Here is a 72,089-nt window from a genome sequence, read left to right as displayed (position 1 = left end):
TTATAAGCTGTACCAACTGTATCTAAACGTAGTCGCTAATGACCACAAGGTTCATGCAACTGTAAATAAATTAAAATTAAAAAAATTTCACGTTGTTGCTTTTATTGGAGACAATTTAGGGTTGGCTGGAGCTCTGGGATTTTCTGAATCTTTTTCTTCAAACTATCCCTGCAGGATATGTAACGCTCACAAAAAACAAGTACAGACGATGTGCTACGAAGACCGTACACTTTTAAGAAATATTCACTCTTACTTAGATCAGGTTCAGTTACAAGATGTTTCAAAAACGGGGATTAAAGAAAAATGCTTTTGGTTAAATTTGAAAGGTTTTGATTTGTTCGAGAATGTTCCGACCACACTTTTCGATTTTTTTCTTAACCTTTGGTTTAAGCTGTTTCATTAACAGTACAATTAATGGTATTGCTGCAGCAGCTGCAGCTATTGCTAATCGTTGTCCAACTTGAGGATTCATTATTATGTAAATTGTAAGGTTATAATACACAAACAAAAATAAACACATGAACTGTCAAGTGTCATACCAACTAGAGAAGAATAACAAGAACTAAACATTTCTGTGATTTTGTTCATAGATTATTTTTGTTAAAAAAAACTATACCGTGCAATACACGACTTTTTGGTTTTTTGCTCCCACTGTTACAATTTGTTAGTTCATAAATTTGGTATCAAATTCGTTGCAAAAAATATTATCGAGCTTTAGTAATTCTACAAACTGTAGTGTTATTTTTTACAGATTTTCGGCATCATTGCCTGTCACAAACTTCGAAAGTTGATCAAGATCGTTTTCTACTGAAATACATGGGTAGGTATTCCCGTACCTCGAAAACGAAAGCAGTGTGATGACCATATGCCACAATCAATAGTAGTGAAGTATAAACTACGAAAGCACAGTGGTGAAATAGTACAAATACAGTAAGAATTTTCTACATGGTTAATAAAAAAAAGTAGGTACCAAATACATTTAAGCTGCAACATCTAATCGTTTAGCTATTTTGGCTAGATACTTTATGCTTACTGGTGAGATGCCTCAAGAACGGCGAGGGAGAGATCGGTGTTAGGGAGCGAACTCATAATTCGACACGGTAGAATTAGAAATGAGTGCCATGATTAACGAGCGGTAATTTCCGCCCATTTTGGGAAAAGGACTCCCTAACCACCTTACTTTATGTATTCATGTTTTCTAGGCTTAAGTTTAGTTCAGTAAGCGCAGTTGTAAATACAGTCCACTTAGTGTAAGAAAAGTGTAAGGTGCTAGAATAAAGGAAACCGTGAAAGCAGTTGTTCTTATTTCCAATCAACATCTACCCCAACTGGGCTTGCTGGATTCAACAATCGGTCAAAATTACAATAGAAAGAAATTTCAGTTTCAGTTAGAGCTCACATTAAGTCATACAAATGTCGCGAAAGTGACTACTCTAGAGCCAAAACATGTAGGTTATATTTAGCATCAGAGTTAAAAAAAGTGTTTTATACTTTAGACTTTAGTCTTGGATTTGGGAATCCTCATACTGACACTTGTTCCACTTGTAAAAAATGTAAAATCTCCGTCAAATCTACATTTTTTTATGTCTGCTCCACGTGCATACTTCTGCGTTTCGCACATAAGTTTCTTGTGTTCTGCTTTCGTTTTTAGTTTTCATCGTTCTTTCATTTCGTTATAATAAGGTACGATTATCTTTAACCTTTCCCTTGCAGCCCCCCTTTTTTTATTTTAGTAATGGGGAAGTCCAAGAAATCTTATCGCGAACGTCACCGTATCCGCTCGCGGTCCTCTAGCAGGGCCTCATCTCGGCTGGAGGTAGCCGCTCTCCTCAAAGGCATTGAGATTCTGGAGCATGCCGCTGCTGCGAAAAATTTTCGTTCGTTTTCCTGCTCGTCTCAACGGGGCGACGCGTGTAGCTCGTCTCCGTTGTCGCCTTACCCTCGGCGCCTGTCGGGCGGAGAAAATTCCCTTCCGGCTTCCTGATCCTCAGGCGTCCGAACACAATGCGTGTAGCATTAGAGGCGAATCCGAGGCCGACAACGTCCTGGTCCTTAATGATGAGGAACCTTTACCAGATGACGGTCCTGGCTCTGCTTGGCCGCAGACCCAAACGGAGAAAATACAGGTGCTGCTCCCTTACATGAGGCTATGGCCACTAGTTGGCGCCATGTGCTAAAAAACGGCTTTAGCAAAGACGAGCTTAGCAACGTCGTTTCTAAGTATTCAGTTCCTAGATCTAACATGGAATAGGGAATATGCATGTGGTTTAAATTTACTTGATTCTTTCTCCAGCAAATATTTATTGTCCTGACATTATACTTAAACCATTAGTTTCTTATTTAGTTTGTTTTTAATTGCTAAAAATGTTAATTCAAAAGTGCAAAATAAGCGAACGAAATTCAAATTTGCGAAACGCTTCACTACTGGACGAATAAAATGACGTCAAATGCCACGCGATCGCATTTTGTTGTGTCAATTTTATAAGTACTTAGTCCAGTCAAATTCGCTCCATTAGTATGACGTAGTAGATACCAGCTGTGTTGGTGTAGGTCAAGGTGCTTTATCTAAACAAACCGCGCTTCTGTGTAAAATTCATATGCTTGTATTGTTTTTGCTTAATATAAATTAAATTAGAAAGAAAAGGACTATAAAAAGTAAGTATTTTCAATTTACTGGTGAACTGGAACTTACTATGCCAATTTGGTTTATGATTTCTCACAATTATTAACTTTATATCAAAAATAAAGTTTTATAACCTAAAAATTATTGTTATGAATGGTAGTTTTGTAGGTGTGTAGTACCTGCTTGGGATACAGAATGGTTTTATGTTGGGCACCTGGTTGTAAACATTACAACGTACGGGAAACCTACAAGTTTTACAAGTTCCCTGCTAGCGGAAAAGAAAGACTTCGTTGGAAGAAGTTAGTGAGGCAAGTTTTTCTTATTGCTAATGAAACTTGGCAACTACAATTTGATTAACAACTTTAACATGAAGCTGTTTATAGGCGAGATGTTGAACCTGGCCCCGGTGCATACTTATGTAGTTGCCATTTTGTAGACGGTAAACGAGAATCGGGACCCGTACTGTTTGCTCATAACAAAGACAAAAGGTTTACGTTTACCAGTCCAAAGAAGAAAAAAATTAAGTTAGACATAAGTGATCCTATAGCGCAGAGCAGGTAAAGGGATATCTTTTATAAGTGAAATCTATTATTTTGTTTGCAGTAGTTGCGTACCAGAACAAGAACCGGACCAAGAAATTCCATGTCACAGTGCAGAAGTGGAGATTGTTAGTATCTCTAGAGACAATCCTCAACCTGGTCCTTCATACGCTACAGACGTTCAGATTGGCAGTGATCCGCAGCCTGGTCCGTCACCTCTTTCCCAAATCTCTACTGCTATAATCTATGGTGAAAGTTATTTTTTAGAAAAGGACTTGGAAGACTTAAAACAAAAATATAATGCTCGACAATTCACATATGACAGCATATGTAACAACAACGAATTAGTCTCCATGTACACTGGATTGCCAAATAATAGTGTATTTTGTGCCCTTTACAATTTACTTAAGGATTTGGAGATAAATTATTATTTAAAGTGGCAAGTACAAATAATTAGTAAAAAAGATCAACTTTTTATGACACTAATGAAGTTAAGAAGAAACTTCCCACATTTAGATTTGGCAGTAAGTTGGTGTGGCTCCCAACGGTGTGATTACTTATTTAAGTTCCCTCTATCCTGCATCCACAAGCGACAAAAAAATCGTTCAGCATTATGGTGTTTTAGAACAGTTGGAACCTGGCGACTTAATATTGGCCGATAAAGGTTTCCTAATCGGCGACATACTACCTGCAGGTATTAGTCTGAATATCCCACCATTCCTGAATACGGGTCAATTTACACCAGAACAAGTAAAAAGGACTGAGTGTATTGCTCGCGCAAGAGTACACGTGGAAAGAGCAATATGTCGGATGAAAAACTTTAAAATATTAAGTTTTATTCCAAGCACTATGCTTTCTCATGCCGACATTATTTTTCAAACCGTGGGAGCTTTAACAAATTTACAAAACCAACTAATAAAAGAAGTGGAAAGCAATTATTTAGACACCAAAGTAAATTAACTTTTTTGTAAATAATATATGTTTATTAATCTAGTAATGTAGAATTTTGTTTTTTTTTTAGTATTTTAAGTTCCACATATGTAAGGTACAAGTTTTTCAAAATAAAATTCTTTTAAAATTGTAATATTTTGCAACCATGCATCCTCTTTAAGTACTTCAACGACTTCAAGCTCATTTGGAGTCCAAATAAGTAGGTAACATGCTCTTCTATTCGTCATATGGAGTTGTCCTTGGATTTGGTGCCAATAATTGTGTTTCCGGTTGATGACAGTCTCTTCATTTTCCTTATAAATAATATAACTTCGGTCATTAGATAAAGCTTGCTTTAAGCTAGAGTTTCTGTATTTATATGGGCACTTCACTTCCACAATGTGTGTGTCGCCTACCAATCCATCGGGGCTTGCCCCCAAATAGCCACACTCGTGCAACCACAAACCAGTTGATTGGACATCAACGCCAAACAACTTTTGAAAAGTCTCTATTGCACATTTTTCACGTTCTCTTCCCCACTGCACAGCAAGTAGGGAATTTAAACTGTAGCCTTCTACCAGGCTTTTAAACAATGATGGTGGAAATCTATTCCTGTTGCATGCATTCAATACTACACCAAATTTACTTGCGGTAAGTCGATGTTTCCGAATGATCAACCACCTTTCATTTGAAGCCTGACCCCTTGTTGAATGTACCACATTCTCAAGCATCCCCGTAGTGAGACGGCATTTTTCTGCTAAATACGCAGACTTCTCTGCACAAGACATGTATGATTGTGAAAACAAAATGTCTTCGATAACGGGTACATCTAAAGAGTAATTTTGAGCATCTTCTTCAGGGTTCAGCAGCCATGTAAACCCTACTACGCAGGTTTGTAGGGCATTGCGGAAGGTTGAAATTGCTTCTGAGCCAATGTTACTCCTTAATGGCTGGTACCGTTAATGTTTCGTAGGATATATATCTCTAATGGTATGCAGTTCATCAACAGCTTTTTTCGGGGCATTCCATGAACAGGGCTGCTCGGTAACGCTTACGTTATGATGTGCATGAATGCACAATGCTGCCATATGATGGCATATTGCTTGCCCCCTAGGGCAATTACATTTCCCTTCGATTATACCGTCTTCCCTATCGATCCAAATCTAAAAATGAATAATTAGTCAATGATAATGTGTACCTACTGTTTTTACTTACTTCAACAATGTATTCACGGTTCTTCATACTGGCTTGCACATCTCCCTTCAACAACATCGGCGATAGCGACGAATCGAAAGTCAATTTGGAAACGTGCCCACTTTCATATGCAATTTCGCTACGACGTAATTGATTTCCGTTTTCTTTGAAGAAATGCGCAATAATGGATAACGAAATTACATGTTTCGTTGCCACTGTGAATTAATACACCCATTATAATAAAAGAATACAGCTTTTAAGTGAGGTTAAAGGTACAATAGCTTTATTAATTACATAAAAAATTACACCAATGTTAGTTGGAACTTTCTGGAAGTTTTACACTTGTTCTTTAACCAATATCAAAAAAAATCAACAGTGATATGCAAAATAAAATGGCAGGACACTTTGTTTGGATAATGCGCCTTGACCTTCCTCAACGCACTCGCTACGATGACGTCACAACTAATTGAACGAATTAGGTACAGCTTGGGCAGATTGGGCTGGGTGTTGTCATTTCACTCAACGAAATCAAGTGTCTTCTATGTAAAAAGATCCGGTGAATCCGAAAATCATACTCCCCCTAACCGAAAACTCCCGGAATATATTGTTATGTATAAACAAAAACCGAAGAAAAAAGGCAAAATGTCGTTTCTTTTCGCATTTAACTTCAATTATCTCGTTAACTATTACTGTAAGAGAAAAAATGAAGAGAAATGAATTGGTTTAGAATTGAATTTTCTATAAGATACAATGGGTATGAAACGTTCATTTACAAATGTTATTGTTTTTTATGGAAAAATATAAAAAAGCAATCCCGAAGATTATCAGTTGGTTATTACTATCCATCCGATCTTTTTGAAAATCCGTATTTGGTCACTTCTTTTGATAACAAAACAATATGACAAACCCGATCGCCATAGATTTGATAGTTTTTGCATAATTAAATAAACAAATTTACAAAACGATACTTGGTCTTTTAAACTGGGTAACTCCCAGAGCGTTCTACATTTGTTTACACTGTTTACAGATGGTGGAATCCTAAGACAACCATTTCCAAAAGTTGTCCCGATGATTCTTGCAAATTGATGGACTGTGGAATTTTTTTTAGTTAACTAACAAATTGAATAACTCCCGAAATATAACAAGGAAGGTAACTCTATAATAGGCCCTTGGCGTTCTGATTAATAAAAATCATACATTTTGGTAAAATAGAAGCATTAAAAAGCTCACCCTTTAAAGAATCGTTCTATGCGACTCGATTTGCAAAATCATTTTTTGTTGTGTCGAAAACAAGTCCGAATAGCTGATTTCTCGTGAACTCGGATTTGGACGTATTTTTTTTTAATGTAGGTCTTTCCGAGAGCTTTCCATTCGCCTACTATAGAGTTACATTTCTTGTGGTATTTTGGAAATTATTCCATTTGTTAACTAAGAAAATTCATCGGATTTTGAAAAAAAATTGCATAGTCCGTCGATTTGCAAGAATCAACGGCACAATTGTTGAAAAAGGTTGTTTTAGGGTTCACTAACTGTAAAAAAATTGAGAACGCTCTGGAAGTCGTCCTTTTGGAACTGCAAAATACACTTTATGGGGAATATTTCTAATAGTGTTTTTGCACTTTTGTACAAGACAATACCTATAAAATGTTTTTTTAGCTTTTTCCATGGTCTGAATAGCTATTACAACTGAAAATCTGTTTAAATAAATCACGAGATAAATCAACATTAAAAGTAAACAAATACTGGTCGTGACTTGTGACGTCATCCAAGGCCCGCTGAAAATGTGGCGGCGTTTAAACACATCGAATAAAGTTAACGTTTTAAATATTATTTTACAAGTTAAATTGAATTGTTCTAACAGTGTTTACTGTTTTTCCTATGTTAGAACGATGTAAAAAACGATTAAAAAATTAAAAAAATGACATGCATATTCCCTATTGTTAAGTCCACCAATCATAAATCCAGAAGTGGTTTATATTCTGTCTCAAATCCAGCAGACTATAGACAAGTCGCACGCGGAAGTCCAGTCCCTTTTGGGCAAAGGACTGTGTGCCCTGGGTAAGGGCTTGACCCTTCTGCTAAATAGTGGAGCGAAAAGGGGAGACCTCCCTTGTAAGAAACTTCTAGAATGCTTTACCGATTCCGGAAATTTCACCGCATTTCGGTAACTCGGAAAAATCTACTTCTACAGTCCTTCAACAAGGGCGTTCGAGATAGGTTGTCAAACTGCCCCTCCACGGAACTCCTGTTTGGCCCTGACCTGGGAGAAAAAATTAAGTTAGCCAAGGCCTTAGAATCAACCAGCAAGGAACTTAAGACGCCTTACCCCTCCAGTCGTTTCTCAGTCCAGGGAAAAAGGGGTGGGAGACAACAGGCTCCCTCGAGCAGACCGTCTTTAAACTTCAATCGCCCGGCCCGTCAAGTGGAGGCAGCGAGGCTAATGAAAGGGCAACCTCAAATGAGATCGCGAGTTGCCAATTTACGAGCCTTACCGCAGACGCCCGGGGATTAACGACGGTAAGTGGTCCTTACGCTGGCCGTTTAAAATTATTCTACTCGGCGTGCACTCACGTTACTGACAATGCTACTTTATTGTCGTGGTTTAAGGGATATAAACTCCCTCTAACTAAGCGTCCCGGTCAATCCACGCCTCCTTCCACCTTTTGTTCTCCGGAAACAGAGCTTCTTTTGGCGGAAGAAATTAAGCATTTGCTCCTTATTGGCGCAGTACGCCAATGGCCAGTTTCTGTCGCCCATTTTTCTGGCCAACAAACCGAACGGTAAAAAGCGCTTTATTTTAAACCTAAAGTGTTTAAACCAATTCTTGCATGCACCCCATTTTAAAATGGAAGATACGCGCACTGCATTGGCCCTATTCCAAAAAGGGTGCTTCGCCGCAACCCTAGACCTAAGGGATGCATACTTTTTAATTTCAGTTGCTTCTGAACATCGCAAGTTCTTGAGATTCCAGTTTCAGGGTCAGCTGTACGAATTTCAATGCATGCCCTTTGTAACGGTTTATTTTCTTACCCTTAAGGCTTATAAGTCTGCGAAATATTTTATTTCATTTTTTCTTTCCCTACAATTCGAATTCAAATTTAGTAACTTTCTGATCTCTTTATTGTTACCTGTAGATGATAACAATTTCCTTTTCCCGTATACTCTTATCAACTTTCACTTTTCTTGTAGACATCTTGTATGAAGTACATGTGATTTCACCAAGTCTTTAATTACAATTATATCGAGCTTCTAAGGAAGGATTTGTAGAGAATTGGTTGTCAGAGAAGATTAAGTACGTGCCGTTTGATATTTTGGTGGTTAATTCTTCTCGCGCATATATTGCGGATCTTCCGTCACATTCACCATAAGCTCGCTCGTCATCTCAAGAGGTACGACTCTGTTAGCTGTAATTGTCTACACATTATCGATGTTTCTTTTAGCTTTTTTTTTACGTCTACTTTATTTCGTTCGTCGTCTTCAAGTTTCCTTGGAGGTTTCATCACCCAACGTTGGATTCCATCATCTACAATAATCAGAACCAGACATCCTTGCCTATCGTGATACTTACCGATATCTCCCGGAACCATCTATACCTACGTCTTGCATGCGTTGTGTTCTGGTTCGCATCACCAAAGCCACATCGATTGTCAGCCGTTAGTCACACCATCCACTCCGGTCACCTTAATTGGCAAGCTACACTCTCCGGCAAAGGTCAGGCTGTAATTGTTGTGCCATCTCCGTTACATCGTCACGGTGGTCAAATAAAATAAAGGAAGGGAATTCATTTGTCGAGCCTCTATCCTATCTTACCTATCTCCTCTTGTTCCTTCATTCTTTTTCTTCGCTCACTTTCACCGTGTCGTTTTTTTGTGTTTAACGAAGTTTTTTTTATACTTATGATAAACAAGATAAATACTTGTCATTTTGGAGGTTATGTATAATTTAAGGTTATATTTCATTTAAATTTTTGGTTGCATTCAATTACTTACGTATTAGTTACACTATTTGGTGCTTAGTCACAAATTAATTATATTGAGTTTATAAAACATTTCACAAGTCAAATATTAATCAGTAGTATACCCCAGGTGAGGTACCCGTGGTCAAGGTGTTATATTGGTAGCGCTATCTAATAAACCAGATCCTAGTAAACTTGAGGTCATATTAACTCGCCCTAAACTTAAATCAAGCGAGTAAGTGGATCTTGTGAGTGTTAAAATTTTTGTTCATTGCCTTGTTTATTTGTTGTAAGTCGAAGCGAATTTGCCCATTTGGTTATTGAACTGATATTTAAATATACCGTATTTTCGCCTCCATGTAATTTCTTTCTTTCTCTGTGTGTGTGTGCTTGAGTACCGCCTTCTTCGAGATAACTATATACATCCTGCTCCCTGAAGCAAGAGCAGTATCTACAACTTTCGTTGTTATTCCCGCTTCTGGCGCGCATATAAACCAAATTGAACCTACCCATTTCTCCCTGTATAGCAGCCGGCAACGAAACATTGTCACCGCCAGAAGAGTGAAAACCCAAGAGTTCCTGTGGTTTTGTACGTGACACCTTCGGTCTCGCATCGGCGCCTTATACATTCACAAAGTTAATGAAACCTTTGGTTTGTACTCTCCGTTCACAGAACACGTTGTGCGTCAACTATCTAGACGATTTCCTCTTACTAAGCTCGTCTGAGATGGAATCTAAAAAGGCTGTAAAGCTTACTATCGCCCTTTTAGAGTCCTTAATAAACGTTGAAAAAAGCGTCGAAAAGACTCCTTCTACACGCTGTAAGTTTCTCGGATTTATTTTTAACTCCGTTAATATGTCTCTAAAGCTTCCACAGGATAAACGAGCAAAAATCGCTTACTGGGTGAACTCTTTCCAAGCTCGCCACAAATGTTCTTACCATCTTATATTCAAGAAGACCTTTCTTGGTGGGAAAACCATATCTGGTACTTTCAAAGCAAGCAAAAAATATCACGAAGAATAAATTTTTTTCATAAATCAATATTTTAAAAAAATTCCCTCTTGTATTTTCATCGCTTTACACACTGTACATATATACATATTTCCTTTTTGTTCTTGGTTTTGCGAACTTATACTTTAAACAACTACCTATATACAATAATGGGGTCATCCCGCCTTCATTTTTTATTTCTGATCCACAAAGTACATTAAAAATAAAAAGACCCGTGTGTCCTAAATTTTTATTTGCGAGTAAAATAAACCCAAAATAAATTATTGAAAAGCTGTGTTTTTAGTCCGAATTTGAAACGCTTCAGACTAAATACGTCACAAACCTACAACCAATCACGTAGAAGTGAGCTGGCAACCTTACGCGAAGGTCTGACGTTTGTCACATTTGACGTTTTGAGAGGGATGTTTAACTGCATCTAGCACGAAAGTGACAAGTGCCTGTGACAGATGACGCAAGTTATAAATGCCATTCTCCTGCAATATTGCCAAGTCGTTATGTCATCTGAATGGTTCTAGGAGCTGATTGGTCGGGCTTATTGCGTCACAGAGCCCGCGACAATCATATCGTTTTGAATAAACCTTTAAAACCGCACATTTTCATTATTTTTTTGCTAATCAGCCTCTATTTTTAAATAAACTTTTACTGTCCAAAAAAATGTTTTATGGTTTCAGGTACACGCTTATTAAATTAGAACTGCGGAATTCAACTATACTGTAAACCCCCAATAAGTAAGGAAGTAAGGTTGCTCTTGACAACGTGCGCGAAATCGTCAACAGTGAAAAAAAGTATTTCGCGCACGGGACAAAGTTGAACTTAAACTTACTATACTGTAAACCCCCGTATAATTATTATACTGGACTGACGCCGAAATATAATTAACGATCAAACGAACTTACCTGTCAAGTTCGATCGTAATTATGTGAGGCGTCAGTCCGACTATATACACCCACCCTCAACCACCCCTTAATCGCAAAACCACTTTCTTCAAATACAATGACCGTAGAAAACCACCGCGCGCCGACCGGAGCGGACGAGTGGAAGGGATAGAGTTGCTTTATTTTTATTCCTTTAAAATTTTGTGCGTGGAAATGAGAAAGTACGTACTACCTATATACAATTATATAGTCGGACTGACGCCTCACATAATTACGATCGAACTTCACAGGTAAGTTCGTTTGATCGTCAATTCTGAAAGACAGACGATCGGTTTAATGCCGCTGAATTCTGTGGTGCTAAATCTAATAGGTAAGGTTAATTTTCTTCTTTTAATTTGCATTTTGTGTAGATACTATTTTTCAGACTGATTCTTGACTAAGATTAGACTACTATTAAAATGATTTGGTGTTTTTTTCTCTGAGACTGTACTATACTTTAATGTGATAAGATAAACACAAATTCTGGTTACTATGCTATTTTATTATTGGTGCTATTACCTTTCCGGATTAGTACATCCCTTGTTACGCATGACTCACAGATTCCCACTTTGGACCAATGTGATGACTAATCTTTATTGGCTCCTGTAACGAAGTCGCGTCATCCGAGACATATTTTAATCAACTTAAGAATTCGATATTGAGTGATAAGCAAGGTGTGATCTAGCATGAATCCAACGAATCTGAAGAGGTATTACATAGTGTGACTTTATCTAATCCAATTGGCCCGTATGAATAAAAGTAAGCAAATGCTTATACTTGCAAAATTCAAAGTAAATACTCGTAAGTGCTCCTTCGCACTGGACGACTTAGCAGCGCTTCTAAGCAGAAGGGCAGGGTGCAGTGCAGCGCTGCTAAACCATGCTAAACAGACCAGTATGAAGGGGCAGTTACGAGTACTTACTTTGAATTTTGCAAGTATAAGCATTTGCTTACTTTTATTCATACGGGCCAATTGGATTAGATAAAGTCACACTATGTAATACCTCTTCAGATTCGTTGGATTCATGCTAGATCACACCTTGCTTATCACTCAATATCGAATTCTTAAGTTGATTAAAATATGTCTCGTTTGCTTACTTTTATTCATACAGGCCAGTGTGAAAATATTCTTCAGTCGGAAATAAATGATTTAAAGAACAAAGACGAGGATTCACATTTAACGGAAGAAGAAAATTGGAAAGGGTTAAACCCAAAACAAATTAAAGTCGTTGATAAGCTGCTAAATAAGAAGAGGGGGAAATATCTGAAAGCTTGTCCTGATGTGAAGCTCATCCATAATAGACCACTTCGGAGAAGAAAGGAAGTGATTATTCAGAATGGTAGTCTGCTGCCACCTATCTACCTTGGTGGAACAAAATTGCAGCTGATGTATACATGTCCATTTGACTCCGTAGTAGAGATATTATCCAGAGCATATATGGACTCGTACTTACCATAATGCTATTGAGGAAAATCATTCAGAATTACCCTTGGTCAGAATTGTTACCGAATATGCGAAGAATGGGGTAGGCCTTGTATACAGAGAGAGCTTGTTTTCTGTTAACAATCATGAAAAGAAAAGACGACGTATTACGTTGCGAAAACAATATAAGTCGGATATTGGATCAATTACTACTGGATATCCCCAGTATCTTTTAGGAGACACATTGCTCCGCATGTGATTACAGAAATGACTCCAATATGCCTGTGCTCTATGTGGATTCCGCCTTATTCCATCAAAAAGGTATGCAGACAGCTTTGGAAGAATGAGTGAACAATACATTGCGCACTAGAACACCCAAGTGTTCACAATGCAAATATTCATGCACTATTATAACTAGAAAACCTGACATGCATGTTTTCATCGATGTGGAGCATGTCTACAATAAAACGCTTTCTGATGCGTTGGGATATCCAGAGGCACCTGAATTTGTTTCATTGCAAGAAATACCATCTTCTTTGCTGATATCCGGTGCTATTTTTACACTAGCTGGGGCGATAAGATTTGACGAGCCCTCACTTGCTGATGGTATTGGTAACTATATTGCTTATTGTCGACGGATCACTGGCTACTAGCATGACAGCATAAAGCCAAAACTCAAAGTTATTGACGCCGCAGCGATAGCGAAATTGAAGTTTAGATTGTCTATGATTTATTACATTGGAGCATAAATACCGTTAAGAATATCAAAAGCTTAAGATTTTATAACGTTATAAAGGGACATGAATGATAACTAAACTTGTAGCTCTATCAATAGTTATTTATTTATTATACAAGACGATAAAGGGATTTTTAACCATTGAGTGAAAGATGGACTACAAAATGGTTAGTTTAGCTTTATACTCGTGTATAATACAAAACTTCATTTTGTAGCGGAAGCCATGTAAATCATTGTAAAACGTGAAATTTCTGAGTTTAATTTGGACGAAAAAATAGCAAGCTTAGATTCTGCTATCGCGGTCGTTTCCATAGAAACCGCATTGTAGTCTGTTCTGAATTTCATTTTATTTTGCGCTCCGCGTCCCATTTTCAATAAGAATGACAAATATCATTAGAATGCACAATCATTTGTTTCACTTTATTTACCATTAAGGTTAAAGGGCGATTTAGCCTTCTCATTCAAACCTATTAAAATGTCAGTTTAACATCTGCTATAAAATAAAAGATATAAATTGATACATCAACCCGAGATGACTAAACCTATGGGCACTATGTAAAAGGAACAAAAAAAAAGAAAAAAGTTTTCGCCCATAGGCGCATTTTCCATGCATTGATCAGTACTTCCCTAACGGTCTATTTTTAGGGTAAAGTTTGCATTGCGCATGCGCACTTTTGATTTTTTCCATATGCGATATGTTTATTTTTACTAGAAGCATCTGTGGTTAAATTTCAAAAACATATCTCTATAAATAATAAAGTTATCATTGCGCATGAGCGCATCTGATTTGTACAATACGGGAGATGTTTGTCTTTACTAGAAGCATCTGTAGTTAAAATTTCAAAGAAATATCTCCATAAATAAAAATGTTGGCATTGCGCAGTCTACGCCCATGTGCACATTTGATTTTTACTATTTGCGATATGTTTGACTTTTGTAAAAGTATCTGTACTTAGAATGTCAACAACTATTAATAACTAAGAAAGTTGATATTGCGCAGCCTGCGCATGCGCACATTAATCGTCAAAATATTTTTTTGATCAGGTGCCAGAGCCATATGCTAGCGAATGCAACAAGAACGAATATCTTGGAAACTGTATGAGTAGTTAAGGCCTCGGACAGAGAATGCAGAAATGTTGAAACTTATTTTTAAATTTGCGGGAATACCAAAAGCTTTTGTTGCTTGCTTTTGACATTGCGAAGACACAGGCAAGTTACATAACAGAAGTTATGTGCACATCATTAATAATAATAATAATAATAATAATTACTTAACCAGGCCAGACCTGAGTTCTCACAAGAAACACCGACAATAATAATAATGCTGTTATTAATCCAGGTGATCCAATATAATAGATATAGGACATGCCAGAAATCATAAGTATAATATAATGTAACTATGATAAACATAGAATATAATGATTACTTAATTTAATTTACTTAATACATAAATTATCGCTAATAAACTCTTTCAGGGAATAGTAGGCTTTGAGAACTAGGATTTGTTTTATCGTCTTGACAAATTTATGATACGGTAATTGTCTTACCGCGGGCGGTAGTTTATTAAACAGTGTAATGCCCATGTAAAAAGGATTCGATTCAAAAAGGGCGTATGATAAGAGTGGTTTTGATTTAAATGGCAAAATTTGGGTATATTCAACCGAACAAACTTTAGTATTTCAAGTATGTATATACAGGGTAATGTCAGAATTTTTTCTGTTACCACGGAAGGGGGGTATAGGAGGGAAAAGTAGAACTCTTACAAGTGGAACCAAGTTTTCTGAATTAAATTTTATAAAGCACGGTGTCGCATTTTTATTAGTTGACAATTTTTCTCGTCTAATTGCTAGGAAACAGATTTTCATTAGGTACCTTAACAACCCAAATTTACTCGGTAAAATACAAACCTCTTGTGCAATTATAAGTGACAAAACGCAAACGGGTAAACGTCATGTTTAAACGCTACTGACTTGTAAAACTGACAGCTGACCTGTAAAATTTTACAAGTTGGTAATCTAGTAATTTCATTGGCCAGAATTAATGCTAAATCTCTGTTACATGGATAACATGATATTTCTTCGAGATCAATTTAAGAACTAATTCACCAATTAACCGCATGATGACGTTGTACAATGATTTGCACAAAGTTCAAACGAACAACTTGCACTTGTTTGGCCTGTCTTTATCGCAGTTTAAGGAAAATTTAGTTTTATGTTTATAAAAATATTATTTACTTACTTCACTTGTTTTTATCAGATAGTTACTTGTACTCGTATACGTATTTTTTAGTCACAATCATTGTTCTTAAAACTTTATATGGAATGTTATTTCTGTTGTTTTGAGCAAACACCTAAATAAATAAAATATTTTCTGCAGCTGAACTAGTGCAAAAGAAATTGTTTGTTGAGGCTGCTGAGATTGAGGCAACGCCTTCTACATCTGTCCAGACTTCACATTAGTCCGAATCTCCTTATCCTTCTTATTCGACCACTACAAATATGGTGATATCACCATCCGGGGCCTTCAAGACTACACTAACCAGTGAAGGGGTCAAAATGACAAGAAATGTGGGGATTATGACGGAGAGAAGACAATTTAGAAGTGTTAGTACCATAACTGCCATAGTAAAGTACACCTCAAAATCTACGTCACCACGAGCATTACCTGAAGTACTCAGGATTGATCAGTCTAATGAACCTGTACTGACAATCAGTCCAATTCTGTAATTAACAAGTTTGCAATATTGCTAACTATGGCAAGATTGCTCACACAAAATTCTAGCAATATTATGAGCAATAATAACAAATTTGTCATTCTCTAACTACCAACTTGAGCAATATTACTAATATTCCTACACCAATAAGCCGTTCTCCAATAAATAAGTCATTGCTGCTTCTTCAGTTGGGACAACGGTGTTATAGAATTCGTTGATCAGCATTTTGAAAACTGTCGGTAATTCATGACAGAAAACTGCAAACTGAATCACTGTTGCATTTGTGGGTCAATTTATATTAGATATTGTAATTAAGTGACCATTGTGACAGAGAAAGATAATTATAATACTATAGTCATAAGTATCTCATTAACGAAATTGGTTATCATGATTTAGAAGTGCCATTAGGTCACGTCAATCAATTAGAAATTATCCTAATAATTTACTTAATCCACAATTAATAACATTACAACGATTTCAAAAGGTAGACCGCACACTACATTGGCTCTTATATGAACTGATTTTGCTTAGATTTTAATAGTAGGTACGTTCGTTTGAAAAAAGCAAATTTCTCGCACCTGTTAAGAACTTGGAAGGTACATTTTCGATTTTTGTAAACAATTAGGTTGGCATTCTATCAACTTGGGAAAATGATAATGCGTGGTTTCTATTGCAAAGATATAATTCTTTGCCGCGTAGTGTTTGCTTGTGGATTATCTAATGTTACTTACTAGGGGAGCATTATAGAGTTTCACCGTGCTTGTTTACAGTTCTACATTCTAAATCTAATTTTATCCAATATCAGACAATGAATTTTGCAATTTTGTTGTTTACCCTCGCCATGCCTGCATGTTTTAATTATGGCGTATATATCACTAAAATTTCACCATGCTTTTTAAGAGTAATTATTTCTCTAGTTTTTGGTTTACATTGCTTGTAACTGAATCTCGCCCCGCATTTAATTTTCATCATTTTTTATATACTTTCTTACTTAACACAATAAAGATTATTTATTATTATTATTATTATTAAACCACACGATGAAGTTTTAATTTTTCTTTTTCCCCACTTCAGTTATCGCCGCTGATTCCAAGTCACGTCCTCTCTGTATGGCTGCAGTAAATTCCAGTTTGCTAGCACCCAAGATACTTTCAACTAATGATCCTTCCTTTGTCTTGATGCCTCATAAATCCGTGAAGCTGTAATTCGCCCAAATCGTAGCTCATACCAAGCAGGGCAATTACTCTGACTTCGGGTCATCTGTTCAGCATTTTTGCAGAGCGCCAGTCATTTTTTGCATGCAAAACTCAATGCAAGCATCCACATCGGCAGGATCACTGCAAATCTCAGAGTACTGTCTAACCGATTGGTAAATTGAAGTATTAAATAAAAAATTTAGGATCTCGGCTACAAATGTGCCAGTCTTTGGCTTAAACGGAAGAATTTCTGTTCCGCATAATTCACCGAGACTCATGGGTTTTTTCCTTCTTCCAACTTTTGACGATTTGGAACCAGACCAATAGCAAATTTGGGATGTGACAGAGGGTTACACCCTCCTGGAACGCGATTCTGTAACTCGCTATTTTTGTAGCAACGAAGGTCGTTATCATAACAATACCGTTTTGCGTCAGAATGTAACGATAAACAATAGCGATTTTAACATTCTCTAGTAACCTATTAACGCTGCGCTCCTTTCCGTTACCGAATTGGTTTTACAAGAGGTCGTTATTTAACGTCGAAATGCTACGACACCCTGTATGGAGACTATGATTTACACCAATAGGAAACCTCGTTCGTGAAGTTTGCGCGCACCTAACTTCATTTTATACAGACTAAATAAATTAACCTAGAATTTTTGTTATTACTTTTAGAGATTTTAAGTGAACCTGTAATGGGAACCGTTCCGTAAGTAACGTATCTTATATACTTTTATTTCAAAATATCATATAGGTACGTATACATTTTTTTGCGGAAAATTACATACTGCACAAAATTAAAGACTTGTTATTAGTTCATTTTAGATAGGCACTTGAATCGCTAACATATATTAATGTTTTAGTTTGTTTGTACAGACACACAGACAAAAAAAGCGTCAAGCGGCAGCACAAATAGATTATGTCGTCGACTATTTTGTGCAACATCCCTATGTTGCGACCGGAAAGTTTCAATCATTACATGGACATGCTGACTTAAGGGGTTCTTAGGAAGAATTAGTACAAGAATTGAACACAATGGGTAAAGATGGAAAAACTAAAGATGTCAACTCTTGGAAGTCTGTAAGTGAAATAAACTTATTACATAATACACATTACACAAGTGTGTTGTTATTACAAAATTTGAAATCTTACAGACATGGCGTGACAAGACAAGTGTATCGAGTAAAGTTGCTAAAATTAGGGCAAACAGAGTGGCAACAGGAAACATTACTTGCACAATACCGAAATTAACCGAACGTGAACAAAAAATCTTGGGAATAATGGGTTATAGTTATGTTCAGTGGCGTATTTACGGGGGGTCTTGAGGGGCTGAGCCCCCCCCCCCCCCACTAAGTGAACATGGAGAAATCTTATCGGTACATTTTTTCGCATCTTATGGATGCATTTTTTTTGCGCCGCATCAAACATTGGTTTTGGCCGCCTTTTGAAGCACCATAAACGAGTGCCGATTTGTTTCTTTTCTTTCTATTCATTTCGTTTAGACACAAACACAAAACTTCTACTTATCATAGTAAAGTAAAAACACCGTTCATCGCATTGACCGAAACCGGAAACCATCCTCTCTCCTCTCAACCGCTGAGTCAGTTGCCCGGTAAAGTGCAACAGCCGTCAGCCAACAATTGCAACATTCGCACTTTTGATAAGAATTTATTACGTCAGTACGTATACTGTAACTTAGGTAACTATAAATCTGCGGTTTGGGATACTAAGGGCGGATGTCACATTTTTTGTAAAATTGAGTTATATAATGCTTTTATGTGCTAAGGACATCCGCCATTTGTTACACTGGGAACGGATTTTTATACTGCATTGGTTAACGTTTTACCCGTTTCAGCAAGGCCCGTTGTCCTTATTTGGTTGAGGACTAAGGCCTTATATGGACATCACTTCCCTTGTTTGTGGGTCGGATGTCCATTAAGAAATATGAATAGGACGGTTGTCCGTAGATGAGTTAGCACTTGGGACATCCGCCTTTTAAGTCTTATAAAGTAGTAATAATTTGAGGTTATTGCATTCTGTGCTGTTTGTGTAAAGGTGCAAAGTGGGTTTGCGGGAGCTCAAAAATGTATTCAGCAAGAACAAGAAAAATATTTGGTGCCTTAAACACGCCAGGGAATATTACCGAGAAACAACGTAAGTATTTTCATTACTCATTTTACAATAAGTGCCAACGTTCTTGCAAAATAAACTAAAATCATAATACATTGTACGTACGATGTTATCAATGTGTGCTGGGATGATTAATCATCGATAATCGGATTTCAATTATCTTTTAACGTAGTCGATTATTTGATAATTAATTACTGGTAGTGATCGATTATTCAAATCGCCTACTCCTAATCAACACTCTAATCAACACTAAAGTGAACGTTTTTTAATCATTTTAGAACTAAAAAAGTTCTCGGAATAATAGTTTGTTTTCTTTAATAATTAATTTTATGATTATTAGTAACCTCATTACAGAAACTGTGAATGTCGAACAAACTAAGTGTTTGGATGCTATTGAAACTCCACACGAAGATATTCCCATTCAAATTGACACAAGTAAGTGTGAGCAATTTTATGGCTTGAATGATTAATCATTCCATACTTTTTCTTAGCTCCAAATGAATTTCCTACAACTATTTCACGACAAATTTCACCAAAACCAACTGATACATTAGAATTTGATCCAGTAGCAGATATTGAAAGTGAACCAGGTGAAGTATCGGACAGTGAACACGAACCCTATTCAGGCGACAGTGATGACGACCCAAAATTGTTGATCGAGCTCGTGGTCAAGAAGAGAGACTTGAAAGATACGTGTCACTGTAGAATGAAATGTTATGAGAAAGTAAGGGAAGAGGATCGTCAAAAAATTCATAGTAAATTTTGGCCACTAAAAAATTGGGGTCAACGGAAACAATTCGTTGCCTTGGTAGTCAAAACGGTTCCTATAGCTAGAAATCGGCCAAGAAATAGTAATCAAAATGGGCGCCGTCAAAACAGCTACCAATACAGCTTAAAATTAAATAATCAATCTATTGATGTTTGTAAGGTCATGTTTCTTAACACGCTGGCAATTGGTGAAAAATTTTTAAGAAATAGCATAAAAAATAATGACAACACGTCCATAACTACGCCAGATAAAAGGCACAAACACAAACCAACTAAAGTTATTGCACAAGAAGCAAAAGATATAGCAAAACAGCATATTGAAAGTTTTCCATCTGCAGAGAGCCACTATTCACGCACAAGTACGAGTAAAAGATACTTGGAGCCAGGTTTAAATATTAAAATTATGTACAACTTGTATAGCGAATATTGCAAGGTGAACAACGTGGAGTCCAAGTACATTCTTAAAGAATCATATTATCGTTTTATATTTGTAACAGAATATAATTTTTCATTCAAGTTGCCTAGCTTGGATACTTGTGATGATTGTGATAAATACGCCAGACTCTTGATAGACACAATAGAACCAGAAAAAATCCAAAAAATTACAGAAGAACGTGACTTACATCAAGACGAGTCTAAAAGAAGATACCATGACAAAGAAGAAGATAAACTTAGATCGCGAGTAGAAGATTCTAAGACAGTGGTGTGTACTGTAGACTTACAGAAGTGTTTGCCCACTCCATGCCTTACAAATGCCCAAAGTTTTTACAAATTAAAACTATGGACCTTAAATTTAACAATATGTGACATGACTACACAACAAACGACATGCCTGGTTTGGAATGAGACAATAGGTAAAAGAGGAAGCAATGAAATTGCTTCCTGCCTTTTAAAATGGATTACGGATTTATCAACAGATGTTGAGGAATTAGTAATTTGGTCAGACAATTGTGCAGGTCAAAATAGGAACATTAATATCCTGTTCTTCTACACATGGGTATTGCACAAATTTTCCCACATAAAAACGATAAATCATAAGTATTTATTAAAAGGTCACACTCACATGGAGGTTGATGTGGCGCACTCTGTAATCGAACATAAAAGAAGACGTACAAAAACTATGAATATTTGCGACACTCATGACTGGGCTCAACTAATTCTATCTTCTTGTGGAAAAAAACCGTACATTGTCCACGAAATGGGATTATCAGACTTTTTGAATTTCAATATTTTGGGAAAATCACAAAACTCTCCATTAATACAAAGAAAGAAGAATTCGGAAAATGAAGAGTTTCATTTATCAAAAGTGGTGCATCTTCAATTTAGACAAGAATGTTTAGGAGTGGTTAACTATAAAACCAGTTTTGATCAGGAAAGTTTTCAAAATATTAGCTTGCTACGATATCCACACAGAACCTTGGTATTTCCTGAAACTATTCCACTTATTTCGCAGCAGTTACTAGGCATTACCACGAAAAAGTACCAACACCTCCAAGATCTACTGCAATGGATACCCGAAACTTTAAAGGAGTATTATAGAAACCTTCCACATGGTACTGCGACGGAAAGTGATGAGGATTAAGTTTTTTTTTAAATTTTTAATAAGGATGTTTACTTTGTTTATGTTTGAAAAATAAAAATTCATATCGAAAAATGGTCCTTATTGAACCATGAATAGTTAGCATAGGACTTCTGACCAATGTCCTATACATTAGATAGAGGTCGGATGTCCATTACTTTATTTTTTCTCCCTCATTTTTGAATATTGGGGCTTCATGTTTTAATAGTTTGTAGCTCAAATGCAATGCAATATTTGAGGCAAGTCTGTATTATATCTATCTTAGCGTTATACTGCTACATTCGAAATTATATTTTCCATAGTGTTTTTGCCACATTTACTCAACATTACACTTTTGTGACATCCGCCCTTAGTATCCCAAACCGCAGAAATAAACGTAAAGGGCGACTACCGACAGAGCGAGTCGCGAGTGTTAAGAGGTGATAAACCAAAATTCAAACGTAGTATATTGTTCTTTGACTAAATTTATTTAGCATGGAAATAGGTATCCCTTTTCTGACTTTTATTACAACCAGGTAATATTTTGTCCGTTGAAATGTTTATTTGAGCAATTTGCTTTGCTCAGTTATTTTATTAGTCGGTCTCGGTTTGCGCGTTAAGCTATACTCTAGAATTCAGTGAATCTGTTCTGTTTTTGCTGTAACTTTCAACAAAATGTCTGAGAAACGTAAGAAAACGTCAAGTATATTGGATTTTTTTTTCCAAAAAGGCAAAAGTAACAGGTATGTATGTATATGAATCGTTTTATAAGTATTAAATTGTTCCTTCAGTAAAACTTCGTTATGAGAAGCTTATTGTTCCTGTTACTCTAACAAAACAATTAACAATACATACTTGTACTTCTTCTTCATAATAAAAACAAATAAGGTTGTTAGTCGATTTGATTCAAAATTATTCATATGAACTTAAGCTCATAATCATAAAGCACAGTACTGTTAGGTCAATAGTGTAGTAGTAATAATTTTAAATTTATGTACTTTACGTAGAAAGTAGTCCTTATCACGACTCCACTGCTACTTCTTCTTTAATTCCATCGTATCGGATATTTCAGGAATTGAGCAGCTATCTATCGGAGTGAAGTATTATGATCGCTCAAAAAAATAGTGCGTGAGACTTTTTGAAATTTATAAAAATAACTGATTTGACAGGACAGGGTATTGCGAAAACATTTATTGATGAACTGCAAAATCTTGGAATAGATGTCCAATATTTAAGAGGGCAAGGATATGACGGTGCTTCAGCAATGTCTGGTCATTTAAATGGTGCTCAAGCTATCATTAGACGAGATCACAAAATGGCACCGTATGTACAGGGTGGCCAACTAAGAATGCTAGGTACTGTATCTGAGAATCTATCCATCGTAGAGGCTTGTGGTAAAAAAATTTATTACTAAAACGGCCACGAGCAAAACCTGGAAAATATTTTTAAGTTTCTGAAATGACCGCTAGGGGGCGTAACTGCAATCTGGAATCTAAAAAAGTGATGTTTCTGTGAATTTCGCTATATTAACCTAACAAAAAAATGTCCGGTCTTTGAAGTTGACGATATCTGAACAATTTTTGTTTGACAATTTTTCCTGTATCTCTAAAATGAAGTGGTGGGGCGTATTCAAAGGATTCCGTAAAGAACACCCTATATCTACGAAACGGCTGAGCCGATTTAAACAAACTCCGGTTAGTTCAAAAGAGCTATTCTTCAGCTACAAATATTATACTATTTGAAGTTTTGTTAGTTTTACATATCACCTCTTGAGGGCTTTTTTCGACAGAAATGGTTAATTTTCTCAAAAAAATTGAATGCATTGGTTCGATTTTTTTTTCATGAAAAAGTAGCTAAATGATGCCTAAACAAGCTCGCGAAAACAGCATCTCGATATCTTGATATATATATAATTTTTATATCGTGATGGCCAGCATTTCGAGCATTTACGGCGGCATTAAAAGCTTCCTTTTTTAAATTGATCCACCTTAGGGCCACAAATTATATAATAAAAGTAATTCCGGGAACATTAGCTATATAGCTAAATAAAATGTTGAGGTTATAAAATTTTCTTTGGCCTAAATTTTAGGTTAGGAACAAGATATCGAGATGATGTTTTCGCGAGCTTGTTTAGGGATCATTTAGCTACTTTTTCATGAAAAAAAATCAAACCAACGCATTTAATTTTTTTGAGAAATCAATCGGAATGTCGAAAAAAGCCCTCAATCGGTGATATGTGGAACTAACAAAACTTCAAATATTATAATATTTGTAGCCGAAGAATAACTCTTTTCAATTAACCCGAGTTTATTAAAATTGGCTCAGTCGTTTCGAAGATACAGGGTGTTCTTTACGGAAACTTTGAATACCCCTCACCACTTCATTTTGAGAGATACAGGAAAAATTGTCAAACAAAAAAGGTTCAGATTATCGTCAACTTCAAAGACCGGACATTTTTTTGTTTGGTTAATATAGCGGAATTCACAGAAAAATCACTTTCTTAGATTCCAGATTGCAGTTACGTCCCCTAGCGGCCATTGCAGAAACAAAAAATATTTTCCAGGTTTTTCTCGTGGCCGTTTTAGTAATAAATTTTTTTACCGCAAGCCTCTACGATGGACAGGTTCCCAGATACAGTTCCTCGCATTCTTATTTGGTCACCCTGTACATTGTATGGGCCACGTATTTAATCTTGGTGTCACGGATGCGTGCGGCATTTCCTCTATACGGAACGCATTATCAAACGTTCAGGAAATGAGAAACTTTTTTGTTTACCAAAAAAGAAAGGCCATTCTTAATGCACAGATTTTCAACCTCGATACAAGAGCACAAAGCTTAAAACGACTGTGCCGAACTCGAAGGATTGAAAGATTTCATGCTGTAGCTGATTTTATCGAACTTATGCAACCAGTGCTGGACTCATTAAACGTCATAAAAGATTGGAGCGATAGAATCGCTGCACGCGAAGCCAATTCCTTTATTAATACCATTCTCTCTGTGGAATTTCTAGCTGCTATCACGGTAGTGGAATATTTATTTTCTCTTGGACTACCCCTTAGTAAGTATTTACAGAAATCGAATATAGATTTAATATCAGCTGTGAATCACGCTCATGGTTTACAAACACGAATTGAAACAATAAGATCAAATGTTCGTGAGGAATTTGCAAAACTATACAATAAAGTAAGAACACTGGCAGATAAATATGACATATCGCTACGCATGCCGCGGTAGTTGGCAAACAACGCCATAGGGCGAATCCACAGGTTGAAGATGTCGAGGAGTATTATAGAGTGACAATGTTCGTACCCTTTTTGGATTCCTTCATAATAAGTTTAAAAGAAAGATTTACTTCGCTGGATTTGCAGATTTAATACCCCAAAATAGCAATAATCTACGTGTATGGACTGATAATTTGGACGAATTGGTAAAATTGTATGAGGAAGATGATTTATTGGAAAATAAATCGATAATCCAATCAGAATTTCATTTATGGCACGACACCCTAAAAAATAGCTAGAGAAACACAATAATCCATTGCCAGCCATTCTTCCCTAACATACATACACTCTTGCAATTTTTTGTAACACTACCAGTTTCCACTGCTACGAGTGGAACAGTCGTTCTCGACACTCAAAAGAGTTAAAACTTATTTGCGTAATACAGTTGGACAGGTATAATACTATGCGATCAAAAATGAGTTGCTGTCGAGTCGCCTTTGAAATTTTTGTTTACATGGAAAATCGTATTTAACTTGAACTTCCAAAGGCGACTAGACAGCAACTCATTTTTTATCGCCCGTTATACACTAGTAAAATTCCACATCAATTTGATATTTTTTCAGAAACAACATAATGGACTCGTCGTATTGAGCGTGCACCGGAATCATAAAATTGACAACTTGGCGAAACAGAAAAATAGAAGAAAAGATATTGTCTTGTAAAAGTGTATACACTTGTACATACATAGTAGTAATTACATAACATACGCTATAATGGGATATGTTTTTTCGCTCCAAAGCCCCCACCTTGAAATTTGTCTAAATACGCCACTGGATTTGGATGATACAATTTTTCAATTGCAGTGTTGAAGGGATTACTGATGTGGAAATAATTCGACAGGCTGAAGAGACTGTGGAAGAGTTAGTAACGCCAAATGCGCCAGAAGTGTTCAACGAACTGCCTTCTTCTTCTGTGAATATCAGTTCCACAGGAAAAAAATCGGTGAAAAGGAAATACAATGATTCCTACTTAGAAATTGGATTCGCTGAGACCGGTGACAACAAGCCACAGTGCGTAATTTGCGGCAAAGTGTTGCCAAACAGTTCAATGTTTCCAGCTAAAATGCGTCGTCATTTTGAAAAGATGCATTCCGAATGTAATGGAAAACCCACTGATTTCTTCAGAAGGAAGCACGGCGAACTGACACATGCCCAAAAAACTATAACCTACCATTCAAAAACAGTTAACGAAAATGCTTTGATGGCGTCCTAGAGTAAGGTATACCAACTTAGTTCAAATAAAATACCAATAAATTCGATTAAAACAGTTAACAGTTATATGTTATCTTTTTTTGCTACTAAAATCCCCGCGATGAACAGTTGGTTGCCTATCCTATCTTGACAACAGGCGCTTATAGTAAAATCTACGTTACGCGCGGTCTAGTTATAGCAAGTTTCTGTTAAAACCGCACATGTTCATTTTTTTTTTTCTAATCAGCCACTATTTTTAAATAAACTTTTACTGTACAAAACATTGTTTGAATACAAAAATCGTTTCGAAACGGGCACTTGGTAACAGTCTCCCAAGAAAAGCGAAACCAGTACTATTTGGGTAAAGTTCCAAATACAGCTTTTAACAAAATACATTATTCCATGCACTTTGTTTTATTGGACCCTATTATTGCCATTAATGATGAATCGATCTATTTACTTTTTTCCTTAAGGTTTGTTTACACGAGGATACGCTTTATATTCGAAGTTTAATTGGTGGTATGTTCTAGAGCCGCCTACATATTGTAAATCGACGAGATGAATGTGCGGCAGCAGTTTGTAGAAAAATTTAATACATATTACGCGATATACTAAAGATTATACTATGCGATCAAAAATGAGTGGCTGTCGAGTTACCTTTGGAATTTTTGTTTACATGGGAAATCGTACTTAACTTGCACTTTCAAAGGCGACTCGACAGCAACTCATTTTTGATCGCCCGTTATTAGAAGACATACCTAATGAAGAAATATGTATCTGAAGAGAAAAATAGATCTAAACGACTTTGGGAACGAAAGTATGATGCTGTTTGGTATTGGTAAAAAAGAAAGGAAAAAAAGTAACAACAGAGAATGGAAAAATTAAAACTATAAAAAAGGACACGCCCGAAAAATTGACGTTTCTTGCAGTAACGACGCTGATATTAGAAGAAAACAAAACTTGCAACAACGAGAAGGACCATGTTTTGGGTGGAGCAAATTGCAAAGATGATGGAAATGATCGCGAACTTTGCTTGGTGTGTAGCTTGTTGATGTTGGTTTCACTAACATTGTAGCGGTGCGAACCACCATTTACATATATGATTTTTCCCAGTGATCGGTGTTACCCGCGGGGGTTCCGTTTTACCCTCCACCGTCGAGTAATGACGAAGTTTCAATAAATGTTCTGAGCGAGATTTTATTTCTTGTACTCCATGCTCATTCCCATTATCATGACCTCTGCAATTTGAAGGTGACAGTTAATTTTTTTCCTGCGTTTAGTTTAGGCATTTAAGCTCGTTCCCCTACCTAGAGGGGATTATATCATAGACCAAATCCTTACCTTGGCTAATAAAGTACTTGTAAACCACATGATTTAATTTCTACTATGCGATGTGGAGTTCTGGAGCATCACATCGACTCAATTTGAATCAAATGTCTATTGAAAATATTACATACACCTTAAAGAAATTAAGACCATCACCCGTTGGTGTTATTAGCTGTCTTAAACAACAAGAAGGTTTAACCAATAACCAGTGCAGGAATACCCTTAAAGATAGACAAATTTTTAATGTTTGTAACAGCATCTGTCCGTCTTCCCGGGGGCATTTACGGTCAGTTACAGAGTGCAATTCGTCTACCAATTTGCACACACGTAGGTACAGTAATGATAATGAACCGTCTTCTATGTGCCCTTCATATCAAGAATTTAAGAGAAAGTTTTGAAATGTTACGGTACATCAAATATTCTGGGCTCCATCTGCTACACGGAGCAGAGGGCCGAAGAAGTCACCGAGCTCTTTATTGGTCAAAAGAGGCCCCGATCGCCAAAATACCCGAAACCAACGACCAACCGAAGAATTTCAAGCCGAGTCAGCTTGCTACATCAAAAAAACGCCGTGCAGTCAATGAATGAAGATGCCAGACACCTCATTGCGGAAGTACGGAAAACGCAAGAAGCCACCAGGACCGACCGTTTCACCTTGCATACGCAAAAGAAGTGCCGAAAACGAAGGAGGCAGGAAAACGTCGCCGCACCCACCAAGGCTCATGGCATCACCTCCTACGACTGCAGAGTCGGAAGTCACTCGCAGCAACTGCCCCAAGTGCGCCAAGAAAATCACAGGTCGGTCCGAGGATCTCCGATTTTTCCTCGCAGACATCCCACTTCAATCATACCACGCCACCGCTCCCGGGCAATAATATATGGTACAGATAGATCAAAAATACCTGTGGAAGCGCCTACGCCAATGGAATTGTCAACTCCTTACGAAGCGATGTATATATTTGTAATATTGTTACTGCCTCCTATCTTCCAGTCATGGACCCTCGCCGAATGACAGCTCAGATGCGTCGACTTTTTGGAGAAACGCCTGGTTTAAAGAAATGCGATGCCGTTTCTTAACCACGGACAGTTGGGCGTCAATTACCACCGAAACAGTTACTGCCTCCTATATTACAAATGGAGAATATACAGCTGAAAACTATCAAATGAATTAATCAAAATTGCCACCGACTGGAAGATATTAGAAAAAATACCAGCCTGACTACAGACAATGCAGCAAATATTGTAACAGCTATATGAAAACCGGTGGAAGCACGTGCCTTGCTTCGCCCATAACCCCGCATTCAGAATGCAATATTAACCCTTAAGCAGGACCTGATAACAAAGGTGGAATTCAACGTATGACATGTTTAAACGAATTTTAGATCTTGTTTTGCCATTTGTATCTGCAAGATATGTATAGATTGTGAAAACAATGACTGCTGATGAATATGAGTCATTTACTACCAAAGGATGGTTTACAATACGACGATCCGATAAGTTTTGGTGTGGTACGTGGTCAGATATGACTATTGAACAATCGTTGATGACCGAGGAGTCACGGACAACGTGCTTACAATGTGTACAATGGAAATAGAAAATTAATCCTCATATGGCACAAGAACTTCTTTCAAAACTCTACCAATTTGTAAAACTACCGCTAATACTGCCAGATGATTGGACTAATTAGACATAATTAATGACGTAACAATAGAAATTAGTAGCGAGACGAAAGTAACCGGCTCTAAAATTATTTTATTAAGTGACGATTTAAAAATACTATAGTAAATTGTAAAACCTGTAAAAAAGATATTGTGCAACTTATTTCGCAGTTATCACAAACCGAAGAAGTCCAAGCATCAGAAGTAGAGTCGGAATATACAAGGGTATCCCCAAGAAGCATACTGATGTATTTTGAACTTGCAATGATGAGCGCTGTGCGAGACGGTTTTAGATACAAATCGAGTTACTGGACTCAATTTCTCCGAGGAGCCAGACTGCTGAGGTGGAGGGTGGCGGAATTCTAAACGACCAGAAGGTGACCATCTACGACGTCAAAAATTTGCGAGTCTCAGAAAAAATTCCACGGTTCGACATCGACCGAATCAAGTTCAACAAACTCCCGCCGAATCAAGAGACTTCATTCGTAAGGTAAAAGACAATATTCCTTTATACGAATTAAATCCAACGGCGTACGCATTTTAAAACACGCGGTTATTTTAGGCGAGAATTAATGACAATTAATTTACAAAGTTCGAATTTAACCCGGGAACAAGTGCTAAAGTATTTTCCAAAATTAAAATTGTTTAGGTGGTGTCGGTTTCTTTTTAGGTTCGTCGTAACTGTAATTATTTGCTTTATTTGTGTTTATGTTTTGAGACGTGGAATGCCTGTATTGTGTTGATCCTTTTCGGTATTGTTGTTGATAGTTGCTCGTCTGTCCGCCTAGTCGAGGGAGGTGGCCGTCGCTTGGGCGGACTCTTGTAGTTTCCCTGATTCTGTGAAAAGGGTTTCCTTTGTAAGGTTGGGGTCTTCTTCTGTTTTAAATCCAAACCCGAGTTCTCCATAGCCTTGGCCTCCGTTGGCCTCCGTTATCCTATCAGATAAATGTTTACCAAACAAAACTCATCGCTGCGGGCTTCCAGAATAACATCCTTCAGCTCTTTTCGAAAATTCAGGTTAAGCAAACTCTTCCTCGCTTTTGACTGTTGTGCAGTCACGCATCTCCCGTTAAGCCTATCCATTCTAGATACGCTCCCTCCTCTTTTTCCTCTGCTGCGAGGGTGTAAGTGTATGTGTGATTAGTTTGAGTTCAAAGGGTTTTAAAAGGCAAGTAGCTGCGATATCCCGTACGTTATTTAATATCATCTTAGTAGTAATTGTAAGAAAGCAAACTATGTAAATCCGTTTTACATTGTGTTCGGCGTTGTTTACTTATCTTTCAATCAATTTAAATGAATTAGTGCAACATTAAACACGGAGTTAAACACTTTAAAGCATTACTATCTTTTTCGATGACAAAAGCTATAAATACATAGTACAATCACTCAGGAAACCTCGCAGGAATAAATCTTGGGAGGCGCTAAAAACTCCTTGTTTTTGTACATTTACTGACTGTTTTAAATTTAGGTTTTTTTATATACAAGAATATGTAAAAAAAAAACAGACTATATACATCATGAAAATGTAGACTCCGCGAGACCCCGGCACTTTCCTTATTTAAAAAACTAAATGTGGATATTTCGTTTACTCAAAAAAGCGAGTAAAAAAGTAAAAACGAAATATCCACATTTTCGTTGTTTTGCAATAAAACCAAAATTACAGTAAATCTGAAAAGTGGGTATTACTAGATTGCAATATGCAACTTGTCTTTGCTATGAATTATACATTTGTACTTACTTGTATAAAAATTGATTTTGTAGCAAACGAAATGGAAAACAACAATTCTGAAATGGATACCACACAGTCTGTAGAAGATTTTGCAAAGGAAGCAGGTGCAATTATACCGGAGAATCTACTACTACTTTTAAGATATTGTGGGTGGGAACATATGCAAACTTTTGCAAAAATTGAAGAGAAAGACATTGATGAAATGGAAAAATTTGCCCAAGAAGATTTGTTTCAGTTGTTAGAGCCTACTGAAATTGGAAAATTTTATGGAATATTTACTAAAAAACCTTCAATATTTAAAATCTTGAGGGGGCACAGAGTGCAACTGTTACAATTAAAAGAAAATTATTGTAAAAAAATAAACGGGAAACGAAAGAGTTACTGCAATAACGAAGGCGTCCGAAAAAGACAGGCGTTGAGTAGTAGTACTGCTAATATACAACAAACGTCGACTAATTATGCAAATGTTAATGAAAATGATGAGATAATGCATTTAACTCGGTAAAAATTATTTGAAAACTCTTAACAACAACGATATTGACGTCGATATTAAAATAGAAATAAATATCGCCATTCAACCAGATTGTGCATATATCTATTGTCCTACAGCAAAATAAAAGTAATAAAAGCGACTGGTAAATATGGCAAAAAATGGATAACTTCCAATTTTAATACGCATTTGCGAAGCCATACAAAAGAACCTCGAAAAGAACTTAATAAAAAAAACTACACCGAATTGTCAAAGCAGCAGTACAATACGAAAATATTTTAATCCAGAATCTGCCGAACTGTTTCAAAAGAAAGAATCACAAAAAATTGCTCAAGTTGATGAGCAGGCTTTTCCCAAGAAAACTGTTAACGTAATACACGATGTAATGTTAACTCCTGAATTGACTGTAAGATTGTCTAAACATTTTGCTACAAGCTTTGCGGATTAAAATATGTCAAATTCTGCTGAAATCTTAATTAAATCTGCCGAAAAGAATAGTAACGCAAAGCCCAATAATAACCGATTTGACCAAGAATTTAAAAAGTTTTCCTTTATATTTTTCTAATAGGTGGCAAACTTCTGTATGAAACGTTAGCGGCAAACCTTCCCAACACTTTGCCGTCATTATCAAATGTTCGGCGAACATTGAGCGAAACTATGACGGTAGAAGAGGAAACGTTACACATTTCTGCCTTAAAGAAATATTTGCAGGACAGAAAACTTCCAATGAAGGTTTTTTTTAAGTGAAGACCAAACTGCCGTCTTGAAGAGAATCCAATACGATAATCATTCAGATAAACTGGTTGGGGTGGTACTTCCAATGGACAGTTCTACAGGCTTTCCTCAAAACGACAAATTTATAGTAACTTCTGCAAAAATGATTCAAGAAACATTCTTAAAAGAAATTATGTCCAACAATGCGTACGTCTTTATGGCGCAGCCTTTGCAAGACGACATTCCTGCTTTTTGCTTATGCGTATTTGGTAGCAGTAATCAATTTAACTTTCAAGACGTTCTGAAGAGATGGAATTTTTTAGAAGAAACCGCTAGGGAAAATGGAATTATCGTAGTAGGATTTTCTTCGGACGGCGACACTCGATGTTTAAAAGCTATGCGAGTGGTTAGTCCCTTTTTAGGTCCCACGAGTGAGACCACCAGCATCGGTGAATATTCCCCATATTTTAAAGTACGTACCTGTACATACTTCAAATTATTGTTTTCAGAAAGCAAGAAGACGGATGCTGCTGTACCTAATCGTGAAAAAGATGGCCAATGGGAGGCATTAACCGAAAAATTCAATGCAGTGGTTGGCACGGGCCGATCATGCAAGCAACTGCGAATGAAGTGGGATTCCTTCAAGAAAACAACAAGGAAACAGTATTCTTTAAAAAAAGCCAGTTTATATCAAACAGGTGGTGGGCCGGGTTGTGGGACCGGTTCCGATTTTTTTTTCGGTTCAAACGGTCCGGACCTATTGGAATAACGGTTCTGGTTCACATTTATAACGGTTCTAGTTCTAAACGTAATTGTGTTCAATCTTTTTAACGCATTTCCAAGGAAAGGGGGCGCTATTGTAGCCACTTTCTCTGTCCGAGGCCTTAACTATATACTCCTACAGTTTTCAAGATATTTAGTTCATTGTTTTTGCATTTGGTAGTTTATGGCTCTAGCACCTGAGCCAAGAAAAATCTAGACGATTAATGTGCGATGCGCAGGCTGCGCATTATCAACATTCTTATTTGTTAAGATATTTATTGGAAATTTTAAGCACAGATGCTTGTAGTAAAGGCAAACATATCGTAAATGACCTTTTGGGAGGTACTGATCAATACATGAAAAATTGGAAAATGTGCTAACGTTACTCGCCTTTGGGCAGAAACCTTTTTACTTATTTTACTTCATATTGGTTTATTTACCTTCAGTTCAAGTGAAAAATGGTTATCAATTACGCATGAGTAAAAACACCGAAATCTGCTTAACTGAGCTGCTTACCTGGTTCAAAATGACAATGGACTTGGTCAAGAGATGAACCTATATCACAGAGTGACAGACACATACAGAAAAAAAATTTCATTTCTACTATTAGTACTACATTAATTTTAACACTTTTAAATCTATAATATGTATATTGAATTATTTATTAATGAAAATAATTATTAATAGAACGTTGTTTTTTATTTTTATTTGCTGCTGCCTGTTGCTCTTCCTGTTCTCCTTTCCTTTTATTTTGGGCCAAATCTTGAGGTGCAGCGTCAGTATGAATTGGAATTGAAAATCTAAAAAACATTTATCATTTAAATAATTTTTACACTATTGTGGGGCTTACTGGGTAACTTTGTTTTTCTTTTTATTAAAATTTTTGTTGCTGCGGATAAAAATTTGTTGCTCCAAAATTTTCGCTTTAACCTTGTTTCTTAATGGAGACAAAATAAATTTTAAGCCTGAAAATAAACGTTCAACGCTAACCTGCGTTGCAGGAAATGCAAGTACAATATGTGCCAAAATGTACAATTCAGGATGCGAGTGTTTATTCATACTCCAAAATTTCAACACATCACTCTTCCTGTTTATTCTAGGTTGCTCGCATTCGTAATTGTTTAGAAGACAATCAATTGGTTTTTGTTGTTCCTCTTGTACTGATTTGGATCCGCCTGATTTAATACTCGTAGGATGCAGTGACTTTCGTACAGCAACTTGCCTTTCCTTTTCCTTTAATAGTTCCTCGAAATCATCAACCGCCGACGTGTCAGTGTCAGTTGAACTTTCTGCAGCTATTGAAGGAACAATAGCTTCCTTATACATAAGCAAATGATACCATACTTCCTTCAAGTGACTCTTTGCTTTTTTGCATTGCTCCTTATCTAACATAATTTTATATCTAGGGTCAAGGAAAATAGCAGCTAAAATTACGTTATTTCCAAGCAGATCTTTTTCACGAACATTCATATTAGACACTATTATATTTGAAAAAGTTGAGTTAATTTTATTGGTTTCCATTTTACATTCAAGCCAATAACCATAAAAGTCGCTTAGTGTGAGTTGCTCACGTTGGAGCTTTTTTGTACATATATAGGCAGGTAGCAATGCTTGGCAAATATGATTAACTTTTGTCCACTCTAATTCGGAAAAATTTTCAAATTTATCACTTGATGTAATTGACATTTCCAAGCAAAATTCTTTTAAATCTAGCAAACTTTCCAACATCTTCATAGTTGACCCCCATCTTGTTACACAGTCAATTACAGGTTTTTTTAAATTCTGTTTTTTAATCATATACAAATATGTTTGAGTTCTAAGTTTTTTAATTATGTGCCTTGCTTTTAGAATTAAGGCAGCTACAGATTTATCTTTACTTAATGCTCCTTCTACTGCAAGTTGAAGGGTATGAGCCGCACAACGCATACCTAAAATTTATTTCCGATTAATTGCACATTGTTAAAATTAAGTGACGGTTGAATTTTTCGAAATGTAAGTACAAGCATTTTATTGATACCAAGCAATCTTGTCATTGTCAAGTTAACCAACGGAATGGCTGTGATGTCCCCATACACTTAGAGAAACATTTCTACATAGCTACATTCATTTCGAGTTTTCAACTTAAATTTCAACCTCGATTTCAACTTACCCGTAATAAATACATGGTAGTTTAAATGGGATGGAAACGGATCACCTTCTTGTGGTTGCAAAAGATTAGTTAAATTGAGTATATCATCATCAGGAAATGAATTTAGTAAGGATTCTTGTGCTTCATCGTCTATTTCCAAATCTTGAGCTTCATCTTCATCCATTTCAACAATTTCCAAGTCTCCGTTACTTGTTGCCAACGATTTAATGGCCTTAATCATATTAGAACCATTATCCGTTGTAATGGTATAAATCTGACTTGGTTTTATTTCGAAGGAATTACATAATTCCAATATTATATTACTTATGTAGTCACCTAGAAATACAAAAACTATAGAATAGGTAATACTTATTATTATAAAACAAACCTGTGTGGCGTTCTGTTAACTCTTTAACTGCCAGAGTTTGTAAAACTATAGAATCTTGATACATGTACTGAATATTTATACCAAGAAAGGATCGATCCAATCGTGTGACCGCATCTACTTTTAGACAAATCATGGCACCAGTGATTTGCCTAATTATTTCTGACTTCATAATATTATATTCAGTATCTATGTAATTTTGAATTGATTCATTGGTTAAACTGATGTTGTCTTTTTTTGGCAGACCTTCTAGAATGGGTTCTAATATTTTTCTGAATCCAGAGTCACCCATTAACGTAAATGGTCTACCATTTAATGTCACCAACTCAACACATGCCTCAATTAAAATTTCCTTCGACATGGCCACCTGTACTTTATTTATTTCATTTAGTTTTTGTTGGTTTACTTTTTTCGAGGTAAGCTTATGTTCACTAAAACTAAAATATGCTTCTTCGAAGTCGTGGTATCTCATCAAATGCTTTTTCAAATTGGTACCATGATTTCCCTGTAACGAAGAATGTATTCAAACAAAAATCGACAAATTTTCAGGTTAAAGTCGCCTACTTTTAGTTTTGCATCACATATTTTGCAGGTAGATATTTTGTTATTAATAAAATGTTTATGTGCATTGTTTGATGATATTCGTCCCATTTTCTACTTCGCAAATCGCATTAACAGCATTCACTATACAAGTATTCACACAATTGAGAATTGCACAACAAAACAAATCTATTTTTAAAATGGTTGTGGCTAAATTATCGGCTACCTTTTTCCTTTCCCTTTCTGGCTACGGCTTAAAGTAATATTTTATCTTTTTTCAGAACGCGTTGGCCGGCGCGTCCTTCAACTTCCAATAACCTGTTCAGAACCGTAAAAAAACCGAAAAGAACCGAAAAAAATAATAACGGTTCCGGTTCTCAATAAGATTCAATTTCTGAAGAAATAACGGTTTCGGTTCGGTTTTCGGTCCTGAAAAAAATACCGGTTTCGGTCCGGTTTTCGGTTTTTTTTCGGTCCGGTCCGAATCCCTGGGGTGAAGCTGAAGAAATCATTGCTGCTCCTTCAGCATCAGTAGCTATGGATGAGAACATTATCTTTGAATTTACAATTCCTGAAACTAAAGTTTGTATTTTGTTTATTGACATCCACATATAAGTAAAGCTTACAACTGTTGCAGATTGTCTCAAATCAGGTTGAAGATGAACCAGACAAAGAAAACGAAGCTGTAAGGTGATAATGAGAAATAATTATTTAACTAGCCGAAATATTTTTACAGCAATGGACGCAATGAAATCCTCAGTCTCTGCGAATGCCCATTCATCATGCATTGTGTTCTAAAGATTTAGAACAAGGTAAGTAAAGTCATCCAAATCTGAGTTGTACGTCTTCCTCTTTTTAAATTTCCTCTTTAATTACTTAAGTTTCCGACGCAATCTTAAAACTTCCTCGTCCTCAGAAGACGACTAGGAAAAAGATGATTCGTTTTCCACTGATTTTCTTTTGTTATTTCCGATAATTAAAAACACAATAAATTTTTACGTGTGAGCGTAAAGCACCAAATAAGAAAAGTAATGAAGCGTACATGTCGGTAATTGGCGGAGAGTAGAGGGGGTACAGTCTGTAAAAGAGTGGTTTCGTTTATTAGCAGTTTTCTGCTCTAAAAATCGTGAGCCGAGTGCAGAAGTAGGATACTATACCGTTATTCAGAATCATCATCTGAAGAAGGAAACGATAGTACAATTCTCGCTGGAATAATCTAAGTAGATTATTCTCACCATAATAATGTTTTGATTGGCCGGAATATACTATATGAATGACTGAAATTGAACATTTCTATTGGTTTCGAGAAACGTCAAAAAATAATCCCCTTAATATTTAACATTAGCATGATCTCAGGTTGAAGGAAATATTACGAAAAATATCGAAAATATTGGTAATCTCTTTTGAATTATGAAAACTGAAAAAAAATCACTTATTTTTCTATTTTGACGTAAGTATTTGCGTATTAGGTAAAGGAGCCTAAGAGTACGCACTTAACTCTTTGCTGCACGGAGTAAGGAAACACCTTAGTTGCACGAGAAAAATTTTGTTTAAATTTAAACTTAAAAAATATGTTTCTGGGATCAAAACGTTAGTAAAATTAGAAAAAAAAATTAAAATTGTTAAAGTTTTAATTTATAAACAATTAAAAGGAGGTGGTACTGGGGTTGATACCACCATGTAGCATCGTGAAAGAAAAGTGGTTTCACATATTATTATTATTATTAGGCTTAGCTGCCAAATAGGAATATCTCAAGTACGGGCGGTAGGTAAAAAAAGCTAATAAGAATTTTTTTATTTATTTCTTATGAAATGGAATAAAACAATTTTTGTCGTCTTTCAAACATAGTGGGACTTTGCACATTGTGCACATCCATTTGGTCCGAACTTGTTTACTTTTTGTGCTGCAGTGCCCGCATCGTCTTCTGCTCGACCTAATGGGCAAATGTGCTGCTTCCCTTTGGCGAATGTTGTCAGGAACATATGGCTTGTGTTCCCTTATAGCAGCGACAACAGGATTACTTCTTCTTTTCTTAGTGTTGGTATGGGTCAATGTTTCACAAACAAGATGTTCCACCACTTTGCGCCTGAAATTCTTCAGAGTCATTTTCGGTAAACCCAGCTTTTCATAAATAATGTAACTGTTCACAATACAAGCGTCAACAAAGTAAAAGAAAATTCGATGCCACCATTTTCGGCTTTTCCTATCAATTTCGTAGGAGGATTTTTTCTGGTCAAATTTGTCAACAGCGTTCATGTGTGCGTTGTAGTCGGTCAACATAATTGGACAGGGCACGTCTTCAATAGACCCATTTCTGGCTTTACGCTTAACAGTGGTAGTATCTTGAGGATTGTGGAAATTTGAAATCAAAAAAACTGCCCTTTTGTCTTTCCATTTTGTGGTAGCAATTCCTTTGTTGTTAACAAAATAATCATAGTCACCTCTTTTCAGCTGTTTATCGGAACTAAAAGTTGGCAAATGTTTCCGGTTTTTGTTTATAGTACCGCAAGCATTAATTTTTTTATCTTTTAGATCATGCAACAAATTGACAGAACTAAAATAATTATCAAAGTAGATTCTATGTCCCTTATTCTCTAAACCAGAGCATAAATCTTTCACGACGCGTGGTCCTAAAGCCTTCTCTACATTGTTGTCTTGTTTTCCAGTGTAGATCTGAAACTTACTCAAATATCCTGAACCATCCGCCAAACACCAAACCTTGAAACCTCTCTTTATAGGTTTTTTGGGGAGGTACTGTTTAAGGGAACTTCGTCCTTTAAACTTAATCATGGATTCGTCGATTGCACCACATTCGGTTAGTGAAAAGCATGCTTCAAACTTTTGCTGCATAACATCTAAAAAAGGCCGCAATTTGAATAATTTATCAAAACCTGGTTGACCTTTCTTTGGCATAACTTCATTGTCATTGAGATGCAAGTTACCAAGTATCCAACTAAATCTGTTTACATTCATTAGTTGACTTATATATGGGTCATGAAGATCAGGGGATGAAGACCAATGATCTCGGTAACTCGGGAGAACTTTAATTCCCATTAATATGTTTATGCCCAGAAATGCCATAAATTCACACTTTGTAGTTGGGGTGATAGAAGTTGACTTTGACTTTTGGAGGTTTGTTTGGTTGGCATAAAGGTTTGTCTGAAAGACGATATGTTCCAAAAGGCCATCGTCAAAGAAGACTTGGAAAAGTTTCCCAGGAGTTGGATTATTTAAGTTTTTAATAAAATCGGCAACTCCACTATCTTGAACAAACGGAAAACATTGATTTGAGGCTTGTGTCTTGTTCCGGATAAATGTCTCTGGTGCAGGTTTGGTCGTCGAGGTAGATGGGGTGTCATTAGTCCGAGCATTAGCCCTTCTAGACTGTAATTGAGCAAGCGGTATATCGCGGGTGACCTGGCAATACCTCCTATGTTGGTTAAGAGACGTTTTACAGGAGACAAAAAAAACTTGTCAATTTTGTAGAGAGATGGTATTTTTCAACAATGTGAAGTAGTTATTCTTTAATGTTTATTATATTATACTAAATTTAATAAAAACGCCACAATCTTACCCGGTGTTATTTTTATATAACTTGTGAGGTATTGCTATTCATGTTTTTACAGATAGGAGTTTTTGCTACAGAAATTTGTTCTCATAGGAGAATGCAGTATCTAATTAAGTATACAATTTTTTGAATTTAGCAAGCTTATACAGAAATTTTTGTAGAAAAATGATACCCAAAACGTAGGTTTCTCAAGGGAAAATTAATACATGGTAATAAACTTTAAAACAATACTTTAATGTAAACATAAACATGAATAAAATAAACTAAAACTAGCTGCAAGTTTCATAATCACTAAAAAAAATAAATTGGCGAGGAGAATTATTCATGTAAAATATTATCGTAGAAAGCATGTGTGTCTTTTGGCAGAACGAGTTTAAGTTCTTGAAGGTGGTTCCATTTATCCAAAGCAATTTTAGAAGGTCCCTGCAGTAACTGAGGATAGTTCATAATAGGAGGCATACATTTTGGCCTGCAAGGAAGCTCATTAAATAAATCTTGGCCATAATCCAGTTTAATATCTATGGTTCCTTGTGGATTATACCTAATGCACTTAATATCATTAATCACAGGGTCAGAAGTCTTACGACCTGGTCTTAAAGAAGTGTATCGCAAAAATTTGGAAGCGGAATAATCCTTAAAAAATGAGTACTCCAGCATTTTAGTTTTATATGGCGTGGGGGTTTTTCGAGCTTCTTTTGATATTGTCACATAGTCACTTGGTAAATGAATTTCTTTGTGCTTAAGACGTCTTTCTATCACACTATGTACAGAGTCACACTCCATTTGGGTGTGACCTGGTTCTAAGTATTTTTGAAAAATAAAAGTTTCGTGTTTCATTGCAAAATTGAGTAAAGCGTTGGCCAAGACATTGTTACGATTCTGGTAACCACATCCGTCCGAATACAATACAATTGGCTTTTTCATTGGAGTTATGCAATTTTCTTCCAAATAGTCTATAATGCAGGTGGTAAAAGTAGATGCTTTAAGTAATCTATTTTCATTTTCGGAAAACCAATAGCACATAACGTTTCGTGTTTTTAAATCAAATATGGTGAAGTTATGGCAACATAGTTTTGTTTTGAAGTAAATTTTGTTCGCCGGAAGATATGGGCATAGTTTTACTGCCTGTAAATCCATAGTCAATGTAATAATTTCATCTTTCTCAGCTTTTTCTTTATCTTTTTGTTTTTCCATTCTAGCAGCATCTTTCCTTAGGATGTGATGCCTGTATTCATTTTCTGTGACATTTCCATATTTGAATGAAAAACAAACATTACACTGATCCTTTTTCGGTGAGTATAGCGCCAAGTTTTTTTCTTTAAACGTTTTTGAAAACACATTACGACCCAATGGAGTGATGTTTCTGTCTTTGCAAAAATTATTCACATACACTTCATATAACTGGTTCATATTTTGAAAAGTGTATTCCAAATACAGCTTTGAAGTATCGCGCCGACAATAATGAGAAGGAAGTTTAGGTAAACTTTTGAAAAACTCGTCTAAAAACTTGTAACTTTCTGCATACCTTTGCTTAACGACTTCCTTAGCAGAAATTCTATTCTCATTCCCTTTCGTCATACCATATGAACTATTATCTACCCAGTATTGAACAGTTTTATACCCGATGTCCAACGTATTAATAAACATGGACCGACATACTTGTAAGTTTTCATTTCCATCGTTTAGGTAATACGTGTAGGTGCCTAATCTCCTTGAGTTCTCTTTGCCTTTTCTAAATGTTGGGGTTTTAAAAACGTGAGATGCAATAAAAACCTTCCTTTGTTCCCAATTCATGCGCCAAAAACGTTCAAAAATGTTTCTTCTGCAGTCATCCGTAAATTCTGAGCAATATCTGACTTTAGATATTCTACATTTCTTTGATGTACATGTCTCTTTTAAACGTCTTTCACTCCGTGGACAGTCCTGTTTAATTTTTTCTCCTCTTTTTTTAGTAAATCCTATGTACGCTTTTCCCTGCATTCGAAGTCTTTTGTTTTTATTTCGGACCCATTCTTCTTTTTCCGCCTTACGCCTTCGTTTTCTACCTTGATCATATTCATTTTCGTTCACTTCTTCTGTTTCATTTATGACAGTTTCTTCTAATTTATTGGCATCATCTTTTTCGGGTTCATATGAAGTACTACTATCTTGCACATCATTTGATTCATGGTCGTCTTCTACAGTTTTCTCAACTTCATTTGCAATGTTTTCTATGACATGATCTTCATCACTCGAATCTTCGTAAGGAACAAGACGATCTGTTTGCTTATATTCGACTTGGTTTGGAACTCCTATATCACAAGTAGTGGAAGTAGTATTGGTTATATCAGTTAAACAGTCTTCAAAGTTAGGTACTACTTCATCAGGATGAATGGGAAAAGCGATGTTGCTTTCTACGACCACGTTGTCGTCTAAAAATATGAAAGATGCATTTTCTAAATCGAAACATTCTTTCTCTTCAGTTTTGCTTGAGTCGACAACATCGATTTGCGATTGGGCCAATGACAGAATTTTTTCAGTGCGCCTTGAAAACATGACTATTTTGAGTCCGGAAAACCTTTGGCAGCCTATGACGGATGTAAAGTAAATAGATTGAAGAGATAGTCAAAAAATTTTACCTTCTAAATGGGGATCCAACAAAAAATCGATGTGCTATTTTCTCCTATTAAAATTATCCAGGTACTTTCAGTATAATGCAATACCTCCTATCTGAAAACGAAAATAAATTGAGGTTATTTTTAACGTAAATTTTATGGTTTAGTCGTTTAATGTACACAAATTCATCTTTTAATATTCAAATAGTGGATTATAGAAACAAAAAGCAAAACACCTACCAACGAGAACCAGTTTTCGACGTTAAACACACTACACTTGAACGGAGGTACAATCCTCTTATGACATCACCTAATAAACTGTTGATTTAGGAGATTTTGCATGACAAAAATCATTAAGATTTCAGTGGGAGAAATTGAAATACAACTTTTCAGCCATTTCGAACTTTATTTAACGAAAGGAGAAGTTACAGATAGGTGCATTAGTACGCGCCGATTATGAATCTACCAATATCTCATTTTCACAAAAAATGGCAGATAGGAGGTATTGCCAGGTCACCCGCGATATCAAACTCAGACTCATCAGATTCACTTTCTACGACCTGTAAATTAATTTTAGTATGCAATAAAAATTTAATTTTTATTATTAGGTACTTGAATGTCAATTATTTCATCCACTTCATCTTCACGATCGCTGCTTTCAACGCAAAAATCAGGTGCAAAAGATTCTGCATCACTGGGAATATCTGCATAAATATCCTCTCCGTATATCTCTTCGCATAATTCTTCCTCCGCCATGTCAACAAGCTTAAAAGCCAGTGGGTCCGCTTTGCGTTTACTGATAATGGTCTATATGATTGAGAGAAGTAGTCATAATAGCAGTGATAATAGAAATAAATGGTGAGCCACTAAACTATGAAAAAAGTTTATAATTTTTTGCTAGTTGCATGGTGGTACAAAGCAAGGACACCAAAAAACTAACAATTTTTGTAAAGTGAATCTACTGAAAATCATAAACTAGTACATGTAACAATACTTACGATTGACAAGCTGTAATATAATTCGGTAATCACCACGAAAATACTATTTTTACACAAAATTAAAACCAAAACAGTGCCACTAATCTGAAAGTTTTACGCGCGAAACAAAAGCGCGGCTAACTTGATTTTTTTCTGCGAGGGCGCGGCGACACCTATAATATGATATGCACACTCACAACAGGGATCTATAACCGCTGTGGTACGATAGTAGCACCATTATACAACGCAGTAAAAAATAATAACCAAGTGGTACGATGCGTGTATCACCATACCCAAAAGACCCACAATTAGGTGGTACATCGGGCAACCATCAAGCTGGAAAGAGTTAGACATTATGCCATAGTACATATTAATGTTTGGTATAAGGTGAAGCATTAGAATAAAAGCTATTAACTACATTTATCTACGATTTATTTTTACTAGTAAAAGCAACATAACGGAAACAAAATTCTAAATAAAAAAGTTTTTGTGCAAATCCACAAACGCGTACTCTTGTAAGTACTTGCATGCAAGAGTACGCACAAGGGCACTTAAGAGTACGCATGTATAATTTTAACAAATATCACACACAAATTCGCCTCCGGAATAACAACAACATGCCTCATGCCACCACTGCATACATTTAGAGCATTGAATCCAATCTTCTGTGGGTGGCTCAATAAATTGTTCATTGCAACCTGGACAATGAATCTCTTCATGGGAATCTTTCGTCTTTGCACCTAATTCCACACTTTTTTTTCCACGCACTATCTTCCTTTTAGTGATCGTAGTACGTTTTTTTGAGGTACCTTCCGCTATTTGCCTTTTTGTTGTTTTAACTTTACTCGAGAGTTTATTATTCTTTAAAGTTTCATCGTGGTTAATGTTTTCTTTTTCTTCCAACATGGTTTTATACGGAGTGCTTGTTAAAAGTTCTGATTTCTGAGCATTTTTTTGTCGGTTTTGAATTGTCGTAATTTTAGGGTATGGTTGAAGTTCGTGTGGACTCATTATGGACATATTTTTTGCCTTCATTTCTTCATTACCGCGTGAATTAACCAACACGTCAGTTTCCACTGGAAGTATAAGCATTTCTGGGTTTTTTTCTCTCCTATCGTGTATAATTTGGTCATATTTGCAAATTTCAATGTCATCTATTTCGACAGTGTAAGGTTCAGCTAGCACATTTACAGTATGTTGCCTATTACTAATAGTTAAATCTTTACCAAGAGTCTCTCGCGTTTCTAAAACGATAGTCCCATCATTTATACGGTGTAGGTCTAGTCCTTCTAGTTCTTCCGTTCTATCGGTAACGATCGGTTCATCCATTCTGTCGGTGACGACCTGTTCTTCCATTCTGTCGGTGACGACCGGTTCCTTCACTCTGTTGATGATGACCGGTTCTTCCATTCTGTCCGTGACGAGAGATGGTGCGAAATCTTCATCAGTGAATACTTGTGGATTATACGGAAATATACCAGTCGAAAGAAAGGAGTTCACTGCAGTTCCAACGCTTGATACCCTGTAGTAAGCGTTTTTGAATAGGGAAGACCTGCATTTGGGTAATCGCCTTCCCAGGATTGTTTACCAACCAGTTATCGCACAGTTGGCTGTAAGCCGATTTCAATGGTCCAAAAAATCCCTTATCCAAAGGTTGGATTTTATGGCTTGAGTGTGGGGGTATTGAGAGGAGGTGTATGAAATTATCTCTGCAGTAATTAATCACATTTAATGTTCTATGAGAAACGTGGTTGTCAAAAATTAACAGGACTGGACTTTCTTCAGTTGGTTTCACATAATCTTTAAAATGCTTCATCCATTGTAAAAACAATTCACTATTAATAAATCCGGAATCCGATATAAGAGGCAAGGTTCCAGCAGGAGCCCCGTTGTACAACTCTTCTCGCATTCTTTTTCTAGGAAAAACAAGCGCAGGTGGAATGTAAACTCCACTTGCGCTAACACAGCAAACTGCTGTCACCAATTGTCCACGTTCTGCACTCACGACTTTTCTAACTCCGTTTTTACCATTTTGCGCAAATACTTTCGGCAACTTGTTGGGAACAGTGGACATTCCTGTCTCATCCATATTATATATACAATGCGACGGGAATTTATATTTTTCATAAAGAAATTTTAAATTTCCAAAAAATCTCTGGATTTGTGGTTTATTATTAAAGCCAATTAACCTTCCAATAGCACATTTTTCTGGTTGACGCAAAGTAATGTTCTGCCGCCGACAAAAATTCTTTACCCAAGTTTTTCCAGCCATTTTTTTCCATATTAAATGGATGTTGTATTTTATTCGCTTGCGCATACTCATAGGCAAACTGCTTTAAGTCTTTCATGGTAACACCATAAAAACGAGTGTCCATCTCCCTAACATAGTCTGCTAACTGAGCTTCCATTTCTTTTGTGAAAGTGCAACTATAACGTCCCAAAGAACTGGGAACAGTGTCACATTTCAGTCGTTTTCGAAGCGTCGCTTCGGGGATGCTCATTTCAGCAGCTATGCTTCTTTTGCTTTGCCCCTGTGACAACTTCTCTTTAATGTCTCTCATAATATTTTCGGTAAAGACGAGTTTTCGATTGCTTTTTCTTTTATACGAAGTCATGTGTGCAACCTATAAAATATTCACACCTGAGTCATGGTTGTATGTAAGTGTCAGTCAATTAATTAAAATAAATCAATCAACCAAATTAACATTTAACAAGTTTAATTGTATTTTAAAGAACATTTTTGTAGAGTACGAACTGAGTTTCAAGAGTACGCGTACTCTTGAAACTTTCGATCTGCGTACTCTTGAGCGCCTCGTTGTTCCGTTAAAATTTAGGTAATAAATAGTTCCTAATTATAAATTTTCGATTTACGCGATATCAAATAACATACCTGATATAATAAAAGGTTCCTGGAAACACTAACAACACTTAAGTTTGATATGATTTGTTAATAATAGCTTATTTTGTACACCGCAAAAGTTATACTGAAAACCGCCAAACCAACGGTCCTCAAATATTTCAGACATGTGAAAGGTTATGTAAATTTCTGTTTTACCATCCAACCTGCAATGTAAATAGTGTGATTAAAACATATTTTGGAGATGGCATTAGTAATCCTTCTAATGAATAATTGCTGTGCGTACTCTTATAGACCGCGTACTCTTAAGTGCCTTTACCCTATTTTTATACCTTTTTGGTATCGATTACCGCGAAATGGCCCACTGGCTACTCAACATCTAAACTACGTTTGTTTTTTTTATTATGTTTAGCAATTTTTTTAGGAATTCTAGTGAAGCCTATGAATCAACAGTTCATAAATAAATACGTACTTTGCTCTACGAAATAAGGCAGAGTCTGATTGAATGAAATTGACTACCACTATGGGCAGCGCAAAACAGTAAGTAAAATTTAAACTTAGAAAACCAAAATTATGTTTAGCATTACAGCGAACACCATGGCCATCATCCAGAGACCCATTGAGACGGAGATAAAGATGTACAGTATAGCACACAACACGAAAACAAGTCACTGACGGCGGCCCTGTTGGAGGTGAATGTCACGGTGAGTTTAAATGAAACCGTCCGAACACTAGTGTGCCAACTCGCTAGGGCCATCAAATTTATCCATGATTGTGCCTTAGAATTCAGAAATGCATATTCACTTGCTTTTTTTCTGCGTATTAATGAAAGTATAAAAGTTACAACCTTTATTATACAACTTCTTTCAATTTACAATAGACAAATGTGATAATGGGTATATTTACATGGTAATGACATACAGAAAACCAACCTGCACGATTAAACATTATTCGCATTCACCGAGAATCGTTTTGATCCCTCCTGGTAATAACAGATAACAATTTTTGGAAAAACACAAGCGGTCCAAATTTAAACTTTCAAATGAGGATTGTGGTAACGGACGTATTTTAATAACTCTTCATTTTCTTCACAGACAAACGGTTTGCGATGGTGGCAAGCGACATCGTGCCAGTTAACACCGTCCTTATAGAAGTTATTGAGAACGGCTAAACAATTCTCGCTGGCACCGCCTTGTTGGGCTTCACGATTATCGGGTTGCGGACGACCAATGCCACCGTTTTCAGACCAATCGTTTTGATCCCTCGTAGTGGTAGGTGCCAATTTTTGGAAGACGGCGGTCCAGAACCACCCGTTAATCGCAACGGGTTGCAAATCGGGACGTTCGCAACCTTTGAAATCACAGAGGCGGCCAGATGTCCAAATGTATTTTACCTGTAAGTGGCGATCTTAATGAATTCGACTAGAGCGAGAGATAAATACTAACGTGTTCTCTAACGATTCTTTCCTTAATCCATTCATTTTCGACACTGGTTTCAATAGATATAGAGTCCATGCAACGTTGTCGGCAGTAATTACGAGCACCCAACCAGTCTTCCTCAGTTCCGCGTAGACCTGGATCCCTCCAGCTCATAAAATACCCCTTGCCTAAAGTAAGCTAAGCTAAGAATTTGCATGAATAAAAGTAACGGTTTTTACCATCAGGTGTACGTTCATGAATATTCCGCTGGGCACAGAGACTTGGTACAGGTCCTTCTAAAATTCTGCCATTTGGAAATTGAGCGGAAACAGCAGAGACAAATACGAACAACACAATGCAGTTTATCTTCATTTTGCTGCAAGTGCAACTAAAGTTATGAATTGCATTTAAAATAAGTGCGTGACTTACCCAACTAGCTGACGTCTCGAAACTTTATGAAATTAAATTGTAAGTTTCGGAGTATATATAGAAAGGTTAAGTAGATGAAAGACAAAGACACATATAGTACCTAATTAATAATTACCCGCGAATCGTTTTTACCTTGAGTACTATTAATGTTTAAGGATTCCGAAGAATTTTAATAGCGAAAGCGCAATACTAATTTCACCACTACTTTCATTGCGTCGTGGTTATTAGCTAATGAAGTTTTTGACAATTCGAAGAAATCAACGGCAATTTTGTCCTCGATTTTTACATATTTTCAAATCTGTTGGATATTATGTACAAGGTTTAAACGTTTTTTGATTACATATGTCCGAAATGCACTCTTAATAGAATTTAAACGCACAATCAAACTACCTTCGCGTTGCTACTTTTTTTAATTAAACTGTAAGATCACGACTTTTTTATAATAAAGAATTGTAAAAAAACCTGAAATAGTAGTTACTTTGGGTATAACGGCCGAGCTGTGCACATCATAACTTTATGCCTTGCCTCACATTCAGTTAAACTAGTCAAATACAACATGCAACGAATGGACATTTAAATGGGAATCAGCTAATTAGGAGCGCCATGCATATTCAAAATAAAATGTAGCAAATATTGTCATCAATCTGTCTTCCTGTAGCATCATCTACATTATCTAAAACCTCTATTTCTGACGTCCTTTCCAAAATATTATAATTATGTACTCTCTTCTTCCATCAGTTTTGTAGCGTAATACAACGAATTTGAGGTAAAGTTTATGTGCTCGATTTTCTGTCGTCTGTCTGTCTATTCCATCGATATTTCGGCCTCTGGACCACCAGAGACTTCGGGTTTTCGCTAATTGATACCTGCTATGGTCTATATTGGTCCGTTACCGATCATTTACAGTTGCGTTACGCGGAAACATCCACCAGTGGGGTTTGAAACATTTTTAACTAGTTGTTAAGGTTATAAGCATCTTGACTCTCTACATACTATTTTTGTATTTACTTTAACTCCTAAGTAGAGCTAATGCAAACTTCTGCAAATACTACTAATAATATTTTAAATCGATTAGGATATAGAGCTACCAATTCTATCCCATTGCCTTTGCAAAAATCTCTCAACTCCATCGTTAAATGAGAAGAATGCCCATCGACAGAGAAGATTGGAAGTGGAATGTGTTTTCAATTAACCGCGGATCAAATATTTCGTAACAAATTCATAAAAACTCTATCCCGTCATCTACCCAGTCTCTGCCCATACAACTAAAGTTAACTCTGACTGTTCTTAAGGTGCGATTCCACGATGAGATTTTTTCATGCGATTTTTGTGGTAGTGTTAGTCAAAAATTTAAAAATCCAACACCTGTTAGTTGACCGCATGAATTAAATGTCGTAATTTTTGCCTTTTTGGGCATGTCTGTGTTCTGTATTTTGTAATCATTTAATATCTTTGTCAACGTTTTAATTTAACAATGCAACAAAACACTCAAGGAATGTTTGCTGTTAGAAGAATACTCGAAGATGCCTCAACAGGCAAATGTATTGGTGAGGAACTTACATAGTGGTTAAAATTTTCTTCCCCTTTAATTATTTTACATCAAACATTTATCAGCAATTCGTGGTATAAATCTTGGAAATGCCACAAGAAGGATTTGGTCCCTTATTGTGACCGATTTTGTTGGTAGTAGATTGAGCTGGGTCGGGGCAAATGAAAAAACCAAGTTGCAGTATTTAAATATAAACCGAATAATTGTAGGTAAATTAATATTGCTTTAATACTCAGATTTGTTAACACAATATGAAGCAAAAATCCGATTTTAAATTATTTTCCTCGCGTGTCATACCTATAGTGTCCCTTGTTCACTTGTCGGCGATGTGGGCACGATCGGCGTAGTGTCCGTCGGCGAAGTGGGCATGGTCGGCGTTGTGTCCCTTGCACACTTGTCGACGATGTGGGCACGGTCGACGTAGTGTCCCTAGTCGGCGATATGGACCTTCAAAAAATCGTGTCGGCGTTGTGGGCATTCGGCGAAATGTCCCGGCCTCCTCCATGTCACATATAAGTTAGGTTTCACGATAGTTTATTCATATCTACAAAGGGCAACTACTTGGCAAACTTGTTTTAAATACATAGGGTTCAAAATATTATTACACATTTTTTTTGTTAAAATTTACCTTACTCGCTTATTCAACTATTGGATACCTTTCAGATGGTTTTGGTTGTGTGGGTGACTTACCTATACTACATCCTTGAGGTATGGTATTAGAGAATATATGGGTTGGTATTCTTTCATAGTTGAACATAATCATTAGCGGTTTTCAATCTTAAAAGTTGAAACATACCATATAATAAATCATTGTAATCAGAGAAACGAGCTTTATTAAAAAATGCTAAAATCCAATATGGCTGCCATCAGAAATAAAAAAGTTACCTACTGTAACTTCCAAGTGTAGAGTGCCTTGAATGTTTCGATAACATAACACTGAACCCATTATACAATCACATACAGCTATGATTATATATATATATATATAAATATATATATATATATAAAATATGTATATATACTTAATATATACTACAGTATATATATATATGCTCCACCCGATTTTGTTGAAATTTGGAATGCATCTAGGTTTGCATGACGAGTCGCAAACTCCTATTTTGGTTTCGATATGTTACGACCTATAGGGTTTTTGAGGGTGTTAAAAGCTAATGTGGCATAAGAAACTCTATTCTGTAACAGTATTTTTGTGAGTCTTAGTTTTTGAGAAATTTTAAATTGAAAAATTATTTATTTTGTAGCTTTTCTAAATTTGCACTTTTTTCAGAAAGTAAGCCCCATAGCGAAAAATTTTATATATAAAAAAGATGTGCCTTGATGAGCTATACAAATAAGCTTCATTCATGTTTTGCGTCAGATTGAAAATAAAAGCACCAGAGGTAAATATAGTCGGCAGTTTTATTAAAATTTGACATATTTGACCGCCCCTCCTAACCTTAAGCCACGGGATCTAGCTGGCAGACATGACTTTTTTGACTTCACCATGTATCAGGATACTTTACACCAAAAATTAGCTATGTGCATAAGAAACGATCCGCGTAAGAAACTTAGAGTGACATTGGAGGAAATTTTGTCCGACGTTAATACTACGTCGTCATCATTTAACCATTTTAAATTAACATACCAAAACATCCAGGGTTTTTTAAAACAGCGAAATGGTACAGTCCGATCCGCAATTTATAATGGTAGACTTGGTCGTTTTGGTAGAAACATGGCTGAAAAATGCGGATATCGCGACTCTAGCTTCAATGGAAATGTAAGAGGTTTTGTTAAATTTAATAGAAGACGAGGAGTTGTAGGAAGAATTATTGGAGCGGCAGAACGATAACATCATCCCGACGACGACGAACAAAAATCGGAATTGTTTGCATGAAGAGAAAGGGTAGTCAATGTTCGGTCGACATTGATTCGACTTGCGTTAAACCGACAGCGGCAGGAATTGGAAACATTCAAATTATAAGGCTAATAGTTCAGTCGGTTTGGAACGTTTACTGCCCTCCTAAGCCAAAAAGGCGTATCTCTAATTTCCTTGTTTTGAGATATAAGGAATTTTAATGAATTTCAAAACCGCACCTACATAGTCAAATTATTTTATGTTTTTTTTGGGTAAATATAATAAAGATGGAGACGACAATGACATGGTAATTAACTTTTCTTACATAAACTACAATTTTAGTTTTAAACTGAGATACGGCTAGGAATTGCGAACAAAAATTTGAGATAAGTCTCTTTGCGCTAACGATTAATTAATAGATAACGGTCGATTATGTTTCTTACCACATGGACTTGCATAGGAGATTAAATAATAAATAAAAAATTATCTAGAAACGATTTATTAATAATGTGATACATGAAGAGTACGCTACATTTGTGGGATATGAAATAGCTATTTGTGTATTAAGAGCGCAAAATGATATACTGTCGATTGAAAGAGACAGTTGACGCGCGACGAAGGAGCGCGGCAATCTCTTGAAATCGACAATCAATTTGCGCTCGAATTACACACAAGGTTTTTTCTACAATCGAGCAGTTCACATATTTCCAAAAATTTAAATTTTTCACTCAAATCATTTTAATCTTATGCCCAAATGAAAGATGTCATTTACTCGTTGTCATTGGATACTCTGAGCAATGCATATTTGATTTATAGTTAATAATTGGGAGAGCGAGCGTTTTTTTCTATTTATAAGCGACAAAGTGACATTCCTCGAAAAAGATGACGTTTGCGTTGTCAAATACGAGCGCAAATGCCTACTTTGGATATCGATTGTAGAAAAAGAAATTTTCAGAAAATAATACATATTTATACTGGAAATAAACCCAAAAGAAAACTAGAATACAAATAGACAAACATAAATTTTGTTCAGTTCTCATCTGAAACTGGAAGAGTGTCCTAGAATTGCAACCGATTTTTCATAATTCCAGACAAATTTTTTATTATAATGGCTTTCTTCTGCGAAGAAATTCCAAGAACTTTTGTTTGTTTTTTGGGTGGCAGCATTTTTCCATTTTTCTTGGCGGTTAAAAAATTAAGATCAAATGATGGACCATCAAAGTCGTTTTTATATGTGATATTATACGAACCTCTGTGGACGGTTACCTGAACCATATCATGTAAATATGGCCTCGGCTTTGTACGAGTTAATTTGTATTGTGAGGAAAAATCTTCCCAAATGTAAAAATGTTGTAGTTTCATTGGCAGGACATCGGTTTTATGAGCAGCACCTTTTACGGCTTGTACAAGAGAAATCATAAAGCTTGTTGCCCATTTTTTTCATGGAAACCTCCACTCTGTGATGAAAAGAGTCGGCAGCCATAAACGTATGGCCTGGCACAAAGTATTTCATATTAATTTCATTGGCACATATTTCATCAGAATTTACAATATATATTAAAAATGAAAATAATGCCCAGTTCTTGTTTTGCGCTGTGCAATTGTCGAGCCATAACGTAATTTTTAAAACGTCTCTCTTGCTAATAAAGAACTGGTAAAATGTACTTATCAACTCTTCTTTGTTTCGTTTGCACAAAGCTTCATGCCAGAGAGCTGCAAATGGCTTGCTGTTTCTTTTCTTTCCAACTGGAACAAAACTTTCGTTGTACATTGTTAAACGATTTGTAAAAATCGCACTTTTAAACATCTCAAGCCGTGGTAAAATTATCACTTTTTCTAAATGTACACAATACACTATTTCTCCTACTTCTTCATCTCTTGCGGCATCTTCTCTGTATTTTGCTCGAGATTTGTTTGCTCTCTCAATATGTTTGCTCCACGTCATACAAACATCACAATTTTCATCGAGATTGTTCTTTGTATGACTTTTATTATGTAAGTTAAACACCTCGCAACTCTCGCATTCTTCATGCCCAAGGTTAGCAAGTGACACATTCATTTTCTTTGCCACCACCCGGTATTTTTCGTAAGAACATTTAAAATTGGGATTTTTGCTAAGAAAGTCTTCATGCTTTGCGGTGAATGAGAGATCACTTGGCAGATAAAGGCGGCGTGGTGCATGTTCCCCGCGGTAATGCGAAATGGTTGGATTGAATGTTGAAATGTGCTGGCGGATGACTTCATCGTCTATTTTATTATGGGGCTCTTTTGTACATCTCATGTCTGCCACAGGCACTACAGAATTTTTTGCGTTCAATAATGCTGTACGAACAACCTTGTCATTATTTCCATTAAAACTAAGGGTTGTTAAAAAAAAAATTTTACATACACTATGTGCAGTGCCATTTTCATTTTTGAGCATATAATTATATGAATTATTTCTCCGATAACTCTCCTGGCCTACATTAGTAGCAACAACTGTATTCCTTTGCTTTACAGCAGTTGATGATATGTGATGCAATATGAAAGACTTTCTTTCTTTTTCATCTGTCATTTTCCAAAACTCAGAATTTAGAAATTCTCTTCTGGCCTCAGATATATTTTGGGTACACTTCTTTGGACATTGCTCCCCACAACCGTTCTTCACACCATGTTTTTCCACAAATGTATCATATTTCCTCTTTTTTCTTTCACTCACTGACATTTCAAACTTTTGCCTTTTTCGTACAGTCCCCTTTTTAGTATACTGAATATTTGATTCGTCTCTAGAATTATTAGTAGGAGAGGTAATGTTCTGCCCATTGTCACTGTCGGCAACATCGTTCTCGTTAACTTCATCAGGCATTGTTATTTGAATGTTCTCTGTAGGCTCAGATTCACCCTGTAGTAGTGATTTATCAGTTTCCAATATATTTGATAAAACATGGCTCCGAGTGACATGACTCTGATCATCTATATTATTAGAATCACACGTTTTTTCAGCCTGAGAAGATGAACCTTCGCCTGTTAAAGTTCCCTCTGTTATCGGCTCCTTAGAGAAGAAAATTATCTTCGAAATATTAATATGGCTGTTGCGAACACCACCGTCACCAACTGAATCTGCAGAAAATTCTGTGGGTGCTGTATCACTAGTGTTCTTAGTTGAAGACTCCATTTCCGACACATTATTACTATTCACAACCACGTTTTCATTCACCGTAATAAAATTAGGTTCTGTTATTTGAGTGTTCTCTGTATTAGATTTCCCCTTTGTTACTGCATATGGCAAAACACTATCACTTGTAGAAATATTGCTCTGAACAGTTTCGTCAATATCGGAAATGTCACTACAACAACTGCCCTCAGAACTTGCGTCCAAATTGGAAGGGACATACTCTTCATCGGAATGACGTGCCCGTTTATATTTGTTGCTTAAACGTTTCTTGGAGAACTCTTGTTTTGTTTTCTTATTTAAAGCCAACATAACTAACTTACGTACCCGAAATCCATTAGATTTGTCCATGATTAGATCTAAAACAATTAATAATATACGATGGCTTAAAAAATTAACCTCAAAGTCAACATAAAATGTTAACTTTTCTTGTTTTCGGTGGTGAATTTTGTATTTACTCACCTTATAATATATTCCTGGCAATATAAAAACATGTACCTTATTTCTTTTCACTTTTTTCAATCTAACTACTATAAAAATTAATTTTCAAACCGCATTTGACAGTTGATGACTAACCAACAAACTTTACAGATGAGGCTGAACCCTTTACAGCGCTGCTACTGCGACAAATTGAGGTATCAATCAGGGAAGCTACTAAGTGATGTAGACGTATCTCTGTGAAGGTCAAATTGTAAATTGCCAGAAATCCTAGGTGAAGTAGACGCATCTCTGAGAAGCGGCCGTTTTGCTTAGAAATATGAGTTACGTCCAAACTGCTTAGGTTTTTATTTCATTTTTGAGATACGTCTTATATTTCTAGCACTTTAGCTGCACAATACGGACGAGATACGTCTATTTCGCTAAGGAAATGGATTAAACACAACTCAAAGTGTCCTTATACTGTGCGATCAAAAATGAGTTGCTGTCGAGTCACCTTTGGAATTTTTGTTTACATGGGAAATCGTATTTAACTTGAACTTCCAAAGGCGACTCCACAGCAACTCATTTTTGATCGCCCGTTATAAAGGAATAAGAAATTCAGTGAAATTTGAGATACGCCTTTTTGGCTTAGGAGGGCAGTTTACGTAATGTACGTACCGCTGTCTAGATTGCAGAAGTAATCAAGGTTATCGATGATTTCGTTCGATTTAATGACGACAAAATTTTAATGATATGCGATATTAACGTTGAATGGAGAGAAAATTCGTCTTTAAAAAACACTTGTAGAAAAGGGACTTCGATATATTTTGGAGGAAGAGGGTAAGTCGACGACTTGGGACGGCACCTGTATAGACTGGTGATTAAGTAACCAGCCGAAGATGACCGTTGCTTGTATCGGCGCTACAATTTATAGTCATCAATGATGATGATGACTCATCATAAACCTATTACGGTTAGTATTCAACCTAACGATGATACCTTCTTTAAGACCTAAGTGTAATGACATACTAGGCGACATGCCGCTCGTGACAGCGACATCGAGCGTCAATGTCGCAAAAACGAGCGGATGACATACTTCAGCGATATGTCGCTCGCGACAGCTACTTTTAGCGGTTTTGAACGACAAAAAAGACGACAAATCACGATTCTCATGAAAAAGGTGTTATTTTACCCTGCTCCTTCAGTTGGCACACCCAGTATGGAGAACGTACACTTCCTTAATGTGGTTGCTGTTTGTGCAGCCGAAGCAGAAGGTCTACTGCAGAACACGCGAGTGAGGAAATATTCTGTTCACCCATACCACCGCTTACGTCCCGATAACTTTGACACTTTTTTCAAAGACATAAGACAATATAGTGACAAGTTTTTTAGTTACTATCGGATGTCGGTAGCCTCATTCGATGAACTCCTCGGAAAATTAAGACCCTACATAACTAAAAAGGAAACTTCGTTTAGATCTCCGATCGGTGCAGAAAAAAGACTGACCGTTGCTATCAGGTAACTATAAACAATGGATAAATAATTAACATTTACATAAGTAATTTAATATTATAAAAACTGAATACTACATTAAGGGCACACTAAACTAACTACCTAACAAAAATGTAATGAATGCAAGATGGTGCAACTTTATGAAAAAAAAATTAATTCCATGGTTGATCAGGAGGAGAAGTATAAGGAGGGTAGTATGGCGACGGTTGGCTGGAGCTAGTGGATGGAGAAGCAGAATTGACGGGAAATTGGGGAAGGGATGCGGAGAGGTGTATGTGTTTGTGAAGAAATTCACCACATGCTGCCTAAACGCCCATTTCAAATGTGTCGGCAAATTTTTGTAATCGGGTAGTAGGGATAACAGATACAGGCGGTCAGGATCATCGGTTTCGGGGTTTTGGGGCTTTTGGATCAAACTGGATGCTGTGTTTAGGGTTTCTAAAAGGGAGGCTTGAAATGGGGTAAGTTTTGGAATTTGTTTTTTAGTTGTAGTTGGTGTTGGCGTAGTACGTGGCGGTGGGGTTACACTGTCCCTCATCGCCGGTGAAGGCGTACTCACTGGAGAGCGGGAACGTTCTTCCTCGCCGGATGTGTTTCCCGGCTACAAATTACTACACGTTCTGAAATTTAAAAAAAAATCATTACAATGGTTAAATTTGAGATATTGCAATTGAAGAAAAATGTGTCTTGTTGGGAAAATTAAATACGTACTTCCTTTTTTGTGGGACATTACGCAGAAACGATAGAGCCTCAGAGTGCACATAGTCTTTCTGTCGATTAGCCGCATTCCCGCTTTTTGTTTTTGATGCCCTTCGAAAGCTGTCTTTCACATTCTTCCACTTGACCTTAAGGGCAGCAACTGAAATGTATGAAAAAATTTACAAAAATCTATATTTTTTAATATGTTTACGTCCAAAAACGGTATATATATTATATGGTAAGTAAAATATAATATCATGTTAGTACATTAATACTTTTTGGTGTACTTTTGTTTATAGGTACCTTGCAACAGGAAACACCTTTACTGCTTTGCAGTATGAGTTCAATATAGGAAGAAGTACGATAGCTTCGATCGTAGTTGAGACCTGCCATGCAATATGGAATATTTTGAAAAAAGAGGAAATGGCTGAACCCACAATCGAGGAATGGCACCAAATTGCGGACATTTTTATGGAAAAGACCGACTTTCCCAACTGCTTGGGCGCGATTGATGGCAAGCACGTTCGCTGCATTAAACCACGACATTCGGGATCCAAGTTTTTTAATTACAAAAAATATTTTTCGGTCGTTCTAATGGCAATTGCAGATGCCAACCTTCGATTCATCTCCATTGATGTGGGTGCGTATGGACAAGAAGGCGATTCAACTGTATTTAGAGACAGTATTTTTGGACAAAAATTGTATGGACAAAGCCTCGATATTCCTCGCCCCCAATGTTTACCTCGCACAGACAGCAACCCCCAACCCTTTGTCTTCGTGGGAGATGAAGCATTTAGGCTACACACTAATTTGCTAAGACCGTTCCCTCAACGAACACTTAATTCCCGTCGCCGAATTTTCAATTACAGGCTTTCCAGAGCCAGACGCTCAGTAGAATGTGCGTTTGGCCTTTTAACCAATAAGTGGCGCATTTTTCACACTCCTATTTTAGTAGAGCCTGACTTTGTAGACGACATTATCAAAGCCTGTTGCATATTGCATAATTATGTAAGAACACGAGATGGTGTGAACTACCACGAAAATGAATCTTTTGAGCTACTTGAAGTAAATCGCACAGTTGCTGCCCCTCGTGGTCAAGGAGTAGAAGTGCAAGATTTTTTTGCAGATCATTTCGAAGGAGTGGGTAGCATTCCGTGCCAGCAGCAGTACAATTTTTAAAAAAGCTTTGTATATACTGAAGAACATAAATATATGCATTCGTTTCAATAAATTCAAACATGATTTTTTGCACATTTATGGAATTAAACTATCAGGAAGGTTCAAAATGTGCTATCTACGAAAATTTTGGTATGTAAAATACTTTGCGAGAGAAATATTATAAACAATGCGAGAGGATATTCAATAATAATAATTTAAAAAATACTTACTTTTTTGTTGTTTTTCTTTGTCGGGGTACCCTTCCCACTCATCTCCGTGAATCCCTCGGGCCACTTCAATCCAAGCCTTTTCGTTGGCCACTCTGTCTTTATATTCGGGACGCGATTTATCCCAAATGATGGGTTGCCCTTCTACAAGGCTAAATAATTTATCAACAACGGACATTTTTGTTGTTTAAACTTAAACTGTCGCGCCGCAAATGCGGCAAATCGCGGTCCAGTATGTCATCACAAACCTGTTTCTATGTGCCCCCCCCCAATTCAGTCGCGCCGCATTTCCGACGACAAGGCGCGACACTTCTGTCGCGACGACTGCAAGTCGCTATACTATGCCTTTAGCCATTAAACAATGCAGGTCGCTGCAAAATATTTGTCGCTCCATTTTGCGGCATGTCGCTGTCGCGAGCGGCATGCCGCCTAGTATGTCATTACACTAAAACGGACACAGGACGCAGCAGACCGCTTGTCCACTCGCGATCTGTCGCGCGGGCAAATTTAGATCGCCTCGCCAAGAGTTTCTGGCGGTCTGTCGCGCGCGGTCTCCAATCAGAAACGAAATACCAGAGTGGTACACACAGGCAGTGAAAGTGTTTAGTCTGTCTGCAAGCTGCAACGGCGTATGAATTAAACAATGGATATTGAAGTATTTATAGTCAATGTGAAACAACACAAATGCCTTTATGATATGACAGATATCAATTATAAACACAACAACAAAAAGAATTCGGCTTGAAATTAGTAGATGGTAGTAAGTAAATTACTAAGCAACGAACGAGACTATACTAATCAAATTTTGTTACGAGCCGCGGCATGACCGCATCCTGCGTGACATACCAGACCACGCGGCTGATCGTTCAGTGTGGCGACCCCTTAAAAAAAATCGCGTCTTCACCTTGGAATAGAAATTATAAAGGTTCTTCGAAAACGTTACCGCCGTCACGACCAACATCGCCACAACGACCGTCTGCACAATCGAAACGTGAGTTAATGCGAAACGTCATTATTAAATACGGCGGCTTACGAAATGACGACGGCTACGCTCCACTCCATTGATTCCTTCTCGACGTTCGGGAGAGACGCCGGCGCCGTTAGAAAGCTTACTCCTCGAAATTCAAAACGGAACGGCGTTAAACACTTTCGGCGTACGTAGGCATCTCGGTAGCGATTGGCAAACGCGCCGATAGCAGGATTGCCAAGAGTTCTTCAACGCCATCATTGAGAAGCTGACGGCGCGTTAGTGTCGTTTCAGATGGGGCGTAGAACGCGCTCTACGTCGTACGCCGCGAAATTGGTTGGCATTAAGTTAAATGTGACGTTTCAGATGAAGGTGTAGAGCAGCAGCGTGAGAGCGAACGTGAAATTTCGCGCCCGAGCATACGCTCGGCATAGCTACGCCAAACGTGTTGGCATGGTGGTGATACGTACTGTTCACATGATACGCCACGCGCTGGCTTAGAGCAACTGGAACAATGCTGGCGTAAGGCAACCAGCGATCCTTTCATCATTTATGGTTTTTATGAAAAATTGGAACAGACAATTGAAACTCTTAAGTTAAGAGATTAGTCAACGCACATCTGGAATCTGGATGAAACTAGCTTTTCGTCGGATCCATCTCGGATTAAGGGCGTGGCAGGAAGGGGACAGAAGGTTTACAGGAGCATTGAGGGATCAGACAAAGAGAATACCACTCTCATGGCCTGCATGTCGGCAGCCGGGGTTTTGCTTCCTCCATTGATTATATTTCATCCTTTGAGGCCCTCCTCTTGTCGAAAATTAAGTGAACAGCTCCTACAAGCATTCAAAGGACGAAGATAGATGCGGGTGCAAAAGTGTTAACATCCGAAGAATTTTTGAAAGAAATACAGGAAAAAGAGAAAAAAACAAAAGGAAAAGAAAAAAAGTCAAGCACGAGTAGAAAAACCAGAAAGTACAGTAGTAGCAGCAGCGAAGCGGAGATTCAGCGCGGGGTAATTTATCAAGATGAATGTGACTTGGAAGGTGCGACTTTAGACGACGTTTTAAATGAAGAAAGCGATTCAACTGCTACTGGAGACGATGAAGAGTGTGATATTCAAGAATTCGTCAAAGGTGATTATATACTTGTCAAGCTTGCTTCTAAAATTAATATCTTCTATTATGTTGCTCTAATTGACAATGTAAAAAAAGATGCTGTTGATGTCACTTACTGAAAACGTGAAGGTACTTAATTCATTTCCTAAAATTGAGGAAAAATTCGAAATACCAAAGTCAAATATTATAAAGAAATTGGCAGCTCCCTAACTCCAGAGTGCTACCACTCGCACGGCTAATCAGTTCATTTTTTCTATAGATTTTACCATTTACAACGTTAAGTAGCCAACTGACGTTGCGGTATTTTACTTAAAAGAGACTTCAGTACGTAATTTTTTTGTTACCATTAGTTTTAGGAAAACTATGCGGCTTCTTCGCCAATTGAACGCATATACTTTTTGAGTTTTTATTAGAATGATTATTTTTGTTGTATATATCCGTTATTTTTGCAAAATAAATATTAAAATTAGTACAAAAAGATGCGTTTATTTCTCCTACTCAGTTAAATATGATCTTGCTAAACTGATCCTGTCTCGTTTTTGCTCTACGCGCCGGTTAAAAACGAGACACACTTTTTATTACATCTGCTGTAACGAGACAGGACAAATGTAGGTACCCTATAAGATTTTTCAGGATACTGAGTAGGCCCAAAAAAATTTACAAGTTAATACAATGATTTTTACTCTCTGAAAAGTTAAAAGATATAGAATTCGTCTCGTTTTCGCACCACTTGACCACACACACACACACACACACACACACACACACATATATATATATATATATATATATCTTCATCTACTCGTGCCTAGTTTATATGGGAATTGTTTTAGTTAATTGAAATAGGCAAAAATATATCACTTACCTGTCGTTCAATTGCTATTTTTTTCTTTTTTCTTTTCTGGTACAAGGAGAATATGGCGAGGGAAAGGAAGAAAACAGGATGGAGAAGATTTAATTGAATGACAGATAATCGAATGCCCAACACTACCAATGACGATGCCAAAAGACCAAAAAACACCTCACACGCAATAGAACTTTACCAACAACAACTATTCAATTGAAAAATGTTATCAATAATGTATCACAATTTCCCCAAACTAAAAATTAAATCAACGCATACTCCATCTACACAAAAATGAAAATAATACTATTTGAAACTGAAATTTAATCATCGGCTTCAACAGCAATAATTAGTAATTGCCGTGGTTAGGAATGTGGGATTAGGAGCCAGAGCAGTTGGTTCAATAGCTTTAATTTTTGCCACCATCTTAAGAATCGAAGAGCTGAGTGTTCCATATACACAAGTTTAACCGAAACCCTCTGCTCCATTAATAAAAAAACTCTTTTGTGGCGAGTTTTTGTTAACGGCATCCATAATTGCGTCGTATGTACTTTCTTGTTCAGAGTTCATTTTGTTGCCAATTCTAATGCATCTTCTTCTTGCTCCTTTTCAATGTCAACACCAATACAGGTACACTGCACTGCATATACTATGCGATCAAGAATGAGTGGCTGTCAAGTCACCGGGAAATCGTACTTGACTTGAACTACCAAAGGCGACTCGACAGCAACTCATTTTTGATCGCCCGTTATACAAAGAACTAACTCAGCAAAACTATAAACTAGTATAAAGCTCAATTTACATTATACTTTTTTCGTCTAGAAACTTTGACTAGAACGTGTACTAGACAAACTTGTTAAAATTTGGACAATGTAAATCAGAAAATTTCGTCCAAGTTTCTAAACTAGAAACTAGATTTGAAACTAGGTCCAGACTCATTTTCCATCCAACTTTTAAACTTGCGACTTGCGCACTAGCACGAATTCCGGGCTACCAACTGCTTATTTTTAAGCAAATTGCTCCCAACATAACCTCAAATATAGGTTTCTTCCTCCTGTTTTTCTGTGTGTTTAAACATACTAAAAATGAGTCCAAATATTAAAAAATGGGGAAGTGAGATGACAAAAGCGCTAGTGACATTGTACGAATTGCAGCCAGTGTTGTATAAGGTAAGTTAACGAATTGCACATTCACAGCTAATGACGAATTATTTTTTATCATAGACTACGTCCTTAAATTATCACAACAAGGTGTTACGTTTAAAAGCATTGGAGGCCATTAAAGCCCAGTTAGAAAGTGAATTCAAGGTTTCATTAAATACCGATGAAATTATGAAAAAAATCAACAACGTCCGCACTCAATTTTTACAAGTACGTAGAGAACACAAAAAGATACATAGTGGCATGGGAGAAGACGAGGTACCTACACCAACATGGTGGCTCCACGACCAATTACAATTCTTACTGCCGTACTGCAAGAAAGATGCAAGCAAATCAAATTTAACAAATTTGGAAGATGTACTTGACAGTCAACAAATGGGATTGACCGAAGATACTACAACTGAAAATTCGGAGCATGAAGAATTTGATCATAATACTACACCACGATATGCAGAAGAACACTTTATGTAATGTTTAACTTACAGTTCAACGAAAGTGTTGGAGGGGTGTACTATGTTGAAAGGGATGGTTCGCTGTCACGCGCTTCAACCTCAACCATTACATCGAATAAATCCAACGTGAAAACTGATACTCCAAAAACTCGCAGCAAGAAGCGAAAGCACCAAAAAGATTCTATAACAACAATCGCAGCCGATGCAGTTGCAAATATTGTGAATGAAGAGGATTCTTATCCAGCAGAAATAAGAAGTTTCTGTGATTTTGTTGGTAATAAGCTGCTTCTTATTAAACAGAAGAATGAACCCCTGTTTAAACGCTGCAAATGGGAAATCCTCTCCATTATTAGAGATGCAGAAGATGCTTAAATATAGGTTCATGTTATTAAACAGGACCTTCCATATTTTCTAAAGTTTTTATTAGAAATTTTATTCTAAACATCCATATTTATAAGTGCAACTAATATTTAAGTGTGTTTACAAATATATTAGAAAATATTTATGGTAGTTTTTGTTGTATCTTAAAAGTACGCACTCTAAGAATGAGAAGAAAATGTAAAAAGACAGTTACGCATCGCACGTCATTCATAATAACATTGTATAATTTGTTCGTTCATAAGTTCAGTTCTAATAAAGAAAACCTTGTTATGTTCTTGTGTTCTACCATCCAGAAATTATAAAAGTGGCGACGAGGATTAAAAGTTTATTGACGATGTTAAAAAGTGCCGTGTTTTCGAAATAAAAGTTCCAATACTCAACGCACGTACGTAAACGTCAAATTTTCTTTCAATTATGGATCCTAATCAATTTCAACAAATGATGGCAATGCTTGCCCAATGTTTACAGTCAAGTCAAACTATTCAACCGCCAGTTCATAATGTTAATGTTGTGGGTAACTTTGACAGTTTCGATGCAGAGAAGGAAAGTTTCGAAAATTACAAGCAAAGGTTAGAAAATTTTCTCCAGTTGAAAAACGTTTTTGGTGATAAACACGTTTGTGCAAAAGTGTTATTAAATTGCATAGGACCGCGATATTATGAATTGGTTAAGTCATTGGCGGCACCCGAAGATGTTACAGTATTGGGATATGACAAAGTTGTGGAATTACTTTCAAGCCATTTGTGTCCTAAGCCAAATGTAGTGGTCCAACAGCATAGGTTTATGTGTCGTTTTCAAGGAGCCACAGAATCAGTCGCAGATTTTATAGCGGAATTAAGACGTCTAGCTTCTACTTGCAGTTTCAAATGTGACTGTGGTAAGTCAATCTCTGATATTTTTCTACGTGCTCAATTTATACGAGGGTTGCGTGACACAAACATTCGCGAACGAATTCTAACAGAAGAAAAAGAGACATTAACATTACAAAAAGCAATAGATGTAGGATTAGGATTAGAAGCTTCTAGAATTGACAATGCAGAAATGTCAAAACAGTGTCAAAGTCAAGTAGGTTCCAGTTCAAATACGTCAAATATTAATCTAGTCAATAAGTCAATACCTAAGAATAAATTTTATCAAGACAATCGTTCAAAATCAAGAAGTCGTCGTGAAAATCGCGATAATAGGAGCCGTCCGCGTTCAAAAAGCAGACTCAATTATAAAGATTTGGGTATCGATCATTTGTGTATAAGATGTGGACGTGACAATCATAAAACTAACGAATGTCGTATTGCTCTGTATAAGTTAAAATGTGAATTCTGTAAAAAAGAAGGTCATGTTGCAACTGTATGTATTTCTAAACTATTGAAAAATCAGTCTAAAGCTCATCAATATCAAAGGACAAAGACAGATTCGGTGAACAATATTTACAAATGTGATTTCAGTGATATTTGTATAGTAGACATTTTCAAAAATTCAGATCCAGATGTCCGTAAATATTTTGTAAATGTATATATAGAAGGTGTAAAACAACGATTCGAAGTTGATTCTGGTGCAGGCTACACCTTAATATCAGAAAGTCTTTTCAAATCATTATCTCTTCAAAATGTTCAAATTAAACCCGCAAATGTTCGTTTCCGGTCGTATACAAGTGAGATATTTGATCCAATTGGGGTAGTTGAAGTCCATGTGCAATATAAAAATAAAGTGGGTACACAAAAGATGTACATTGTTCCGGGTGATCATGTACCGCTTCTTGGACGATCATGGATACGACAACTTGATATAAATCTAAAAGAATTAGATTTAGTAAATGATGTGAACAATCAAACCATTTATTCAGTAGAAACGATTAGCAAAGATTTACAGCAAATTAAAAGTCAATTTTCTACTATTTTTAAGCCAGTAATTGGTTGTGTCAAAAACTTCAAGTGTTCACTAAAAATGCGCGATAACGCAAAACCGACATTCTTTAAAGCGCGGGAAGTTCCGTACGCATTACGGGAAAAGGTAGAACAAGAACTATCCATACTGGAAGAACAAGGAATTATTTCAAAAGCAGACTCATCAGACTGGGGATCTCCATTAGTTATCATTCCGAAGCCAGACTCTACAGTGCGGTTGTGTGCCGATTACAAAATTGGAGTAAATCCACAGATAGTTCAATTAAATTATCCAATACCTAAAATAACTGAAATGATAGATAAATTGCGTAACGCCAAATATTTTTGCACACTAGATTTGTTTAAAGCATATCTACATATTCCTGTTGATGAAAAGAGTTCAAAAATTCAAACGGTAACTACACATCGTGGAACGTATATCGTAGATCGTCTCTCATTTGGTATTAAATCAGCGCCTAGTGAGTTTAATCGCATATTGGACAGTATTTTAGAAAATGTGCCAGGAGTTTCATCTTACTTCGATGATATTATAGTTTATGGTTCAAATTACGAAGAATGCAAGAATAATGTAATACAGTGTTTAAAACGGTTACAAGAAAATGATTTACATTTAAATTTCAAAAAGTGCACATTTTTTCAAGAAGAAGTTACATATTTGGGTTATGTGATTAAAGCCGGTATTGTTTCCAAATCACCTGACAAAGTTCAATCAGTAATAAATGCAACTAGACCACATGATGCCAGTGAAGTAAAGCAGTTTCTTGGACTAGTAACTTATTACTCCCGATTTATTCCAAACGCTTCAACTCTAACGTATCCGCTTCGACGATTACTTCAATTAAATACTAAATTCTACTGGTCTGCAGAGTGCGAATCCGCATTTATTCGAATTAAAGCAGAAATTGCTAGTGATCGTGTTCTTACACCCTATAATCCTGAATTGCCAGTAATAGTCGCTTGTGATGCAAGTCCTGTCGGTGTTGCAGGTGTTTTGTCACATATAATAGATAAAGTCGAAAGACCCGTTGCATTTATTTCCAGATCATTAACAGCAACAGAAAGAGGGTATAGCCAGTTAGGTCGTGAAGCTTTAGCTATCTATTGGACAATTCAAAAATTTTATAATTATTTTGTCGGACAACCGTTCACGCTTATCACTGACAATCAGCCGTTAACAAGAATTTTCCATCAGAATAATAAAATACCAATTACTACATCAAATCGGTTGCTCCGTTATGCAACATTTCTCAGTGGTTTTCAATATAAGGTCGAACATAAAAGGGGTAAAAACCACCAGAACGTTGACTGTTTATCAAGATTACCTTTAACAAGAAATACTCTGGTAGAAGAAGATGACACTGACATTATTAATGATCAAATAATAAATCAAATTTCAACTTTTACATTAAATAGTGATTCAATTCGAGAAGCTACATCAACTGATAACGAACTCCTTAAATTATGTGAGGATTTACAGAAGGGGACAAATGCTAATCCAGAATACAATGTTCATCGAGATATTATATTTAAAGGCCAGCGTGTTTACATTCCAAACAAATTGCGTTCACACGTTTTAAAAGAGTTACATTTCACACACTTGGGAATTTCAAAAATGAAAAACTTATCACGCAAACATTGTTATTGGCCAAAAATAGATTCTGACATCGAACAATACGTCAAAAATTGTCAAGAATGCAGTGAAAACATAAATCTGCCTCCAAAAGCCGAAACACATCATTGGCAAGAACCTAGATATAATTTTGAAAGAGTACATATGGATTATGCCGGTCCATTTCAAAATAGACATTTCCTTATTTTAGTCGATGCAAAGTCAAAGTGGCCAGAAGTCCGTATTTTGAATGAAAGTCCAACATCAACTGCCACAATTAACCTGCTACAAGATATTTTTGCCTCAAGTGGATTTCCTCAAGTATTAGTGTCCGACAACGCAACAATTTTTAAAAGTACGGAATTCGAGGAATTCTGCAAAATGAGTGGAATTTCACAAAATTTCATCGCTCTAGGAAACCCGTCAACGAATGGTCTAGCCGAAAGATATGTACAAATTTTGAAGAATAAATTGAAGATGATGGCCAAAGACCCAATGCCATTGCATTGGAAAGTTGGTGAAATATTGTTTCGATTCCGAGCTACGCCGCTAAAATCTGGAAAAAGTCCAGCTGAAATTTATTTTAATCGACCATTTCGAAAGTTAGATGCAATGCGGCCAAATCCAGTTCAAAAGCCAAATGATATATCTACACTACGACATCGTATATTAAAAGTGGGAGATCGTGTACAATCAATACACTATCCGACTAAGAGTTGGAAATATGGAATAATAATCAGGAAACTTGGTAATTTGCACTACATTGTAAAGTTAGATGATGGTTATATGATCAAACGCCACATAAATCAATTAATCAAGTCTGAAATTAATAGCTGCGGAGATAACATTAAGAATAAAATACTGTACGTGAAATGAAGATTCCAGAAACAAGAAGAGACATTTTAAATTTTGCAAATAATAATCAAATGATGATTCCAGCTCCAGCTCAAGATGAACAGCTCAGACGTAGTCAGAGAAATCGTAGGAAGCCACTCAGGTTAGCAGATTATGTTCGATAATTTAATAGTTAAATATTTTATTTTAAATTTATATATTGTTGTTAAATGTTATCTAGTTTCAAATTAAGCGCACGAGAATTGTTGTATCTTAAAAGTACGCACTCTAAGAATGAGAAGAAAATGTAAAAAGACAGTTACGCATCGCACGTCATTCATAATAACATTGTATAATTTGTTCGTTCATAAGTTCAGTTCTAATAAAGAAAACCTTGTTATGTTCTTGTGTTCTACCATCCAGAAATTATAAAAGTTTTATAGAACTAATACCTATTCTTGAATAATAAATTATTAAATCATATCATTTTGCCAATCTACTTGTCCATGGGTGTTGAAATATGTTTTGAATTCCTCACGAATTCTCAAGTTATTATTATTTGGGCGAAGTCCACGCCGTAAATTAATACTTGAAAGATGCCAGGTGCTTCTCCAAGGTCCGTGTTTTAAATGGCCATTATCCTCCTTATCGGTTTGATTTAGTATTACATGTGGAGTTTCTTTTTTATGAAATTGTGTAGAGCACAACAGGCCTGTGTTATTAACACCACTTTGTCTCTGCACACATTAATTGGTGTTAATAAAATACGAAACCTATTGGCAAGTATGCCAAATGCATTTTCAACTACTCTTCTAGCACGACTTAGTCTGTAATTGAAAATACGCTGTTCTCTTGTCATATGTTTAAAGGGATACGGTTTTAAAATATGTCGTTGCAGTGGGAAAGCAGCATCTGCTAGAATGACATGCGGGACTGGTTCTATCATGCCCGGAAGGGGTTTGTCTTCTGGAAGGTTTAATGTATGTCTATCCAGTGCAAGTGCAAAGTCACACTCTTGAAATAAATTATATTAAAATAAACTGGTGTGGTTAAAAGTATCTTTGTTAATTAAAATAGTACCTCCAAAAAACAAGAGAGGGATAATAATAATAATAATAACATCACCATAGATAAAATTATAACTAGCGACTACAATAGCCAGCAAAACTATGCTGTGTGTTCCTTTGTAATTGTAGTAATGGGACCCTGCACTTCTCGGAGGCCGAAACACAATATGTTACCATCCATTGCCCCAATTGTATTTGGAATATCCCAATCGTTGAAAAATCCAGTTGCAATTTCTTCCCATTCTGCAGGGAGTGTTTGAATCTATACATACAGACAAGAAATTGTCTATTATAATTGAACGTTTATTGAAATTCCTTACCCTCAAATAGTTGGTTTTTAGTACCTCGTAGATTGCCTCTAAAACCTCCGGCACAAACTGAGAAATGGTGCATGTGGCAATACGTGCGCTATAGGATAAACTGAAATGTTTCACCAGTGGCGAGGAATCTTAAAGTAACCATCAATCTAACTCTTGAGGGAATACATTGGAGAAACTGTGTATCTTGTTTTTTAAAACGTAACTCAATAAAGGAGTGCAATTTTTCAAACGTTAAATTACCCATACGTAACCAGTTTTGGTAAGAAGTTTTATCTTCCTCCAGGAGCTCCTTTGAGACAAATGTACATGCTCCCAAATTTAGCCCGTCACGTCGTTGTAACCACTCTCTGCTCCATATTCTACGTTTTTTGTGCGTACAGAATGCGTAGATTTCCAAAATTTTCTTTATTTTCCGTAACTTTTCCACTTCTCTTTGCTTTTTATTCATGTTTGGTTCCAAACAATTTAAATTAACCTCAAATCAAAATGAACAATATTGAGATTTGTTTTTCGAAATTGGGAACACTGTAATTGGAATTGAGTAACAAATTTTAACCTTGAAAAGTCAAAGCACCAAAGAGCGGTAAATTTAAATTTCTAGTATAGCGTGGAATCTAGTACAAGTTCTAGTCAAAGTTTTCTAGACGGAAAAAGCATAATGTAAATTGAGCTTAACAAATGCATCAATATTGCAAAAAAGGCGAGGGTGAAAATACACCGCCTTGTCCAAGGGCTGAATTTTATGGGTACAATGCGGCGGGAAAGATAGCAGTACAATTCCATGTTCTCTTGCGTACAAAATGGCATTTAAAGAGACGTGTGTCTCATGATTGTCTAAAAGCAGGAGAATCCTATTCGATGAGCTTACAATGTGTATGCTTTTTAATGTGCTCCAATAATTTAACAAATAAATATGTCTGCCGACATCCACCCAGATTTCTCAGCAAAACCAACGGCCCCCGGAACAGCACCTGACTGAAACTGATCTTTCATTCTTATACGAGGGAATATAAAGAGAGGGGGAAAAGCACCAATAGCTGAAACGATTCCACACATTGTGACTAGAGATCCTCTCTCGGCAGATACACATTGTCCTACTGCTTTCGATCCTGTTTCTGCTATTACTCTTGAGTGCTTGGAGGACAGTTGTAACACCCGTTTCGTCTGTATTCCAAATACGATCCGGTGAAAAATAATATTTTTCTTGCACTATCGCATAATTCTCAAACATATCTTCCACATTGACTTTGTTGAAAGCTGAAGCTCTTGTTATACTTGTATTTTCCGGCTTGCGGTTAGACAGCTTTGGATGGAGAATAGGAAGTAGAAATGACAACTTGTTATGGTTAGTTAGCGACATTTAGTGATTGACAATGTAGTAACTTTGTAAAGAAGAGTTTACACGCTCCATAAATAAAGTCCCGGGTGCAAATTTCCGTTCCCTATACAAGATGGTGATCGGTGGCACAAACTCGTATAGGATATGGAAGTAGTGAATGTATTTACATATGCTATCCGATTTCGTGATCGTGGTCAATTATGCGTAATGTGAACATTGCAGTATCCTGATTTGCATTTTCAAAACATTGGAACTAAGTAATAAAAGGTATTTTGGATACAGACAAAAAATAATGAAAAGTAAGAAATATTTTACGATTTTTTTGGATCTTGGTAATTCCGTTGGATAATCCAGTTTGATTTTGTAACTTTTGAATAACCTTTGATCCAGTTAACTGCATCTACTTCGCAAAATTCGGGTCTAAATTTTGTTCACAGTTCTACATTTTTCTTTGCGTCTTCTTCACTTCACTTCTTTTATAACTTGACACTGTTTATCAAATATGCTATATTCCGCTAGCAAATCACGAAATCGGATAGGATATGTAAAAACATTCGCTGCTTCCATATCCTATACGAGTTCGTGCAACCGATCACCATTTTGTATAGGAAACGGAAATTTGCGTCCCGGGTACATTGTTACCTTACACATGTGTCAGGAAAATATACATTAAACAGAAAGTGTTGATCATTTATGGCTTGTTCAGCTATAGTTTCACAATTTTGTACTCGCCTATCAAAATCGTCTTCGTTTAGTTCTTGTACGAGATGTATTTTGTACGGATGAAAGTTGTATTTTTTTAATATCTTCTGAATGCTGCTGCTTCTATTAATACCAGATACTGTTGACAATTTCCTTGTGCTCAGCGTGGGATCTTGCAACAATATGGCCCAATGGCCACTTCTGAAACCATTTACTACTGGATTATCCATTTCAGGTTTTTTATTAGCCCCAGACCCTTAAATTTTTGAACTACTCGTAATTCCAAAATGTACTTACCTACGATGGACCTGTCGATTCTGGTGTAGATTAAAGAGCTGAGCAGAGCTATTAGCATTTTCATTGTTCGCAAAAAAAGAGAAATTATTTCAACTCTTTCAGCAAGTGAATAAACCATTATCACTGTTCAATGTACCGATTTTGCAACCAAATAACTTTAAAGCGCTATTTGTCACTACTATGATCTGACAACAGTAATTGACAATCACTATTAAACTTCAAAAATTTACCTGCTTCAATTAAATCAAATCTTTCAGCTACAATAACATGATCTTCCAAAGACTCGTCCAGATTATTATTATTTCCTGTTTGGCTAGTAAGTACTGTATTGGATAAGCAGCTTTAATTTTGTAAAATATTACTAATGTTTACGTCAGTCTCTTTGTTTTCTTTATTATGACATAAAATACTGCTTTTGTAAATAGTATTAAGGAACTCTGAAATACATTTTAAAATGTTAAGTTAATAAAATGTAATTATTGCGGTTTGCATCAAACCTTTATCAGTCACACTTTTGGATATATCCGAATCCCGCTGCCTGCTGCTCTGTCTGGGGTTTTGTCAGGGAGTCGATTTTTGGCCCTACCTTTCCTTAAAACGTATACGTATTCGTAAAGAAACGTATATTTGCAATTTTTGCCCATACGTTTATATTGCGTATACCAAAAGATACTGCATTTTCTTATACCAAGGTGCCACTTGGTACAGCTGTTCCTTAGAGCCATTTAGACGATTTGGCCCGAAGAACACGTGACATTTTCCGTGTGGGTAGATTTTAGAGGAGTTGGGGGTGAT

General features: G+C 36.4%; 4 protein-coding genes across 4 annotated transcripts in view; 1 reads left to right on the top strand and 3 right to left on the bottom strand.

Moving 5' to 3' along the window:
* LOC116167131 overlaps positions 1-1,249 on the top strand; it is a 6,550-nt gene extending 5,301 nt beyond the window's left edge. Inside the window, exon 7 of the mRNA XM_031482372.1 lies at positions 752-1,249. Within this exon, the coding sequence (XP_031338232.1) occupies positions 752-858 (107 nt within the window). The 3' untranslated portion in view covers positions 859-1,249. The remainder of the gene's footprint in view (positions 1-751) is intronic.
* A 32,517-nt stretch (positions 1,250-33,766) lies between these two features.
* LOC116161229 lies at positions 33,767-35,456 on the bottom strand. Its single transcript, XM_031474511.1, has 4 exons — positions 35,358-35,456; positions 34,991-35,305; positions 33,832-34,769; positions 33,767-33,778 (listed from the first exon to the last, which is right to left on the bottom strand). The coding sequence occupies exons 1-4, from the start codon at positions 35,419-35,421 to the stop codon at positions 33,767-33,769; spliced, it is 1,329 nt and encodes a 442-aa protein (XP_031330371.1). The 5' UTR covers positions 35,422-35,456.
* A 4,286-nt stretch (positions 35,457-39,742) lies between these two features.
* LOC116159087 lies at positions 39,743-42,564 on the bottom strand. The gene is made up of 3 exons (XM_031471989.1): positions 42,298-42,564; positions 42,082-42,172; positions 39,743-42,030 (listed from the first exon to the last, which is right to left on the bottom strand). Exon 3 carries the CDS (start codon positions 41,996-41,998, stop codon positions 39,782-39,784), a length of 2,217 nt encoding a protein of 738 aa, XP_031327849.1. The 5' UTR covers positions 41,999-42,030; positions 42,082-42,172; positions 42,298-42,564; the 3' UTR covers positions 39,743-39,781.
* Positions 42,565-46,794: 4,230 nt separating this feature from the next.
* On the bottom strand, positions 46,795-47,681 carry LOC116159190. The gene is made up of 3 exons (XM_031472137.1): positions 47,549-47,681; positions 47,337-47,497; positions 46,795-47,284 (listed from the first exon to the last, which is right to left on the bottom strand). The coding sequence occupies exons 1-3, from the start codon at positions 47,679-47,681 to the stop codon at positions 46,922-46,924; spliced, it is 657 nt and encodes a 218-aa protein (XP_031327997.1). The 3' UTR covers positions 46,795-46,921.
* Positions 47,682-72,089: the final 24,408 nt, after the last annotated feature.

This window comes from Photinus pyralis, unplaced genomic scaffold, assembly GCF_008802855.1.
Source record: "Photinus pyralis isolate 1611_PpyrPB1 unplaced genomic scaffold, Ppyr1.3 Ppyr1.4_LG1, whole genome shotgun sequence".
In the NCBI taxonomy this organism is placed as follows: Eukaryota; Metazoa; Arthropoda; class Insecta; order Coleoptera; family Lampyridae; genus Photinus; species Photinus pyralis.
The sequence above is the reverse complement of the archived record's forward strand: the minus strand, read 5'-3'. Positions and strand labels throughout refer to the sequence as shown.

What these genes read in the sequence shown, in the direction of transcription:
- LOC116159087 (XM_031471989.1), bottom strand. Translation starts at nt 41,998, where the DNA reads ATGTTTTCAAGGCGCACTGAAAAAATTCTGTCATTGGCCCAATCGCAA.
- LOC116159190 (XM_031472137.1), bottom strand. Translation starts at nt 47,681, where the DNA reads ATGAAGATAAACTGCATTGTGTTGTTCGTATTTGTCTCTGCTGTTTCC. An exon ending in TCATGAACGTACACCTGATG is followed by an intron (nt 47,498 to 47,548) that starts GTAAAAACCGTT and finishes AGCTTACTTTAG; the next exon opens with GCAAGGGGTATTTTATGAGC. An exon ending in AAAGAATCGTTAGAGAACAC is followed by an intron (nt 47,285 to 47,336) that starts GTTAGTATTTAT and finishes CGCCACTTACAG; the next exon opens with GTAAAATACATTTGGACATC.
- LOC116161229 (XM_031474511.1), bottom strand. Translation starts at nt 35,421, where the DNA reads ATGTATCAAGATTCTATAGTTTTACAAACTCTGGCAGTTAAAGAGTTA. An exon ending in GTTAACAGAACGCCACACAG is followed by an intron (nt 35,306 to 35,357) that starts GTTTGTTTTATA and finishes TTGTATTTCTAG; the next exon opens with GTGACTACATAAGTAATATA. An exon ending in CTACCATGTATTTATTACGG is followed by an intron (nt 34,770 to 34,990) that starts GTAAGTTGAAAT and finishes AATAAATTTTAG; the next exon opens with GTATGCGTTGTGCGGCTCAT.